This window comes from Corapipo altera, unplaced genomic scaffold (assembly GCF_003945725.1).
Source record: "Corapipo altera isolate COAL_440 unplaced genomic scaffold, ASM394572v1 45, whole genome shotgun sequence".
Taxonomy (NCBI): Eukaryota; Metazoa; Chordata; class Aves; order Passeriformes; family Pipridae; genus Corapipo; species Corapipo altera.
The window spans coordinates 2359358-2420305 of NW_020884877.1; the positions used below are offsets into that span (position 1 = coordinate 2359358).

The 60948-nt window shown below is 46.5% G+C and overlaps 2 protein-coding genes and 1 long non-coding RNA gene across 3 annotated transcripts in view; 1 reads left to right on the forward strand and 2 right to left on the reverse strand.

Annotated features, from left to right (window-relative positions):
• Positions 1-12278, reverse strand: part of ABCA12 (ATP binding cassette subfamily A member 12) — an 83157-nt gene extending 70879 nt beyond the window's left edge. The window contains exons 1-2 of the mRNA XM_027636456.1: positions 12210-12278; positions 8057-8150 (exon numbers count right to left, since the gene is read on the reverse strand). Of these exons, the coding sequence (XP_027492257.1) occupies positions 8057-8150; positions 12210-12278 (163 nt within the window). The remainder of the gene's footprint in view (positions 1-8056; positions 8151-12209) is intronic.
• A 12310-nt stretch (positions 12279-24588) lies between these two features.
• Positions 24589-39006, reverse strand: LOC113944087. Its single transcript, XR_003526575.1, has 3 exons — positions 38925-39006; positions 37406-37493; positions 24589-24932 (listed from the first exon to the last, which is right to left on the reverse strand). It is a non-coding gene; the product is annotated as an uncharacterized LOC113944087 (long non-coding RNA).
• On the forward strand, positions 38615-59595 carry ATIC (5-aminoimidazole-4-carboxamide ribonucleotide formyltransferase/IMP cyclohydrolase). Its single transcript, XM_027636712.1, has 16 exons — positions 38615-38723; positions 39253-39379; positions 40556-40632; positions 41698-41764; positions 44059-44147; positions 45499-45650; positions 45782-45938; positions 47128-47253; positions 47387-47494; positions 48720-48805; positions 50045-50134; positions 51230-51358; positions 52264-52356; positions 57694-57876; positions 58629-58784; positions 59258-59595. Exons 1-16 carry the CDS (start codon positions 38702-38704, stop codon positions 59375-59377), a joined length of 1782 nt encoding a protein of 593 aa, XP_027492513.1. The 5' UTR covers positions 38615-38701; the 3' UTR covers positions 59378-59595.
• The last annotated feature ends 1353 nt before the right edge of the window (positions 59596-60948 follow it).

The window sequence follows — 60948 nt, forward strand, 5'->3', positions numbered from 1 at the left end:
TTTTAACAAATATCAAAATGTTATGGAACTCACTGCCACAGGGTAAGAGGAGAAAGGTACATGTTAATTTAAAAAGAATTAGACAAATTCGCAACAACAGATCTGTCAGCAGCTACTCAACATGATCACTTGAATTCAACCCCTTCAGCTTCTGGCTGAAGAAACCTTAAACCTTTCAGCATTTTTGTAGTGGAGGGAACACACTGTGCTATGTGTTCCCACACACTCTCTCTATCACCCCTGAGGAGTGGGGGTCTAACCCAGAGCAGCAAAAAAACCCAAACCAACTGTTTATCAGCTGTGATCCGCATTTATCTAACAAATCCCAAAAACATCTAATGAAAATATTTCCTGCTATGGGGACATCCTCCCAGCTTTCTAATGTTTAAGATATATTTTTGTACACACAACCTTCTCCCTTCCTTTCTAGTCTTTCCCATTGTCACACAGCATTACTTTATTCCTATGCCTTTTTAAACAATCAAAAAGACAAACTTGCCTCTTTCACGACACGACGATACTGTTTCTCTTCAGCCACAGAACTGCCCATTTCCAGCTTTGTTGACATCTATTTATCAATAAGTGCCTATTATTTTGGAAAAGCTTTATGATAATGCTAGGATTTTTGATCTCTCTCCAAAAAACTAAACCAAATCATCAAATCTATGAAATAAGATTAATTTTGAAGCAGGATATTTTTTACACACACGGAGAATGGTTCAAACAGCCAGCTGGCCTATCCCTTACCTATTAAAAGAGACTATTTAATTGCCACAGCTCTTGTGTTTCTGTGACATCCATGCACTCAAACTCACATCTGACCTTGAAGCTGGAAAAAGGGACTTGCATGTTCCTAGTTACCTGGGAATGAGGACTTTATTGGGGGCAACACCAGGGCACAAACACCAGCTGAGACTTTACGTTTTTCACATCTCCAAGATCAGTGCCCACAGCAATCCCATACTTGTAAAAACTGGGGAGAGGACAGTAAGTGTCACAGTTCCTGGCAGTACAGCCCAAACCTCATTCAATGGGTCCAAACACAGCACAGCAGTGATCAGCCCTGTTGATTTTAATGGGATTACTCACACTGCAGATTAAACACATATTTAAGAGCTGTGCTGGATCAGAGCTAATGGTTTTGGATTGCACTCCCCATGGCACTGCCCCTACACTGCTCCATTCCATATCACAGACCCCATTTTTAAAGCCATTCTGGAGCTACCAGGTGATTCTGTTCACCCTATTTTTGGTCATCCAGCAGAAATGCCATTTACCTTCATAATTTCACCTGTTGAGCAGCCCTGAAAGAAGAGATTCCCTGAGCTTATCCCCAGACTGCAAGACACTCAACAGCCTCAGTACTTACCTTGTCAGTGACAGTGATTCCACCACCTCCCTGGGTAACTTATTCCAATGCCTGACCACTCAGTTAACATTTTTTTTCTAATATCTAACATGAACCTCCCCTGACACAACTTAAGGCCGTTTCCTCTCATCCCTTCACTTGAGACAATGCAGAACAGGCCAACACTCAATTCACCATAACCTGCTTTCCCAACTCCTGGGTTTTTTTACATGAAAGCACAGCAGGACCCCAGATAACTGCACTCAACCCCTCCAGACATCCAGTAGGGCTGGGTGAGAGTCACAACGTTGCACTTTTCATCTTTACAGCAACAGCATCCTTGTTGTCTCCAATGTCTCAGTAACATCATGTCCTCAGCTGTCTGCCTACGACAGTGTGATCAAAGCAGCAAACTCACAGCAAGACTACCTCCTCCTTTGGTGGCCTCAACAGAGGAAGCACTTCATTCCATTGCCTAATTCTGCCCTCAAGCACTTCAGGCTCTGCAAATAGGACCAGCCCAGAGCAGACAGCATCTACTTCCATGCTTATTAAGACTAGGCAAGCTAGTTTTGCTCGCCCACAGACCTTCAGCTTCCACCCCCTTATTTAATGAATTAAAAATCAGCACTTGGATCCAATTGCATTTGGTTCATGTACTGATGAGGGAGATCATAAGGACCAGAGAGAATAAAAATCACAAAGGAGAGGAAGAAGCAGCAGGTGTAAAGGGAGGAGAAGGCACCCCTGAACTAAAGGCAAAGAACAAAGGAGGGAGGTGGAACCTTCTAAAAGGTATTGCAAATTCAGGTCAAGGTGGGGAAATGCCAGAGCTGATGTGTGCACTGAGGGGCAGAGCTGAGGAGGGGGGACACCAGAGGGTGTGGAAGGATGCTCCACTGCCTGAAGCACAAGCACAGCAGGGGAGATCAGGAATCCTACACAAGGCCTTTTCCTACAGGGCTTTTTTTAAGCAATATTTAATGCAGCCAAGGCTAATCTGGTGTTGTAAGGCAGCCAACTTGCTCTTGTCTGTATGAGCAGCAGGGCATTGCACAAACAGGATCTGAGAAGAGAGTCAGAACATTTCCCAGCAAGAAGCTGGGACCTAAAAGCTTAAATCCATATCTAGACTCTTGAAAAAACATCCTGCACAAAAGCTGTGTTTACCCAAACAACATCTTTCAATGCTGAGTGCCTCCAGAGTCCAGGTTTAGATTCCTTTCCAGAAACACAGACATTAACAACTGCTGACTTCAGTTCAAGCCAAACTGCTCAGCACCTTTGGAAAAATACTTCTGCCTCTTCAGAGCCCAGCATCTGGATTGAGATGCTTCAAGAAGTCCATTAGAATTAAGTGACTGCCCCAAGGTCCTGCTGTAATTCAGTGGGGATGGAAAAAACACAGTGGTTACTCCGGAGTTCCCAGCTCCAGCTCTGAACATCCCTAAGTCACACCCCACAAGGCAAAGAGCCTGTGGAAAAAAATGGAGGTGTGGAGATTTATGGAAAGGGAGGCATTATAAAATCACAGTGTCTGTTTAGGTAATGGGTCTCCACACTAAGTAGAGGCTTGGACAAAATGCAGCAAACTGTATGGCTGGGCACTGCTTGTCTATGTAAGGAGACCTGATGGGACTATTTTGCTAATGACTGCAGATGAGCACAGGCAAAAACCTGATGTAGGAGTGTCTAGAAAAGGGGAGAAAACTGACAGAAAAGCAGAGGAGGAAAATGAAGCAATGTAATGGAAAACAAAGAGTGAGGCTGCTCTACCACAGGCGAGTGGTGAAGGAGAGCTGGAAGTCTGGAGTGTGCTTGTCTGCATACAGGGTAGGCTGAACTCTTGGGGTGGGTTATGCCTTGCATAAACACCCATGACTTATCCAAATGAATGGAGTGGCCCCAGCAGCTGAGCCACCATCCCAACTCTCTGTAATTAGCATGGGAACCTATTAATTTTTCCACTCTACTGGGAAAATAGATGAGTTCGGGTCCCTCCAACTACGAGGCAAATTCCTGTATAAAGTGCAGCATATTTTCTGAGCTTTCTCAGCTCCAAAATGGGATCTCAGAGGAAGGGCAGTGCTGTGGCCCACCTTGCTCCACATTACCTGCCCTCACATGTGTCCTGGTAGCCACAGTGATCACTCACATTGAGAACTAACCCAGCTCAGGGTCTTTCTCTGTTATCCATGGAACAAAATTAGTATAAGGGCTTCCGCATTTGACTGGGATTGAGGCAGGGAACTGTCAGAGCTAAAAGTGGTTTAAGTCTTTATTTACACAGAACCACAGGGTAAGAGCACCCTGAACTCATCTACCAGCACACTGCTGCAACAGCCGGAGGGGCAGAGACTCACATGGGTGACAAGGACGGGGGGGACAGGCACTGCCTGCCATGTGCTTGCCAGAACAGACCCATCACACACAGCTGCCTTGCCTGCTTTCTCAGTCATATGGGAAAGGGGAAACTCTGCATGTACCCTTTTAAGAAAGACTTTTCATTTGGTTTTTCTGATACTACCCCGACCAGGATAAGTCATGCCTCACTTAACTCTAACATGGCAACAATGTTCAGCACAGAAGTCACAGGAAAGGTGTGTCTGCACATACAAACCACAGCCTCTCTCCTAAGGCATCTCAGATCACTGCTCAGTGGCTCATATTGATTTTTCCAGACAATTCTACCTCCATTCAAATCCTAGCTACTGACCACAATAACACTGAATGGGATGTAGCTCAAAGACTCTCCTATCCTGGGCCTTTCTTCTGGAGTACTGGAGCCAGGAATGAGAGCAGAGTATGAGTATCTGATCCTACATAGTGTTGTGCCACACAGCTCTGTCTCTAAACTAGACTTAACAGCTCTGCTGGCACTGGCCAACAGACTAGTGACCAGTTACCATGATACTCCCCCAGAACATTGGCTGCAAAGAGCAGGAGGACTCTGCTCCTGAGTCTATGACAAATATCTGAGTGAATGCAATACACCCTGCAGACACCTCCACGACGGTGGTGAAACCTGGGTGGAAATTCTGGGCAGAGGTGAAGGGCAAGATGTGCCTCACTGAGAAGAGTTTGGGCAACGAATTCCCTGGCAGAATTTGGTGGATTTCAGACCAGACCCAAGAGCACAGCTCCTTTCCATGAAGAAGGAAAAATACCTGTGAATGAGGCATGGCTTTCGCAGCACAGGAGAGCAAGGTTTCTCCCACACCTTACCCGTGGAAGAGCAGGGTTTCTGAGTGAGTGTTGGGCTAACCACACCCAGGAGAGCTTCCACAGGGAATACTGATGAGGTTGAACTGACAGGAGAGGAGAGCAGGCCAGCAGAAAAGGAAGAAAGCGGGCGGGGAGGGTGTGACGGGTGTGACAGGCTCCTTAGAGTAGGAGTGTAATTGGGCTCCTCTGCAGACTGAGTGGGTTGAGCCCTGAGGGACAGATTGTATCTCACACACAATTCCCATACCTTGCAAAAACCTGCAGGATGGAAAGGAACTTCTGTCCCTGCTCTAGAAAACAAGTGATACAGGCACAAAAGTTTGGACAATACGACCAGAGTTCATGGCTTTCACCTACAGGCTTCCAGTACAGAGCTTCCTATCCCACGCCTATGCCACAAAACACATTCCAATACCTTCTGGCAAAGACAAAGGCTGAAATAAAAAGGTCAAAAGCCCCAGCTGTGATGTATATACTAAGTTGGATGGAAATTTTGTTTTGTTAGACTCTCAGAACATCACAGGAGCTGGGTATGCACGGAGAGTGAAATATCTTTTTCATTTCTCCTGACAACAATCTCTGCTGACCTGGAAACACATCATCAAACAGGTGTCCAGAATAAAGAAGAGTTTGTGGTTTGTTTTTTTTACCTCCTACATACAAGATGCTTTAGTTGTGACGAAAATTACATGTTGGATAGATTTCAGCTCCCTGTTTTCCTCAGTTCTTAGTTAGCCCATGAGCATCCTCTTCCCTAGTGACATTTATTTGGCATGTCCTTTCCCTCTGAAGCTCAGCCTGGCACAAGCTCCCATGGCATTAGGTGCTACACATTATAATTCAACACAAGCAGGAAGCTCTTGACACTTGTTCATTCTCGATTGATATTTGCCAGGTAATTTCTCTACACAATCCTCCATCTATTGAATGTGTATCAGATGTCCTTCAGAATAACTTATTGTCTCGAATTTGAGCTGTTTTAATTGAAAAAATAATAGATTTCATGATATTTCTGTGAGAATACCTGAGATAAGGTTACAGACTGAGATTTCCTCTGGGGTTATCTCTAAGGCTCCAAAACTCAGCATCTGGGTACCTTATTCTATCTCTGTGCCATTGATTCTGTGCTTCCTGGCTTTTGTCTACCTGCAATAATCCCTTGACAGCAGAGCTGGAAACAGCTTCTTGTCACTACTCAATGATTCTGTCTTAAGACAGGCACTGGAACTCAGCAGAAGGTGGATTTTATTCCTGTTGAAAACAAACAAACCCCTCTCCTGTAATAGTTTTCCTAGATGTGTCCACCCCCACCTGCCTTTCTTTTCTAGCAGAAAAGGAAGTTCCCAAGTGATTTATCTTTTGCTTTTCAAGCAAAAAGTTGATACATTTTTTCCAGCTGTCAAAAAAAGAGTAATTGTCAAGCAACTATTCTTATTTAACTAGAAAAGCAGAGGAAACTGGCTGTTTGATGTCCTGGTAACATTCTCCTCTATCCCCTCAGGATTCTTAGATGATCTCTGAACATCTGGATCACAAGAATTACACCCAAACCATTATTTCCAGCATAAAAACCTCTCTTGCAATAGAGAGTTCCTATCATCCACTTCTAAGAGAGACAGACACCTACTCACATACTTAGTGAGACTTGTACCAAAATAAAACTGATCTACAGAGGAAAAGGGAACTAATCCAAAGATACTGCCTAGTCCTTCCCTTTCCTGCAAAGCACAACTGATGGAGCTACTTGCTATTCCTAAGATTATTCCTGCTAATCCATTAATGCAGAGATGTGACCATGCAGAGCAAAAATGTTCCAAATAAATATATATAAACTAATAACCATGCCAAATAAAGGAATAAATATTTCCTCATCCAGCTGGCTCTCTTGACATCCATGTCATCAGGTTTATCAGGGACAGGAAGTACAACTTGGAGCAGTGTGGGAGGACTGCCATCTCCACACTTGGCAAAATCTGGGGTTTTCACAAAGTACAGCATGTCCCATCTTGCCCACTCCAACTAGTTCAAGGGAATTTGGGAGAACCTGAAACGTGTAACAAGTCTAAAGAGTCTTTTGCTGACAGCAGATGGGCTTGGGGTTAAAAAAATGACTCTAACACATCAAGAATGTCCTTCTCCATTAAAGAATTCCTATGATACCTTCAGAAGGTCACTTGCTCTGCCTTTCCATCCCGGTCCACAAAAGGAGGGACACAAACCTGCACCCAGATTAGGCTGCAAGTTCTCTGGGACAAGGGTTATCCTAGTTGTATGCCTAACATTTGTCACAATATGGCCTTTTCTCACACACCACACAGACTTTTTAAGCAGAGAATGACACCTGTCACTGACCAGGTCAAACATTTCCCATGTGCACACATGACATCAGGAGCAGATCCCTCAGGACCACATCGTACACATCTGAAAGCTGTAAACCTTGGAAGCCAACTGCTTGTCCTCTCTGCTGCCAGACTCTGCCTCCTCTCCTCTCTGCCCCAAACACAGAAACCCAACATTACCCATGCTGTGCTCTTGTGCAGTCAATGATGCCCTGATGTGGGTCATTCATGGTGGTGTTGCAAATCTTTTACTACAGTAATTTTTGAGACCCTATGGTGGGGCTTGTGCTGGGCAACTATGGCTCCCTTCCAACCCAAACCGTTCTGTGACTCTGTCATTTGATCCAACTCAAAATTAACACTGTGGAAGGGAAAAAAGGCTTCCAGCTGGACAAACTCCTTGCCCTGCTTTACTTTATAACTTCATGAACAAACATGCCCTGGGCTGGGACACGCCGGTCCTGATGGCAATAAGGCCTCACTAACCAGTGGAAGTGTTTCAGAGCAGATTCAAGTGCATCCCTGCCCCAACATGCACACAGGTTCTCCTGACACAAGAAGCAAATCTGTAAGTGAGAACCAGCTTGTGCAAACACTTCACTCATTTGACCCCAAACAACTACTCACCCACCCAAAGAGCTGCTATTTTTATTAGAAAGGGCTCACATACACCACCAGCTACCAGTCTCCAGCTGAGCTTTGCAGCAAGATGCTTAAATATGCACATTTTGCCTGTAGCACACACAAAGTAAAACCTTTCATGTTGACCAATCTCATGTTTCTTACCCCACCTCCATAATCACACATGAAGCCTCTGACCTCACTCAATTTACTGCCCTCTTCTCCCTCAATTTCTCCTGTAAGTTTATATTCCTGTCTACAACAGTAGTATCTGAGTAAATCTCAATGAGACAGTTCTTTAAAGTTGTTTTCTAATTATCAAGCTAATTTGAAAAAAACATGAGCAGAAAGAACCTCAGAGGAACACACACATTTTATTTACAGCATTCTGCATCCCAGGAAATCTCCACTGGAAACTATAAGGAACCAAATTTGTAAAAGTAACAAAACACATCAAATGAACACATCAGTCACTGAAATGAGAACTAAACCCCACAGACATAAAAACAAACCAGTTACTTACAGTTTTGCTGTGGTTCTGGAGGGAATTTGAGACGGATAATGGCCAAGATTATGAAAACAACCACAGGCCAGGAAATTAAAACAAACGACCATACCTATAAAACAGCAATGAAAATATATGGGTTACGTTTGTCGTGCTGATGTGTCCCAGAGCCCGTCTGGAATGTACAAGTAGTGCCCTAAATGAGTTATAGGTGCATTGTAAATCACACCTGTCTCAGTATGCATACAATTAAAGCCCAAGCATTATCTATGCAGGAAGAAAAACTACCTCAGATTTTGAGAGCAAATAACAAGGCTGAAAACAACACAAGGCTTCCTGTCTTTCAGTTTGGCTGATAATTACGGGGGACAGTGTTTATCCAGCTTGGAGACACTGCTATGGAATAGTAAAGGCATGCTGGGAAATATAGGACTTTTGGACACACCAATGGTGAGATAAAAGAGCTGAGGTGTGAAAGGCTGGTTTCACTTTTAGTGAAAGATGCTGCTCAAATAATAGGTAAATATGACTTTTATTTACTTATATCCCAGAGTTTGACTGTTTGATAAGTCTACAACATTTCTTCCCAAAAAATTTCAGTGTTCTTCACAAATCATTGAGCCTCGTGGTGGAGCTGAAGAAAGGATTTGGTCATTTACAAAATGTGGAGCCCGAGAACAGTGAAGGAAGGGGTTTATGGAGCTGTGCAACCAGTCAGCCACAGAAGTCACATCTGAACACCAATCACCAAGATCCCTCATATGAGCTTCTGACCCCAGCAACGCAAATCTCTGGCCCCTCTCCATTTCCAGATTGTGGCAGTCCAGATACAGGAGCTGAGATGAATCATGGAATGGTTTGGGTTGGAAGGGACCTTAAAGCCCATCTTGTTCCACCCCCTGCCATGGGCAGGGACACCTTCCACTAGACCAGGCTGCTCCAAGCCCTGTCCAATCTGGCCTTGGACACTTCCAGGGATGGGGCAGCCACAGCTTCTCTGGACAATCTGTGCCAGGGCCTCCCCACCCTCACAGGGAAGAGGGTGTTATAATCTTATGTTATATCTAACATAAGATGGAAGAGAAATTATGTAGAATTGGCCTAATAAGTTGAAAAACACATGAACATCTATAGAACTCTTGTGTTTAACATGAGGTTTGACAGTTTCAATGGATAAGAATTAAGAAAATACAGTCTGGTAATCATCTACTGTAGTAAACCAATCTAGGTAGGAGGCCCAAAATCTTAAAACTACAAGCCTTGGAGTTTAGTGAGCCAAGAAAATGCAATTATTCAAATAATCAACAGCTTCTGCACTAGCTGGCTACCTTGCTCCCATGCTTACTAGATCAGAGCTTTCCATCCATCAGCAGCTAAGCTCAAGCTACTCTGTGCTGCAAAATTGCTATGCCATCTTCATGCCAATTTTTGTAACTGCAAAGATGTCTTTCTTCAAAATAATCCCATTTTTCATCGTTGTGCTACTATTTTTTTCAGATCAGCACACATTACCCACAACTGTTTTTCCAAAGTAATTCCAAGCCCATAACCATGTTTTCATTTCCTGTAACACTTACTGGAACATAAAACCAAACAGACAGACAAACAAATCCTGCAGAGCAATTCAGCTTGAAGATGGTTGTTTTACAGCAAGTCCATCCCTATCAGCCCTGATGAGGTGACAGAGGCTTGAAAGCAGGAACAAATTCATGCCCCAAAATAGTCAACTGACAGACACCAAATCACAAGGCCCCTCCCCACACATCCCTTCACAGAGGGCACTCCTCTAATTTTAGCATTCAGCAGTATTTTAGCTTTTACAGACAGTTCCTGCCTTTCATATATACACTGCCAACTTGTAACAGGATCCATCACTGAAACTACCATCTATTTATAATTTTTTCTATCAGATGCTTTCCCTATAATCAGTCCCCAAACACGCAGTTTAACTGTGATTAATTCCTGTGCAAACAGTATCATTAACGCAGCCTCCTCGTTTAGAACCACACAGGCTAAAGGAAAATTATGGGGTAACAGCACAGAAACTGATATTAGTCAGAAGCTGCCTGAAGGAAGGGCCAGACATCTGTCACATTCTTGGGACAATGAATGAATACTGATAGTTTCTACTCAGGGAAATTGTGGTACGTCCCCATTTTGAGCTATAATGTTGCTTATAGTCCCCACTTTCCACACAGCTCTTCCCTCAGTATCTGTGTCCTTCGATTTAATTGGATTTAATAGTAGCTGGGCACATCAGTTGCAACATCACAGCATTCCCTCTGTCCCAGGCATTTCTAGCCAAAGACAACCACCCTGGCCAAATGGCTTGCAGGTGGAACGCTTTGACTCGAATGGAACCATAAACAACCTCAGTTTGGCTCTCAGGACATTAAGAACTGTGATGTCATTGCATAATCCCTTGGTTGGTGGATTATTTCACTGCTAAAAGTTGATTTAATCGCTCAGACCTTCGTTAGTATCTCTGGGTACAGGTACATAAAAATACAGTGTGGAGCAAAAGGTAGAAGTAAAATATGTTTTCCAGCCCTGGAGAGGCTGATGAACAGAGCAGGAGGGCACTGAGTCTGCAGGGGTGGGATGGGGCTGCCTGGTGTCAGACCATCCCTTGGCATTCCAGTCATTCCCAGAGAGGGCAGCCAACACCACTGCAGCAGCAGGAACCACCTTCACTCCTTATCAGAAATTGAAAAGCACAACAGAACACTTCCCTCCCTCCCTCCCTCCCTCCCAAAAAAAAGCTCTCCAACAGCCTGGTCTGTAAGCAAAGGCAGATTACACAGGTAAAAAACACGCAAGGAGGAGGACAGAAATCAGGATGTGCTTGGGAGCAGAGGTCTGGCTTTACCTCCTCACACCCTCTGCAGTCTGAGCAAGCTCCCTAATTTGGAGCAAGAGAGGGAAATGAAGGAGGGTTGCAGGGAATGGCTGCCATAAAATAGCCTGTAGTGGCCAGATTTTTATTTTAATTGACATTTCAGTTCTACAGAATTGATATTTCAACTCCACAGGAAACCAGAATTAAAGCAAGTGAGACTGGTCAAAGCACAAGTAAGGCTTAGGTTGGCATTTACTCTGAGCACACAAGAGCTCAGAGACCCAGACCTTCTGCTTTAATGAGGCTGTTACAATTTCTCTTGAGAAATTAGAAGTAATTTATTGAGATTCTTCTGCATCTCAGAAAAGGTATATTTTGCAGCAGTGAAGAATACTCAGGTATGCAGCACATCCATAGGAGTCAGAGGAACTCAGCACCTCTCCAAATTAGGCTCCACAACTGAGAGGGAGAACACAGTAGGTAAGAAGTGACCTTGCAGAAGCACATGGTCATACTGGGCCTTTCAGTCCATCCTCATATCACACCCTCCATGGCCACTTCTCTTCTGTCAGCATTTTCTGCACCTGCCAAGGCTTCCAGTCCACCAAGGCAAGTTTAAAACCCATCTTGTTTGGATTACTAGCAAGAGGACAGGTTGAGGTACAGGCCCGTGAACCTCAGGATGCTGTATTTACTGTGCAGCTGCACCAAAACCAGACTGGGACAAAACTACTGGGCAGCCTTTGCCTGGCCACACAAAGCCACCCAAAGGAACATGCACCTCCCTGATGCTGCTGCAGGTCAGATCACTCTCTGGACACTGGTGGCAATGTTTTGTCTTTTGAGAAGAAAGACCATTGGGGTGTTTGATTTGCAGCACCCTGGACTGCACTGGAAATCTGTCCTACCTGAATCTCTCAGAGCTACTTTTTCCTTTGTCCATCCTTTACAAATGGGTCTGTGTAAGGCCCCACGACCCCCACATCCCAGGGACTCCTTGGAGGCTGTACACCAACCATGGCATCTGCTCCAGAGGAGTGGGTACAGAACTGCAGCTGAACTCAGGCCTGCCCATGTGTTTGTGCATGGTTTTGTTTGCACAGAGGGAACAAGAGTGGCATCCACAGTACTCCATCTGGACTCCTGAGCCCTCTTGCATGAGCTCCAATGCAAGACCCAATTATTTTGGCCTAAAAAGACCCGCCTTCACTTCCATGCCATTCCCTTCCTTCCCTGTGCCTCTATCACCATGACCTTCCTCTCCTGCAGTGTCCCCCTTGCTCATCAGCTCCCACCATTCCCAGGTTCCCGCTCCTCTGTTCCCACACTCACCGGCTGCCTCTTGACACTCAGCCAGTTCTTCCAGAGCAGGATCCTCAGGTGCTGAGAGAGCGCAGCCATCCTGGGCTGAGCCAACCACGAGTGAACAGCTGCGTATTCTTCCTCCCCGGCTTAGGAGGCAAAAGTGGAGGCTCTAACCCACAGGGGCATCCAGTGTCCAATATCCAAGCCTCTGCCCCTTCCCCACAGCATAGCTCTGGAGCAGCTACTTCAGGCACCGCTGGCTGCTGCAGTCCCAGTGAGCGTAGCTCTCGTCCTCCCAGCAATAGCTCCCAGCAAATTCAACAGGTTCTTCCTCTGGCGGCAGCGGGCGGGCGCAGCAGCCTGCCTCCACTTGTGGGAATTACAACAGCCAGCCTCTCCTGGATGCTCCCTGCTCCAGCCCTCACCGATAAAATGGACAGCATTCCAAAAAGATGCTTCTGCTCAAACAAAAGGTGATGCATGCCTCCTCCTCCCCATGATGAAACCACCTGTCTGCCCACACACTGCTCCTGCTGGAGAGGTGTCAGCAGCAGCAGAGTTCGGCTGCTCGCCAGGCCAGTCTGACTTCCCCAGGTTCTCAGGGAATGCCTGGGAAGAAAGTATCCACACCATGTATCTTCCTGGCATTGCTGATTTGGAATTAGTTGTTTGCTTTTTTTTTTTTAATTAAATCTACCCATCCAAGGAAATTAAATGAAAGCGCTGAAAAACATATATAAATGAAAAGCTCAGGGACTGATCTAATTGCTCAGCTTCCTGTATGTTCCCTTTCCTCCAGGAGATCAGTCCTGGGGCTCTCAGTGACTGAATTCAAGGCAGCATACCCAATCCACTGGGAATGGATCACACCCCACAAACATTTCAAGCACTAGTGTGGCTTGAACACTTGTTATTGAACTGATCATTGAATTTTCCAAGCTAGGGAAATCTAAAAACAACAGCAGACATGGAACAGAAAAGGCAGGTACAGAGGGAAGCAATGACAGCACAGAGACAGCTCATTGTACCAAGGAATAGCACAAATCTAAAATCCAGACTTGACTGATGGGCTCTGGTCATCCAGAAGAGCTGTGGTCCCTCTCAGAGAGGAGCACATACACTCAAGCTCCTGCTTGGTAACACTGAGATCCTCCACAGAGCACCTTGGCAAGCCAGGGAAGACATCACTGCTCTCAGCATATTCCATAAAAGATGAAAGACTGTTCTTGTACATGGTATTTCTTCCAACCACAAACTAACTTTATGCCTCAAAAACGAGTCCTTGCCAAACTCCACCCAGGGACAGAAGTAGAGGTGGCAGCAGAGGAGTTTTGATCTAAGGGTTGTTAAAAGCACCGAGTGAGAGGAAAAGAGAGAGAGGGGAAGATAGAGATGTGGTACTCAGTGAAGAGAAACAGCTTCTCCAGATTGGTGAAGAAGTACTTTAAAGCTGGGAATAGCAACAGATCCAGAGCAGTCCCTGCCCCACATACCTTCAGTCTAAATAGATCAGACATTCCAATGGTGGGAGTGAAGCTGGGGCTAAAATTAACCTAAAAGGCTTCCCTGGTATAGTTTTGATAGCAATGAGAAGAAACACAAATGTCTAACCTCCCAGCTTACATTCCTTTTTTTTTCCCCTACCAAATGTCCTCAGGAGAGAGAGAGGGATCTGGTTTGGGTCTGTGGATCAAGAACAAGCACTGCTCCTTGGGACACTGTTCTAGTTCAGCTCCATGTAAGAGGCACAGCCAGATTCACTGCATTTGGTCCAATCCATTTGCAAACTTTATTCACTTCCTCTCTGGGGCTGAAAAAAGAAATCCAAATATAGATAATTCTGCTCTGAGGGGGTAAGAGAGAAGAAATTTATAATTTCACCATTCACTGCCTTGCCAAGGTCTTTTAAGGCAAATGTCTGATTGCTTCTTTTTCGTATTCAGTCAAACAACTGTTTCAAAAGAACACTATGATTTGGATAATAATTTTCCCAAGCAAATGCACATCCTTACTTCCTTTGTGAACTGAGTCAACAAACATTCCCTTGGGAAGTACCCAAAGGATAATTTGTTCGAGTTCACCACTGTAAAATCAGAATAACTCAATGTCAGTTGGCTCTCAGAACACCTGCATTCAACTCCCTGAGCACCACAGCGTTCCGGTTCCAGAACACAAGATGAGAACTTTATTAAGCCATTGTACCTTTCTGCTTTTTAATTCCTTTACTGAATAATTCCTGCAGATGGCACAGGAGGCTGGGGACAAAGTGACCAGAGCAGATAGATGTCCCAGCGTGCCAATGTACATATAGCCAGAGGAGGAGAGGAAGGAAAGGCCAAATTCCTCATTCTCCTAAAAAGTCCTCAGTTGGTTTATTCCTCTGGTTAGAGAACTAGGGCTCTTCTGGGCTGAAGGGCAAACTGGTGGTTCAGATCACTGAGAAGAAGAGCAGCATCTGTTTCTGTGGCCACGAAGCAGGGGAAATTCTCAGGGGAGCTCTGAGCTGTGATTTCATGCAACGCAGGTCCCTAGAGCCGTGACCCATCCCCTGTGCTGCAGCAGTGACTACAGCTCACAACACCATGCAGGGGCTGCAGCTTCCAGGGCAGAAAGAATCTCACCATGCACCAAGAACTCACAACCTCTGAGGCCTTTCCTTGGGATGCTCTTTCAAGGAGAGGAGTTTTTACCTCAGTTACAAGGAGTGCACTCGTGCTTCCCAAGTATGCCAGTTACCTCTGTGAGAAATGAAAACTTAGGGAAGTGATGCAAGACAAAACTGGTAAGAGAAGAGGATAAAGTCCCTCTGAGTGAATGATCTGCTTGCAGGACATGTCCTTATGGGTCCTGACATGTCAAGGCTGGCAGCTGTGAGTGCCACAGGCAGCAGCAAGGGAGGGATGCAGGAACAGAGAACACTGCTGTGAAGGAGCAGGGTCAGCCAGGGGTATGGGGGGCTCTCTCCAGCCCTAACACACTGGGAAGATGAGAAGAAATGGCCAGCCTTTACAGTCAATATTTCACTAGTTGCTTGGCCAAAACAGCAGGTCCACACAGCACAAAGCCAACAGCACCATAAAATGCAAACAACTGTCTGCTCATTAATGCTCCTGGCTTAGCTTTGAAACACAAGGGGAGCTGGGGCAAACGTGAGAGGGCAAAACATTTACCTCCTTGAAGCGCCAGACGAAAAAACCTCTTCAGCTGGCTACCAGTAAAAAAACCCAAACCACAACACCAATCTTGCAGTAACTCAATGCTACAACTAACCCTCAGCAGATACTTCCAAGGCAGGCAGGCAAAAGGTGGCTGGGTGCCCCCAGGAGCCTGGGGGAGGAGAGATCACACCAGGAGCGAGCAGGGATCTCAGCCAGATGAACTGCCAGGCCAGAGAAACACAGGCAGGGCAGAACGAACCGAAGGAGATGCACAAGGGAGCAATGGGGTAACACAGTGACTCATAAGAGGCAGGACTCTGAACTGGGTACTTTCCCCTTGCAGAGCTTGCAGCGTCTTTAGTTACTGAACTGAGCTCAGGAGCAAGTCCAGACTGTGCAAGATGGGCTTTCCTCATGGCTTGTGTAAGCCAGTATTGACCAAATGCTTGACACACTCTCCTTAGGGATTGCAGAGATGCCTATGCATAGGCTTTAGCTGTGATCCCTTATTCACAATCCAAGCCAGGCCAAGGACTGCTGAGCAAGCAGCTTGCAGCCCCACACTGCTCTCTGCAAGCTGCAGGACACTCAGACTACTGTAGAGCAGACCTACCTGCTCAAAGGTAAGTGCACACTTACACAGCCTGTTAGGTGGCACCTTGCCAGTGTCACATGCAAGGAAGGCCCTACACAATACCAGCTGTCACCATTTCTACCAGAACTCTGCAAGAAAAGCCTCCATGCAATGAGTACAACTCATTTTCATGGCATAGCCCCATGAAAGGACAGGCCATCAAAACAAGCCCAGCTTTAGGATGTTCCACAACTAGAATGCGCAGAAATCAGAGAACCCTTTCACAGAAAGGGTTGTCAAGCATGGGAACAGGCTGCCCAAGGAAGTTGTGGAGTCATTACCCCTGGAAGTGTTAAAAAAACACGTGCATGTGGTACTTGAAGACATGATTCTGTGGTGAACACGGTGGTGCTGGGTTCACATTGGACTTGATGATCTTACAGGCCTTTTCCAACACTAACAATTCCATCACTCTAACATCACATGCCTTTGCAGCACTGAGGGGTTCCCCAGCACATACTCTCTGGTTTACTCCTAATTCCTTCCAAAGGCATGGCAGGAGCCTGGAAATGTAAACTCCTACACATCTCCTGGGTGCCTAATTTCAGGCACATGGACAAGACACCATTTTGGAAGAGATGCTCACTCAGCATTTAAAAGAAAAAAAAAATCAGAGCCCTCAGAAAAACTAAAATGGGCAGCAATATTTTTAGTCACTACAGAAACTGCTGGTGATGTGGCATCACCACAGTACCACTCTGCCACCAAACACATTTCCACAATTTATTGGTGATTCCGCCCACCACCCTTTAAAATGCATTTGCTCAACAGCCCCTCCTGGAAGCAGTTTTCCCTTCAGTGATCCATTACTGCCATGAATACAAGGATTTTGTCACACAGGGCCCACTCCGAAGAGTTCAAGGAGAACTGATTTTTGGCTCAAAGCCCTTGGATATTAACTCCTTTATTTCTACAGAGCAGCCTTGTTTCCAGGAACAAGCCCCCAAACCAAGTGAAGTTTTGGGATACTCTAATATTAGAGCAGTGAAGCACCAAAATTGAAATGTCTGAGCTTCTTGCAAATGAATTTAGAGGCACCGCAGGCTGAAACACTTGGGACAGGATTCTCAGATGTCAAAAACCTTCTGCAGAAGCAAATTTAGGGAAGGGCAAGGAAATGCAACTTTTGGTTCTAAAGCCACAGTGCCTCTGTTACCAGCCAGCCCTTCTCCCTTGCTCTCAAGGTCACCTTCAGCTACATCTGGTCCCAGCAAACCTCCAGGTCCATGAGTCATTTCCCACCACACCCAGCAGTGAGGGCTTTATTTGAGAGGCTCCAACACACACCTACCTTGCCACAGGTTGTTTGCAGGCTTCACAATCCCCCTTTTCCATTGATTACAAACTCCTGTGATACTATCCACACACAGCACTGAATCAGGATTACAAGTTAGTCAGAAAGGAGCTGTGGGCACAGAATGGGCAGTGAAAGGCAGCTCCTGCTGACAGACCCCAATCTGGGCAGCCACCAATAAGCCCAGGTCAGCCTCCCCCTGCTACAGCAGAACTTCACTAGTAGAGCCACACACCCCCTCTATTCCACCCTCTTGCTCATCAAATAAGCACAGCAACACAGAGTTCTTCAGTTAATTGAAGCCACTGATTTGGGGTCTGTTGTGCTCAGACTGTGTAGTGCCTCCATAATTAAAACCCTTTCTCAAAAGCCTTATTCTCGGGGCCAGGGCCCAACTTTCAGTCAACACAAACCCACTGAATCCCAAGGCTGGCAAGTGGCCATTCCCTTGTCCATGTCCTCGTGTCCATACAAGCTTTGCTCAAGAGCCTGGCTGTGTAAGAGCAAGCAGATCATACAACAGAAGTTTCATTAGTAGGGCTTTTAACCCTTCCTTGAGATTATTAACAATGTTAAGTCCAGATCTAACGCCAAGGCTTGCAACAAGACATGAGACAGCTCCAAGGGTGCAAATCCTGACATTTCTCATTTATCATTGTTTGTGCACTCAGCTGGTTTCCAATCCACATGGCAACGCTCATGTCCCACCAGTGAACCTGCAGAGCTGACAGATGGACTAATTAGGGATCACACTACTTATGGCAAGACTGATAACAAAGTCAAAGCAAGGTCATTGTGAAAAATCAATTTGACTTTGGGAAGAACAATGGGTTTTTCCAAGGCTGGGGACAATTGTGCTTTCCAAATCAACCTGTCAGCAAAACTGCCCAAAAAACTTCCAAGAAACCCGCTTCCAAATTAAGAGGCCCAAGGACAGACTGTGAGGATAAGGAAACAGAAAAGGCAGAATGCACTTGTGACAAGAGCTATATCACAAGTGGGCTGTTCTGTATGCAATGGAAACACATATCTACTGAAAGATTAAAATTGTATTTACTTAAAAATTGAATATAGTTGCACATGATAGGAAGATAAATCCACAGTTATATGAATTTAGTAAAGGTTTTTTCCTGTGTTTCATAATCAATGCAAGCTTGGCTTCATAGCAGGGTGACTTGAAAAAGTAGAAGGAAATAACAGCAAGAAGGTATACCCTGAAAGACACCACAGAACACAAAGCCAGTATGAACACAGCAGTGATCATCAGTACTGAAAAAGAACACTCATCTTGCTTCTTCCTTACAAAATTTGCACCACAGGTAAAGCAAGAGTTCCACTTGTACAGAGGGTTCCACTTGACTGTATTAATCTACTCAAAAGACAACCAACTAGACCAAAAACCTGCTCAGTGTTATAAAGACAACCAAGAAAAGCTTGGTTTAGCTCCTTGGCCCTTGGCCAAGCACATACCTCGAGAGCAGAGCATTTCAAAGCCCCAGCAGCTTCAGCAAAGACCACAGACTTGGCTGACACACACTGAGGCCCACAGAAGCCTAACAAAATGGAAAACATCACTAAGCTGTTGCGATAAAAGAACTCAGAAGTAGCAACAGGAAAAAAAGATAAACTAAGACTATCATGGGATAATAAAACACCTACTTGTGATCTAGTTTGCTCCTATTTAGTAACTGAGTTGGGAGCAGTGTTTTATCCCCCATAGCTGGGGTGCATTCATACATGTTCCTTCCCACATGGATTTTCTGTTAACTAAACAAGCACAAGGTTCTCAATCCAGGCACTTATCATATTCTTTCTCTTCTACCTGGCTGCACATTTCAATGAAATATCTACAGGTCCAATCATTTCTGTGGGATTCATCCACTAACAGGTTTGGATGCTATGGGGAAAGGTGGACAAGCAAACCCACAGACCTCACTTCTAGAAGCAAACAACAATCTGAGAACACAGGCTAAGGATGTGGAGCCACTACACTCCTATTTAATAGGTTTCTAGGGTGACTATCCATCACCAAGTCGCCTGGGTGTTATTACAGAATCAGCTAATTAAAACCACACCCTGAGATCTAAATGAGCATAGGGAGTGCTGATGAGTAATGACAAGTTGCACAAGGCCTGTCAGCCTCCTAGAGCTGGGAACCTGCTTGCTGTAGAGAAAAATAGGTGTTGTAATAATCTCCTGCAAGCACTACGGTGGTGGAGGAGCACAGACAGGAGCAGAGAAGGGCTTGCTTGCCTACAGAGTAATTCTGAAAGGCCCTTCATTTATAGTAAAGGAAAGGTTAAAGGACTCTTTTCCCTCTTCAGGTTGTTGATAAAAGGTGGATGCTGCAAAAGAGGGTTTGATTCTCTGACTCACACAATGGAGATGGGCAATCTTTATTGGATGGGTGAGGGAGGGTGGCTCAGCAATGACCCTGGGAGAGAGTGCTCACCCCTCCTTTCCCCAGTGACCAGCACCATTCCCGGGAGGAACCAGCCTGCTCCTTCAGGAAGGCCTCTGAGCTGATTCACCGAGCTGAGGCAGTGCAGTGCCCAGGAGAAAGGCTCATGATAAGGCTTGCCCTGAGTTTATGGGCTGTATTTCAAAACCTGCGTGAGCCTGAGCACAAGGCACACAGGGTGATCCTTGGAGAGCTGGGGAGCAGGCATGGGACACGTGCTGGGGAAGGGCTCCCTGGGAGGAGGTGTAAGATGTGCTGCATCCACCTGGGCCTCACTGCACACACTGAGTGTGCAATTACACAGATCCTGCCACCTGCATGCCCTCAGTGGTGCTTCCACAGTGTGCCCTTATCCTGGGAGCTGTCTGATACACACTGAACTCTTCAGCTGGGAGACACCCATTCCTGGGTGACCAAAAGAAGAGACCCCACTCTAGATTTACACCTCAGAGAGTTGTCACTGCTGGACTTATCCTTTCATTTTTCAAACAGAAATTACAGCAGTATGAAGTCTAGAGTTGATATTGTGACTTTGGCATCACATGGAAGTTGTCTTGAGTATGAAACAGAGAAAGAGGGGAATTGATCACAAGTACTGTTGGATTGGACTTGCAGAGCAAGTCCAGCACCTTCTGGGTAGCCACAGATAGTCAATCACAGCCAAACCAAACCATGCTTGGTGGGCATATAGTGATCCACCACGCAGGACCTCCCCAGCAGGTCAGACAGGTCCTGCCTGTACTGGTCCTATTACATGTGCACTGTAAAGCTGAACAGCAAGTTTTCCAGAGCCACGACTCCAGGACCTCTGGATTCTGGCAGGCCTGGCAGAGCCCCCTGGCTGTTAGCAAGGCTGTTTGGTGACTTTATTCTGGGCTCCTTGGTCTGAAGTCCAAGACATCCCAAATGTCTTGCTGGGTTTTGCAGCTACCAAGTTGCACAACTGGCCAGAATTCTCCTCACCTTCAGTCTGCATATCTGGAAATCTCCAACAAGTGACTTTGATACTTCTTGGGGTTTTTTTCCCTTGCCCAAAGAAAATTTCTGTCTGGAAAAACTTTTAAATTATAAAATACTCCCCAGACCCTTGGGTGTGTGTCCTTTTGGATGCCATTACAACTGCCACATCAGAAATATATTCTGTGAGACATTTATAGCTGTGAAACACAGCTGGAGCAGTGGTAGGAGAGGAGCACAGGGCAGACACTGTGCCTGTGCATGAAGATTAATACCTTTGGGCAGGAAGTTACAGTCTGTCTACAAAGGCCCCTGAAGAGCTTTATTATTTATGGACAGTATCATTATTTAGAGTCCAAAGGTTTGCCCTTTTTCTCAGCTTGTTTCAACAGACATCAAAGGAGGACTCATCAGTGTCTTCCTCTCCATTGCCAGAAGGTAGTAGAAAGAATTGTAATTGGGACTCTTTACAGTCAAAATGTTTATAAAAAACCTTCCCTAATTATTTAATAATGAGACACTTCATGATGCACTGGAAGCAACATTCATTTTCATCCACGAAAACAGAAGTAGCATCAGATGTCTGCTTGAGGAAAAAATGCCACAGAAGAGTACACTCTGTAGACACTAATCCATGTAATCCCTTGGAAGGATGATGCCTTGTTTTCCAAAACTAGTTTCAAGACAGACTATGATATATATACATGTATCTCACTAGAAATGGGTGAACAAGCCTCAGTTTGTGCCATCCTGATAACTCAAAGACAGCAGGAAGGACTACTGAGGGCAAATGGCACTGTGTGTTTATCTGGGTTGTAGCTTCTGCCTAGAAGTTAAACCAGAGGATAAATGTGGAGATAACATCCAGTGTCAGTCAGATGACACAGCAAGGCATTAACCTTCTCACCAGTGCAGGCTGTTTGACTTGTATGAAGAAACCTGGAGTGCACAAATAACATATCATGTAATAGCAGAAATCATCAAGCAGCAGATCAATTGTCTCCCATCAGGAAAATTTCTCCTCTCATCCCAAGAAGAGCAATACTGGAGACTCCATGATACCTAAACACTGGCTTGACTTTACTCCAGCTATTGTAGAATCAACAGTTTATCTCCTGCATATGCATGAAGTGAGTTAGGCATAGATTAATTTGGGAAAAGGTTAGGCTAGCAATGGAATAAAATACTGCCAGCAATTCTCTGCTGCAGGACTATTTTCAGATTGCTTTGGGCACAAAGGTTGCCCAAGAGTTCATCATTTTGAGGCAGGCAAGAGCCTTGGGGCTCCATTAATGTAAAACACTGGGTTTCTAAGCCATGGGTATTTACAGAGACTCGCCCAGTCCTGTATATTAATGCCACTTGGATACAATCTCCTACAAGTGTTCCAAATGGATGTTTTGTAACTGTGAAGTTATCTTAAATTTCATGGGAAATTTAAAACATCCTTATCTAGCATCTGTTAAACAATGGGTTTGGGAAGGGAGGTAGATTTTGGAAAAAAACCTCATGTGCATGTAAGAAGGTGGAATAATTCACATACATACACACACACACACACACTCTGGTGTGAGAGCACAGGTAGTTTCAGCAACAGGAATAATGCTGATGCAGCCATGGTGAGGGGCATGGTGTGTCAGGTAACCAGGGACACATTTCCACAGCTCAAGTTTTCCTTGGAGCATGAGCAGGGCAAACCCAAACCTGCCTGCAAAATCCCCAGAAGAAACCATCTTAATATTTATAGCCCTTACATAACCCTAAGCCCCACTTGTACAATCATTTATACACATACTTAACTCCACAAACAACTGCCAAGTGGAATAGCTACCCACAAACAGGAAGGAAAGCCTGTGACAGCATCCCTGCAGGATTGGGGCAACAGCCTGTGGGAGCCAGAGGCCTGTCCTGGATGGCAGGAAGGCCCTTGGCACGCTGTGGGTGCAATGCAAAGCTCTGCAGCAGTCAAACCTGAATAGAAACATGGGTTAAAACTATTTCATGATTCAAATATCTGACAGCTGTGGAGTCAAACATGTCATTTTTACAGGAGAAAATGTGAAAACCCCATACTGCCTGTTTCCTGGACTGGAAGCTGGGCACTTCAAACAAGACTCTGTAGCACGCATTGCCTTTGAGACTTTTTTTTTCTCATTTTCATAAAATCATAGAATCATGGAATGGCCTGGACTGGAATCATCTGCTTCCAACCCCCTACCCTGAGCAGGGGCACCTTCCCCTAGACCAGGCTGCTCCGAGGATGAACAACCAGCATCACTTGCAGTTATTTTTTTCCACAGACAACAATCAACAGCTCTAAACCCAACTCCCAGTGCAGCTTGGGTCAGGTTTCAAAAAGCCTTCATGTTCTCTGTGTGTGTGTGTGCACACTTTAATTTACTGTGACTACAGAACTGCATTTGTAGGACTACATTTAAATTTTTTCTTTTCTAATCTCCCAGGCAGTTCTCTGTGACAGTGAGTGTGTCACAGCACAACATCCCTTGCAGTGATTACACAAGTTAGGCTCCAGCCTCTTGCCTTAGCAAGCTGGGTGACCCAGGGATCTTTTGCACGACACTCCTCATGTTTTATTGCCGCCTGCAAAGATCTGGTTTCAGTCCCTTCCAGTGTCAGAGGTCTTTATTGCTAAATAGCCCTGGCTGTTGAGTAATACATGAATTTAATGTGCTCATCCTGCAATGCCTGCTTAGAAGGTCGTGGAAATTCAACTTAAAACTGCCATCAGCTCTTTTTTTCCCCTCTTCTTCATTCTGTCTCTGAGTTTTCTCTTTGCTGTTTCCTATGCTGTAGCAGCCTCTAATGAAGCAGGCTGTCACCTCAGTGCTCAGGCACATGAAAGAGATGATCTGGAGGAGGGAGGGGCACTGGCAAGTCTCATAAAAGCAGCATCCAGCTTGTGCTGCTTTGACAAGACGTGAAATAGTTCCATTCATCCCGACCACCTTATTAATAATCAAAATCCAGGCACAGAAGAAAGCATTGCTGGCAACACTTCATCTGCCTGTTTGGCAAGAGGCATGTGGGGAGAACATGGAAGAATCTTCTGAAGAAGAGCACCAATGCCCATGCAGGACTATTTCATATCTGGAAGAGGTCAAGGAAAGTTTCTGGGAGCCAGGCTTTGGAGAGGAAGCAGAAATCATGCTTTTGAACATTCTGTATCAAAGCTCTCTCGAACATGCCACTGTTGCCTCTGGTACTTTTTGCTAGGAAACAAAAAACTTCTGTGACAGCTCCCAGCAGTTACAAAAGTGGAGCTACCTTATTACTGGGGAAAAAGTTCTAAGTATGTAAATGTGTCTCTAAATTTTTAAGCAAGTCTGGTGCCTTTCACAGAGCTTTTCAGCAGGCACTCTACACTTCCAGCAGGAGCCCCAGCAGTTTTCTGGGAGCAAATCCCGGGTTGTACTCTGAAAGAACATTTGCAGGTTTATCCCCTCAGATATTTCATTTTTCTGCCTGATGTTCCCAGTGCTGGGATCTGCGGTATGAGTGAGAGTACCCTCTTTACTTGAAGCAGAAGATTCATTTTCAGCTCTCACAACTGAAAAGAAATGCTGAAAACCATAAACTCAAAAAAGATGTGGACATCTAAACAGCCACCAAAAGGTTTGAGTGGTTTGGGGCAGTGAAACTGAACTTGTGGTTATCCCTCTGCCTGTTGCACGTGAGAAATCTGATTCTAAGAGTTATGCTTCCATGATCAGTGAAGAAAAGCACACTAAGTACTTACCTATGCAGTTAATGCTCCAAATTTGATCATCAAATACCGCAATAAACTGCTCTCAAACAAGTTCCAGATTCAGTACTATTTGCAGAAATAGTAACAACCAGCATTTGGCAGCCACTGAGAAACCTGTTATTTTCTAATGGGCTGTTCATGATGACCCCAAATAGACAAAATTAACCTAATAAGGTGTTCATTATGTATAATTTACCAGCTTGTGCAAGTGTCAGTCCAGAACACAGGACCACGCCTGACCTTTTAATAGACACGTTTTTCTAACAACTACTTTCCAGCAGGCTGTGTTGTAAAGCAGCTCAGCTTTTATCCTGGTGACTGATCAAAGTATCCCTCCTCCCCTTTGGCACTGAGCATCCCGCTCCATTAATGCTCCACACTCTTATCACACCTCTTCAGTCCTGTTCCTGTGATGAAGGGCAGGAGCTGCACTGTGTCTTCTGGGCACTCTCAGAACATCTCTATTGCAGGTACAGGCCACTAGAAAAGGAAAATAAAAGGCATCAAAGACAGAAGCAGAGGGGCGATGACAGGAGGTGTTGTGTCTGGCAGGTCAGCATGTGTTGGGATGGGATGTTATCCAGGTGAGCCTGCTCTACGTCAGAGTCCGTGGATCGATGTGAAACATCCCCAGGTCAGGGCCCTGACTCTCACACTGATGCAAACAGCCAGAGCTGCTAAAATGTCACAGCCTGTCCTGCCCCTGCACCCCATGTGACCATCCCCAGCAGGCACAGCAGCAGTCTCTGTGCTAGCACAGCCCCAAACCCGTGGCACCCAGCTCTGCTGGCAGCACACACACAGCAGCCAGCTGCAGATCAGGAGCCAGGAACACTGGGATGTGTTCCCCGCTGCAAGGCTGGTCACCCTTGGTGGCTGCTCTGTCAGCAGCTGGGACCCCCCACTCTGATCTGCCGGGGCTTCTGTGGTGCAGCGAGTTCAAGATTCACCCCTTCACCTCCAACCCATTAAAGCCAATCTCAGCAGCAAAAGGGGTTTGCAAAGGGACAGTGCCAAACCAGCTGCCTATGAAAGGAATCATCATACTGCATTGAACACTGGCTCCTGAGGCAGAGCACCAAAGCATGAAGCTATAACCAAAGTCTGCAACTACTCAGCAGCCCTGAAAATCTCAGGGCCTGTCCTCAGCTACAGTGAGTGCTTTGGGAAGTTCCTCTTCTATGGCTTTGACGTGGGGCTCAAAGCACCTTCCCCAAGGTGAGGAAGAGGCAGCTGTCTGCTCCAATGTGGAGAGACCCCACCTGCAGTGCTGCTTCCAGCTCTGGGATCCTCAGCACAGAAAGAATGTCATCTCATTGGAGCGAGTCCAGAGGAGGCTGCCAACTTGATCAGAGGGATGGAGCACCTCTCCCATAAGGAAAGGCTGAGAGAATTGGGGTTGTTCAGCCTGGAGAAGTTCTGCAGTGACCTAACTGCAGCCTCCCAGTATCTGAAGGAGCCTACAGGAAGGATGGAGAAACACTATTTACAAGGGCCTGGAATGACAGGAGGAAGGGGAATGGCTTCACACTGAAAGAGATCAGGTTTAGAGTGGATATTAAGAAAAAATTCTTCCCTGTGAGGGTGGGGAGGCCCTGGCACAGGTTGCCCAGAGAAGCTGTGGCTGCCCCATCCCTGGAAGTGTCCAAGGCCAGGTTGGATGGGGCTTGGAGCAACCTGGGCTAGTGGAAGGTGTCCCTGCCCATGGCAGGGGGTGGAACAATATGAGCTTTAAGGTCCCTTTCAACCCAAAGCATTCTGTGATTCTGTCTCAAATCCAAGGGAAAACCACAGCCCCCATCTGAAGTGATGCCATGTGGTGCTCCCACTACCTGTCTGGAACCCCATGGGCTCCTGCATCCCTTTCCAGGGTGTTCCCTGTCCCTGTGTCCCTGCCTTTACCTCTGTTGGTCTGTGAGGTGAGGAGGACCCAGTCAGCTAACTCCTAAGTCCTTCTAACCAACACAGGTGCAGAATGGTAGCCAAATCTATCTACATTAAAGACCAGCCTACATAGGCTGGGGGATTTTTAATATGGAAGGTCCTTTCCTTTGGGGTACAGTTTCTTCTCACTTGAATCAATGATCATTTGTTACATTAATTCAGAGACAGAAATCAGCTACACAGTATTCATGCTCTTTAATTGTCCAGCCCAAAAAATCAATGCTTTTATTGAATTAGCCACTTGCCACAGCAAGTTTCCTTTGATTTCTATGGCTCCCATGAATCAATAGGAGTGTGTTATTGCCTCTAAGTGGAGCAAAGTCAGACCCCAAGTCACGCTGCTGGATGGAAACACAAATCTTCCTGCAGAATTCTGTGCATCAGGTGGGTATGGGACCACCTGGCAATTTGCCGAAAAAGTATCTCCAAAGTCTTCCTGCCCTGCCTCACCAATTGCTCTCAGCTCATAACTCCAGCCCTGCTTAACAACTCTCATCTCTCACACTCATGATCTTCTGTTTTCCTGCTTCCTTATCAGGTTTTCCTCTGCCATAGGCAAGACCTTCAGCTGCTGTCTCCAGACTGTCTTAGGTGTAGGTGTCTGTGCCAGAAACACCTTTCCCTGCACAGGCCTGTATCTGAGAATCCTAAATGCCTCTCCAGGACTCCCTTCCCTGTGCTGGTGGCAATAAGTCATCTTTAACTGCTGGTCCAAATATTTAGGTGTTTGGTTTTTCTGTTTGGTGGGGTTTTTTGTTTGTTTGTTTGTTTTTTCCCCCACAAAGGTAATTTTGTTGTTGTTCTTTTCCAGCCTTCCCATAAAAGTAGCCATTTTTTATCAGCACAGCTGGCTGGGAAGTGTGACTCATACATAAATTACCACTTTTACTGCACTCCTGCCCTTTGTCAGCTCTTCTGCTGTCAGCTAGGTGGGACAGCACCATTATTCTTCAGTGTTTAGCAAACACTCTCCACATAGTAGGCGGTGCTGCAAATAAATGAAAATAAGACCTGAAATGAAACGCAAGCTGACTGACAGGGCTTTTGTGAAGCCATCTGAGCTTTGCAGGGGTTTAATCAGCTGTGCTGCACTGTTACATGGCACTTAAAATGGCTCTGCCTCACTTCCATAGTGTCAGACAGGATCCCAAGGGGATGGCCATGGAAATCAGGTCTTCAGCTCCTTTACCCGTGGCACACTTGGGCTGATTAAGAACGATCTGTGCCTTACAGGCTGAGAAGCACCGTGCGACTTGTGCCTGGCATGAAATGATGGACAGCCCAGCACTCATTGCCTAATCACAATTTCTTCCAGGAAAATCGGGGGAAGTGGTAGAAATTAATGCTAAGCAATGGCAGGGCTGCAGGAAATGTCAGAACTGATGGGGGGAACTTCCAAAGAGAAATTGGCCCTTCGTTAGTGAGGGCAGAAGCTCATAAAAATCCTGTGCAAACACATTTCGGTCATGTTGTAGAGAAGAGAACACAGGGGAAAGGCAAGGATTGCAAAGATGACTCAGTGCTAATGTGAGCACGAGTGAAAATCAGGGGGAAACCATAAAGCAAGCTCAGGAGGGCTGCAGGATTTCAGCTGCCAGGTGGAAATAAAAGAAATTAGTGCATTGCTCAAACTGGGGCATCAAAGTGGTATGAATAGTATTCCATGATATTCTTTGTAGGAGGAATAGCAGTGTTTTCACAGTGCCAACAACAAGAGGCTTCTGAATGCACAGTGTTGGAAGTGGATATTATTTGTGTAGTACTGCCTACCCCAAACATCCAAACTTTCAAGTTAGGCTTGGGAACTGTGAAGGCAGCTTGAAAATTGACAGGTGCATAAAAACACTCCATATATTCTCAATGTTTGCCTTCTAGTTTTCAACCTTCATGCAACTTTCAGTCACAGCTTTCAGTTTTCTGAAGTAAATGAATTAGAGCTTCATTCTCTGAATGAAAAAGCAAACAAACAAACAATGAAACCAAACCTCAAACCACCAATGTCTCATCATCATCAGAAGAAAACACCCAAACCACTAATTATTCCAAGATCTGCAGTGAAATTATGTGATCAGCTACAAAGCAAGTAGCAATGAGGCTTTAGGCAGAGGAGAACACAAATACTGATGGCAGGGAAAAGGTGAAATCAGAAGGTGGGAAAGGACTGGAGGGAATCAATCTAGTCCTGCTCACACCAGCCACACCAGCAGGGCCAGGCACAGCCTCTGACCTGGCCCCGCGTTAAGCCAAGCCTGGCCCAGCCAGCAATGTCATATGCTTTGGTTAATAATGTGGAAACTTCTTTAGGGTTAAACTGGGAAGGCTTAATCTACTCCCTGCTATAGCTCTGCCTTATTTCTGCTGTGCTAGGGTAGGATCTGTTCCAGTTGTTACACTGGGAGTCTGCAACAGAGCTGGAGAGCAGATCTCAAACACCAGACTTGCCACAGCCTTGGCAGTTATCCCTGCTTCTTGGGAAGACAAGGAACCCCATGAAAATCAGCATTCAGGGTCTTCCCAAGATGCTCACAAGAGGATCTCTTTAGCCTAAAATGTCTCTGAAGAACAGAGCCGCCCTTTTTCCAGGTGGGATGATGCTGATGACTCAGTAAAATTCCAGTCAGTGGGCCAGTAGAGGACTTTGGCAAAGAAACATCAGAACTGACCAAAAATACAGGATGTGAAGAATTAACATCCTTTCCCCAAACTATAACATTAGGCCTGAGTCTCCAACATTAATCCAGGAGTCAAAAACATTTCACAAAGTTCCGTAACATGTGTTCTTCACTCCGAGTCTCAGTGTGCTCCTTGCCATAGCTGATGGCATCAGTGGGATTTGATGCTGCCCAACACTGGGATTTCGGTCCCTTGCAGTGCTCAGTCTATGCAGGAAGAACTCTCCATGTTCTATTTGAAGGATTTTTATCTGACCCATTGGATTAAGCTGCCTCTTGCCTGGAGAAGTCATTCTTCTCCCCATGTGTGCGTTATGATGCTGGTGTGTGCTTGTGACAGGGGTTAAATGGACACAAATAGACCCAAGAGAGACTTTTTCCAGGCCTGACAAGGTGTGTATTTATGTGAAAAATGGTGTAAATAAAAACAAAACTAAACAAAAAAGTCCCGCTTTCTAGCTCTTCAGAAATAGCTAAATATTGCATATTGTCAGCAAAATTTTGTGTTTTGGGAATTCTGTCCCCAGCATGTTTTGCTCCTTTTCAACTGGTCAATAAAACACAGCAAAATAAACTGAAGTGTTACCCTGTCTTTATTTGTCACCCAAGTCTTAATAGAGAATGGGATGAGGTCATAATTATGTGATTGATGATATTACAGGGCTGGAGAAAACATTAGAGAAAACATTAGTCAGGTAAATTGAAGAACCCTCCTGAAAGTGTGTAGCTGTGTTTTGCAGGGAGTCCCAATAAATTCCCTCTGGCCCTGCTGCCTTGGCCTGAGTCCCAGGCTCAGTTCTTCCCACTGAACTCCTATAGGGCCAAAATTGTCCCCCCCATGTGTCTGTTAATTTAGCCCAAAAAAACAGCTCCACACAATTAAAGCAGGACTGAGAGCTCCAGGGATTCCAGAACAAGAGCCACGGAGCACAGATGGGCACGGGGACACAGTTTCCATGCCTGAAACGTAGGGAGACAGCCAGAAGCTAATGTGGGGAGAGGTACACCACACAAAGCCAATGCTGATCCTGCCCCAAAAGGGTCAGGAATCAACAAGCAAGTCAAGACCCAGCTTGAATACTGGCAGGAGCCATGAGCAGCACCACTGCAGCTCCAGGTTAATTAGTACCTGCCTCAGCTCTGCCTGGTGAGGGGTGGTGTTCGTCATCCCCATCCTGAAGGCTCCCTGCCTCTTCCAGGTGGATGTGCCACAGGAACACAGGCAGTCTGTGCCCAGGATTGATGGAACTCAGTCCTGCCCAGGGCTTTTCACCAATGGATTTCAACTGCACTGCAAATACAGACATGCTGTTGCCCCCATTTCATGCAGGGAAGTGCCAATACCCCTCCCTGAATTCCCACAGGGTTACTGTAACCTTGCATTTCCCAAATCTGGAGCTGTGTTTACCCGGGGACCCTGGTTAATGGAATAGTAGCTACCTGATTAAATCCTAGTTTTCTGAAAAGTACTGTCTGGAAAATGACATTGTTTATTCTAGAACCTGGAAATGTTCATTTTATGGCCTTCTGAACAATTTCAAATACTTGGTTTTTAATGAAAAGCTGAGAAACTTGGCTTTGACTGAGGTGAAAAATTAAAGGTTTGTTTTAATAATGTTTTCTGTGTAAAAAAACCCCAACGCTTCCTTTTCTAGTCATTCCTACCCACAAAGCTTCTGTGAGATGATTCTGAAAAGCCAGAATTTGCTCTGTTGCAACTGGAGACTCTGAGCAAGGAAGGTCAGAAGAGAAAGAAAGAGCCACAACTGATTAGGAATGCAGGGCATACAGGATAACAGCATTTCAGAAAGCACAAGAAACTCCAGGGGAATCCAAAGCCATCGAGTTTTGAACACAGAAAAGAGACAACATTTATTTTCTTTTTTTTTTCCTCCACAATTTTTCATTAAAATGTTATCCATGTTTCTAAGGCCAAAACAGAGTGATCTAGTCCAGTTATTTAGGAGTAAAAAAAGGAAAAGAATAAGAGATTTATGAAAAAATATTTCTCCCTTTCCTTCTGTTATTAAAATTAGCCTGTGTAAAATCAGCAAAATCTGAAAATGGTTGATTTGCTGCAACTAAACTCATCTTCCATGAGGATAAACTCATCTGCCAGGCAGAGGCTGCTCCAAGCCTCGCTGGCTGTGGCCCTGGCTGCTGTGTGATCTGGCCACATCTGCTCACACAGCCCTGTCTCCGTTTCCATGCTCCTGTTTAGCCATGATTTCTATTCTGCTCACAGGGCCTTGCGGCAAGCCCTGGTTTTATCCTGCATCCCGGCTCCCGGGGGGGAGGATCGCAGAGACCTCCAGTGTAACACACAACCCCCCACCTATGGCTGTCCTTCCTGGAGAGCCTCCCTGTGCCCCCTTTGGCAAGCTGCTGGTTTTTCAGGCATGCTGGAAAATGGCAGCTCTGCCTGCACTGGCTTGTCAGGTCTCCTGTGAGCCTGTTAGCAATGGGACAGGTTTCCTGGGTCCCCCGGAGAGCTGGAAATGAATACAGGCTCACAGCATTCCCTTCCCTGTTGGCCAGCTCCTGGATGTTAGAAGGGATGGGGTTTGTGCCTAAAGCCTTCAGAGCCAATGTGGGCTAGTCTTCCATTTAGGGAAGTCACTGTGTCCTCCCTGTCTCTTCCCTAGAAAAGTGTTTCAGGAAGTGTGACCCAAAGATGACTGGGGCTGGATTGCTGTACAGAATGCCTGCGTTCCTTAATCTGTTGCAAGTTCTCTTGCCAGGCTTCACCGATTTCCAGATGCTTCTCAGCCACCAGAGCTGTCACTCTGTTTGCATTGTGTTCTAATAAAAACTCCTCAATGATGATTTTTGCTCTGATTTTTGCTGTAGATCCCCCAGCAGATGATGCCTGGTGGACAGCAAAACTATGTCACCTATCGCTCCAGGCCCTCCCTGGGACACAGGAGAACACCCCGCCCATGGAGCATTTCATGAGCTCCCAGATCCTGTCGGAGCAAATTCCACCTATCTGGGGAACCACAATGAATTAAAATGCAAATTGAATCCTGAGCCAAGATTCATGTCACTGTCATCTTTATGTATTAGACTGTAGATCATGAAAGGAATTATGCTCCAGCTGGCTAATTAAGTAAACATGAAGCAAACGAGGGTGGCAGACGGGGGTCTGAGAGCCGGGCTCGAGGCAGAAAATTCTTGTGTGACGATGGGCAAGTTTGTGAGGGGCAGCTTTGAAATGCACTAATGACAACAGGAGACCATTAATGGGACCTTGAGGTGGACTCCTGTCCATGTCCATGCACAATTTCCACTTCCTCTGCCACAGAGAGCAGCAAACAAAGGGACTGTGGGATGAGACAGGGCTTGAGAACAAAGCTTCTCCCTGCCCTCTGTGTACAGGTTGGGGTCTTCCCAAAGGTCTTTGCCAGCACTTGACTCAGCCCAAACCTCAGTGCTCCCAGGCAGCTACAGCTGGCTTTGCAGCACCCTTCAGCCTCATCCAGGGAAACTGCAGCCAACCGATGGGGAACCCCGCCAGATTCCCAGTGTAAAAACAGAAGTGGCCTTTCTTGCATAGGCATCTTTGATGGTTCCACCCCGACAAGAAAACCATCCCCATTTTAGCTGTCATAGCGCGCTCTAGTGGGAGCCGGTTCCCTGCACAGCTCGGCCGCATCCTGGAAGGACTGCTCTCCCAGCAGCATCCCGGCAGCACTGCTCTCCCGGATGCATCCCAGCAGGACTGCTATCCCTGCTGCAGCCCTCTCACCCAGGGACACAAATGAGTGTCCAAAGAGCTGGGGGCAAAGGGAGACAGCTATAAAACCAGCTCCTCTGGGAAAGAATCAGCGATTTGAATTGCCCAGAGAAGCTGTGGCTGCTCCATCCCCAGAAGTGTTCAAGGCCAGGTTGGATGGAGCTTGGAGCAACCCGGTTTAGTGGAAGGTGTCCCTTTCCAGGTAGGGGGTGGAATGAGATGAGCTTTCAGGTCCCTTCCAACCCAAACCATTCCATGACTCTATGGTGCTAAGAGAAGGTAAAGCAGCCTGTTACTTGCAGATAATGCTGTTTCTTTGCAACTACATCCAAAAAACCCAAACAAAATATTTCCCCCTCTTTTCTTTTTCCTGAGAATCCTTCCTTTCACACAAATAGCTCGAGAAGGCACATAAAGAACCTCAAAGTGGGTGAGATTACTTTTTTTACTGCAAACCCCATATTTACAATCACAAACAGAGCTGTTCAGTCACACCCTTCAAGCATCATCTTCCCCAGTGCCGCCTGTCAGTAACATTCCGGCACCACCACGTCCCTCCTGCTCAGCTGAGGGAGCTCTGAGGCCACATGGCCCTTCTGTAAAACACCTCTTTGCCCTTTGCCTGCACCTCCCAGGCTGCTTCCTCCCCCACCAACACGGGGCTTCCTGCTCTCTGATTCCTTCTGCGTGTGGGTTTCGGACCATAGAGTGGGCTCCAAGTCGCCAAGAGAAGACACTATTTCTTACCTTTTTGTTATTATTATTCTTTCCATGCTTGGATAGGAACAAGCCTCTGTGAGGAAGGGAATGGGAGCATTCAGAAAATAAATCGTTGTTCACTTTATGCACCTTTGGGTCTCATTCATAACCCAGAGCATTAGGAGAATAACTCAGGTTGAAATCTGCAATATTTATTCCATTACAAGGGAATTGTTTCTTTTGCAGGAAAAGCACCAGACATTGATATCAAAGGTGTGGGAAGACTGACCACTTGTGTTGGTGAGTGAAGAGGGGATGAGACTTTCACACCCCAGGTCAAATTGTCCAGGCAAAGCTCTTTGGTGCCCCTGAACTTTAGTTAAGAGGCTCATTGTCATCTCTGCAGCTACGTGGGACCCTGAGCAGCGATTTACAAGGACAGGCTGGCACACAGCGTGCCATGGATGTGATTTAGCTGGGACCTCTGAGGAACACAGTAAAACAAAAGCTGCTCCAAGCTGATAAGGGTTGAAAAAGAAACTCAAAATGCATCAGGGCTCTGAAGCCTCTCTGTTATTGTGGCATTCTCCAGGATAACCTGTTCGTCAGCTCTGCACTGAACCTACCCCAGAGGTCTGGCAACTGTGGCAAGTGGCACAGGCAGTGCAAGGCAGTTTTTGAACAAGGTTCAACAGAGCAATACTTAGCACCAAAAAGATTTTACCTGCAGTCCTCATGAACCCTGAAAGGAAAAGGCAGATAACCCAAAAGCCTGGATATGGCACTAACCATCGAGAAACAGCCTAGATTCAATTCCACTCCCACCTCTACTGTTGTGCAACATTTGAGACAGGCCACTTGAAGCCTCTTGAGCATGCACCTTCATGAGAACTCAGCTTTGCAGTAAGCAATCCCATAATACTGGGGATTGTAGGAGTGTGGTCCCTGTGAGACTGGACAAACTGAGGCCCAGTGCCTGACAAACAGCATCCTGAAGGAAGAGACCAGACACCAGACCAATGCAGACAAGGCAGTGCCCCTTGTGAATGGGGCATCTATACTTCCTTGCCTCCCATTTCAATAACTGCCACTGAAGAAAACAGAAAACAGGAGCTGGTGTAGGACAGAGATGTATTTCTCTTACACCATGCTGAATACCATCCTGCTGAGACATCACAACCTTTGCTTGAAGGCAGCTCAGAAAGAACATAAAGGAGTCAAGGGGTTGTTTGTGTATGATTAGGGAGATATTTAAATGAAAGCAGAGTCTGGTAAAGGAAAATAAACCTGATATGATGCAGCATTTCAAAGCTGAAGATTGTTTTCATACAGGCAGAGATGCCCCCAATACCATGCTTTTCCACAGCAGCCTCATGGCTATGAGACACCTCACCAGGGTAGGGCAGATCCAGGTCAGACACTGGTGTAATGCTCATCACTGATGACACTTCATCTCTGAAGCCCCAAACCAGACCAACCTCAGACTTCCACTTCAGATGAAAGTCCTACATTTTGGCTGGGTCTTCTTCTTTGTCCACTGCCAGGCCCAGCCCACCCCTCTGCCAGCCTGCAGGCAGCTGCAGGATTAGCTGGAGGATCCCAACTTGTTTGCTTCCTACCCAAACAAATTAATAGACAGCCAGATTAACCTCATGCTCTACACTCCTCTTGGTCTGATACATGAAAAAAAAACCCACAGTAGAAAACAGACTTACAATAGGGGCTCAGAGCCAGGCTAAAAATCATTGCTTGCTCCCTACAGTCTCAAAAGAAGGGAATCTAGGGTACTGCCAAACAACAGCCAAACCAGGAACATCATCCCTTTTGTATGCCTCTATTCAGCCTCATCCTCTTTTTACTTCTCCTTATTAACACAGCAGAGCACAGTGCTAATTAAGCCTGATTTTTCTTTCTTGGATGTAGGCCCTAATATGATTTAAAAATAACCTTAATGTGGTATTTGTAATTCTAGCATTTACCTCTCCCCATGATTTCCAATATGATGTGACTGCATTCTTGGCTCAAGAAGAGCTTCTGTAACGCTTTAAAACACCAGGAAAAAGCTCCAGTGAGACCTCGTTCCTATTGAATAAATGATGGGACATGAACAGAGCACAGGATATTTGAATATCCTTTAAACATCACCAAAAACAGTTAATTAGTTAAGCTCTACAAAGCAAAACTGAACCTCTGGGGAGGCAGACTGCTTTCCCTGCATGGCCATCCCCAAATCAGGACAGATCTATCACATCCAAATCCTGACACCCCTCTAGACACAGCCAGAATGTCCCTTCTTGGATGTCAATCATAGAGTCATGGAATGGTTTGGGTTGGAAGAGACCTTAAAGATCATCTCAGTCCACTCTCCTGCCATGGGCAGGGACACCTTCCACTAGCCCAGGTTGCTCCGAGTCCTGTCCAACCTGGCCTTGGACACTTCCAGGGATGGGGCAGCCACAGCTTCTCTGGGCAACCTGTGCCAGGGCCTCCCCACCCTCACAGGGAAGAATTTCTTCCTAACATGCAATCCAACCCTGCCCTCTGTCAGTGTGAAGCCATTCCCTCTTGTCCTGCCACTCCAGGCCTAAATAGTCTCTCTCCCTCTTTCCTATAGACTCCCTTCAGGTCCTGGAAGGCTGCAATTAGGTCACACCAGAGCCCTCTCTTCTCCAAGCTGACCAATCCCAGTTCCCTCAGCCTTTCCTCACTGGAGAGCTGCTCCATCCCTCTGATCATCTTGGTGGCCTTCTCTCGACTCACTCCAACAGGTCCATGTCCTTCCTGTGCTGGGACAGGGGGAAAGCCCAAACCACCCCCTGCCACCCCAGGCCCTGCACAAACAAAACCCCAACTCACGCACCAAGGGACAACGAACCGCTGGAGCCGCAGCAGAGCCAATGCCACCATTGACAGTGATAATGTCCCTCTGACTGCTTGTCCCAAGGCAGCAGCGTCCCTGTCCTCTGTGCACAGGCTGACAGGGCCAGCAGCTGGAAAACACAACTGCTCTCCAGCCTGGATAAACATGCAGAGCTCCCTCGGATTGTTCATTTGCACAGACATTAATCACCACCAGAGCCCACCTCGGCTGCACTCCTTGTGCAACTTTGATTCTCTTAAAGGTGTGTATTTTCATAATGATGGTGCTCATGTACCACTTAACAGTATATTTCCATTTGGCCCCAGCCACCTTCCTGAGCAGTAATTTATTACTGCTTGTCACTGGCTGCTACTGAGAGTAAGGCACAAACTAGGTTTATTTGGTCTGCTTGGTATTTCTTGCTTGACTCTTTCTTGCACAGACAATACTGCCGAAGGCCAGAGAGTCACAAATCAAAACAGCCAAGTTTCTGGGCCTTCCAGTTGCACTTGTGTTGTACTTCCCAACTTTTTGTCTGCAAGAGCTAAAAAATTTCATTTATTCCTTCTTTTTTAATGGAAGTAGGGACTGCTTTTTAATGGTAGTCTGACTGCTCTAGGAGCTGCAAGTGTACAGTGAACACCTGTGTGGACATGAAAATGTGAGACAAGTACTCAGGGCCTGCCCATGCTGATTTTATTGCATAAGAACCTGATTCAATATACCAGATATGGCCAGGGGTTGTGCTGCAAATTAACTGCAGAGCTCTCTACCTGCAAAGCAGCATGGGGCTGCTGCTGCCCCAGTGCTGCACCTTAACCCTGCTGGGGTGTACACGGGCACAGTTCAGATTTTAAGCAGCCAAAACCAACAGTCAGAAGCTGGAATAAAAACAAGAAAAGCTCTTTTGCAGGGAGTATCGGGAAATTTGGAGGCCCGCAGAGAACAAAAGCTCCCCCATGTTAGTTTCCCCTACAGAGAAAAATAAAAACTAAATAAAGGAAGAAAAGCATGATTTTACTATTTGCAAACAATTTTTTACCTCAGACTTGGTAAACAAGTGTTTTGTCTCTGCCCCTCTGTAAGCTCCGTGAGAGGATTTTCCACAGATGAAATTCCAGTGAGTATTCCTGTGAAAAATTAATTGTCCTTATTGCACCACCTTTCACTGCAATGAGGCATTGCCTCACCTACACCTCATTTTTCACCTGTGTACTAAGCTGGGTATCCTATCACTCCTATCACTGAGGAGGCCCCACAAAACCTTTTACCCTGGCCTGAAGGTGCTTGGCCTGAACACACCAGGCTGGTGGCCACCTTCCCTGTCCCCACGGGGACCTGGGGAGCAGGGTCACCACCAGCTACAGCTCAGGTGGGGCCCAGGGGGGCTGTGCCCCCTGCTCACCCCAGCACTGCTGCCCTTTGCCTGCCTGTCCCCCGTGCCTGCAGGCTGTGCACCCACACACACATGTACGTGCATATGTATGTGTATATGTACATATGGATGTGTATACATATGTATATGTGTCCAGCTCTGGGCTCATCAGCACAAGAAAGACGAGGAGCTACTGGAGAAGGTCCAGAGGCCACAAAGATGATGAAGGGTCTGGAGCATCTCTCCTATGAGCAGAGACTACGGGAGCTGGGCCTGGTTAGTCTGGAGAAGACTGAGAGGGGATCTCATGAATACATATAAAATCTCCAAGGTGGGTGTCAAGAGGAGGGTGCCAGACTCTTTTCAGTGGTCCTCAGCGACAGGATAAGGAACGATGGCCATAAACTAAAACAAAAGTTCCACCTCAACATGAGGAAGAAGTTGCTTCCGCGGAGGGTGGCAGAGCACTGGAACAGGCTGTCCAGGGTGGTCGTGGAGTCTCCCTCTCTGGAGATATTTCAACCCCACCTGGACACGTTCCTGTGTCACCTGCTCCAGGTGACCCTGCCTGGGTAGGGGAGTTTGACTGCAGGATCTCCAGAGGTCCTTTCCAACCCCGGCTATTCTGTGATTCTCTATGTGTGATGCATCCCTGTCTGCGGCACATACATGCACTGCGCACACGTGTAGCGGGAGCACCCGCGGGCACACACGTGTCGCACACACAACACGTCCGACCACGGGGCACTTCCACCGCACACCCTCTGTGGCGCACCGAGGACACGCGTGTATCCCAGACACACATGCCCGCACCCCCAGCCGGGGCACCACCGCCTCTCTCCATTCCCCGCCCCGCCCGGGCCGCCCCCTCCGGCTCCCGCCCCGTGCACCCAAAGCCCGCCAGGCCGCCGCTGCTCGCCCTTTTCCTGCCTCCCCGCCCATCCTGCACCCACCGACGGCGCCATGGCCGCCCGGCAGCAGCTCGGTAACGCGAGGCGGGGGAGGGTGTGCGTGAGGGCGGTGGGGGGGCTGCCCGGCCGCCGGCCCCGAAATGGCCGCCAGTTCCACTCAACAGGGCGGCCCCGGAAGGCGCCTCAGCGCGGGGCCGCCGCTTCCATCCCGGTGGTTCCCGGGCTGTGTGTTTGCGGGGCGGGAAGGCACTGTTTTCCCCTCGGGCCGGCTGTACCTTGTTTTGGGCGCGGGGGGATGAAGTTCGGGCGCCAGCAGGCGGGAGGACCGGAGGCGATGGTGTCCCGCGCTTTCGGCGCCCTGAGGCGCGGGCGGCAGCGCTGCCCTCGCCCGCCCGCGCCCCCGCCTCAGGGGTCCCGCCTGAGGGGCGGCTGCCCCGTGAGGGGAACTGTGGGGCTCTGGTGCTCCCCGTCCCCTCCCCAGCCAACTCGCATCACGTACGTTCCCTACATTACAGAAGTTATAAAGGCTTCACTCACTTAATCTTGTTGTTCCCTCTGTTCCACTTTTAAAACCCAAATATTCGTGCTCTTCCCACCTGCCAGCTTTGCTCAGTGTCTCTGACAAGACCAACCTGGTGGAATTTGCGAGGAGCCTGCACGCACTCGGCCTGGGTTTAATTGCCTCCGGAGGAACAGCCAAATCCCTGAGAGATGCTGGCTTACCTGTCAGGTACACACGCTCCCCTGGACATCTCCACAAAAAGGCTCATTTGGGCCCTGAGGTTGCTTAAATTGTTTTCTCTGTGAGCAAAAATGGCCTGAAAGCAAGTCTTCCCTTCAGAAAAAAATAAAAACCAAACGTGCCCTAAAGCAAACTGCAGAGGCTTTTTGGCCAGGAGTTGGTTTGCTGAGGCTGAAGAGCGTTACTGTGCAGGTCAGCACACAGAGAGGTGTCAGGAGCCTTGTGTTGCAGGTGATGCCTTGTCTGCCTTGAGGCAGCTTTGTTTCCATGGGACAATCTGTTTTCTTGACATTCATAATCTGACCCTAGTGCTGCTCCTCACAGCCAGGTGCAAGCTCATCTTTGCCTGGTCTTCCTGGAGTTCATTTGTCACAAATAATTTTCCCAGCACAGTGGTCCACTGATCCAGACAGAGCACTTAAGTGTTGTGCATCCACCATTTGAGAAGGTGCATGTACAGTCATGCTGTTTTGGCCAATGATTTGGGGGAAATTCATTCTGGTTTCTTCCATGCCGTGATTAAAAACCTGTTCTGGCCAAATAAAAATGGTTTCCAGTGCAGTGATTAAAAACCTGTCAATTATTTGGCAGGACAAGTGACCGTGACTGTTTTGGTTCCAGTGAATGCAGTGGTAGGCCTCTGGGACACATCAGCACGAGTATACATCACCCCCAGTGCTCCCTGTCCTCGCTGTTACCCAGCACTTGGTCATGTCTCTCCAACTGCTTTACTTGGCTGTGCTGTCAGTGAAGTCTGAAGCAAAGATGGCCACATTTCCATTTCCTTCTCCTTATTGTTCCTTCACCATCCTAAACAGTCACAAGGAGTGGTGAAATTTTAATTAATGTTTTATTTAAGCTGAGAAGAAGAGCACTGAAGTGTTGTATCACCTTAGCATGGCCTTCCATTCTCTCTATAAACCATGCTGACTTGGGATTTGCTTATCTTGGTTATTCCAGTGTATGTATTTGAGAAATAACTGTACTGCTTAGTTGAGTGTGACCCGTTAACTTTATTTCCATTCATGGGAAAAGCAGTTGTTGCCCCTTTGGCATAGGGAGGTTTTGTAGTGAAATTTATACAATTCATTTGGTTTGGTTCATTCAGCCTATAGATAAAGTCAGTATGGCACATCTGTTACCATCTGTTTTCTCCCTGAGCAGAGATGTTTCGGACCTGACAGGCTTCCCTGAGATGCTGGGTGGACGTGTGAAAACCCTTCATCCTGCAGTCCATGCTGGTATGTTTCTGCTATTATATTTTTCAGTCTAAAAGAGAAATGGGCAGTGAGGGTGGGAAGAGGGAGCTGACAGATGTCTTTTTTTAAGGGTTGTGTGGAAGAACCGAGTAATGAGAACAGATTTGCTGTAGGAGCAGGAGGAGAGGTGAAAAGCCACGGGGTGGAGAAGTGCACAGGGGTGGAGAAGTGCACGGTGGCTGAGTTACTTGCTTGTTGCTGTGCTGGCATCTGTGCACAGCTTGTTCTCCCCGGGGCTATAAGTAACAGAGCTTCTCTGTAAAAGCCTTAGCACATCCTTTGCAGAGTCAGTTGCAGGCGTGTTGAGGCAGAGAGCTCCATGGAATTTAACCTGTGGATGAATCTGATCTGCAGCATAAGGAACACGACAGCATAGTCTTTAGTGGGTGATTTCTGCATACTCTGATATTCTCTGGCTCCTCTTCAGCAGAGATCTCTGACAGTTAGTCCATCTGCACATTAATCCATCTGCTCTTTCGTCTCCTGTTCCTGTGCTGGAGATCCCTGGCGTGGAACCTGTTGTCCATCATACCTGGGGGCTGGAGACAATCTCTGACCGCCTCGAACCCAGGATTGTGCTGTTGCTCACACTGTGCCAGCCTGTCACCTGCCTGTTTCTCCAAGTTCCTAGACCCAAGCCAGCCACCTACACTGCTCAGCTAGAGGCACAGCCTCTCTTGCTTCCCTTGTGTCATAGGGCAAGTGCCCTTTTTCTCTCCCATGAACTCCTTAATGACAGTTTTAATGTTTTAGGAGTAGCAACTGAGTGCTTATAAAGTATGTTTTTGAAATTGCTGTTCAGTAGTTGGAATGGTCTAGGAATTATCATTAGGGGAAAAACAGCTGTTAGTGTGGAATTGGAACAGCCAAGGAGTCTGTAAAATGGAATAAAGGAGTAGGGGCTGAGGGTGTTTTCTGAACTAGAATGAGAAAGTTTATGATAGAAAGTCTCTGAGGAAAAGCACAGTCTTAAAGGAGATGTTGAATTAAAAAGCTGGTGGTGATGTAGCTCTTTTTCAATGAAGATGTGCTGTTTTTTGTAACTAGGCATCTTGGCTCGCAATATTCCAGAGGATAATGCTGATATGAAGAAACAGGATTTCAGCCTCATAAGGTAAATGTTGGGGAACATGATGCAAACCATCAGTAATCAAAAACCAACATTGGAGACCAGGCAGCCCCAGGGAATGGGAGCAGTAGGGATTGTAACATCTGCACACTGGAAGATCCGCAGTCTCCTTCCTTTTCCATAGCAGGAGATAGTTTGTATTTAAAATTGTAATCTAAAGATGCATCTTCATCACTTGTAGTAAGGGAAAACTAAACCAGGAAAAAGTTACATTGTGGCTTCCACAGGGAACAGAGGTTTTGCTTTCTTCTGGTTCTCTGGGAATTTTGACACGTTACATTCAGTCAATGTAGCGCCACATTACACGGGTTGCAAAGCTGAGTTGAGTACTTTTGAAGCTGGCTCCTCTCCCCTCAGCTTGGTTCCACCTGTCCCATCAGATGGCAATTCCTGATTTTGAAATACTTGCTTAGTAAATATACCCTTTGATATTTGCCTAATGTTTACTGAGTTTCAACACATAAATAAAGAACAGACACGAGAAGTGGGTCAGGAACACGCAGCATTTGTTTAACCAGAAAACACACAGATAAGAGACAAAAAACTTAAACTTTGAGAGCCATCCAGGGAGCAAGTGAGCTGCAGCCAGAAACTGAAGTAAAACAGTTTGTGCACTAATGTACCAAAGATTGTTTTTCTATTTTTGTTAGAACCTGGTTCATTGACAGGGGGCAGTTTGGGACTGTGTGTCACTAACTGATGTTAACATCTAACCAATGCTTGTGAATAACCATCTGCATGTCAGTGAGTAGCTCCTGCTTTAGAAACAATGGTTTAGCTGGACACAGTGAACTGTAGGTATAGCCAGGATGGGAGGTACAGTATGACTGTGGGGCCAGAATGCATCCTAAGTTTTAAAATTACTTTTAAAAACTGATGGATGGATTTCCAGGCTGAATTTGAAAACCTGAAATTTAAAACCACAGGAATCCTCATAGATGGCTCAGCAGTGGTGGCTCTTCAGAGCAAGCTGCATATTAAAGCAGGCTCTGCTGAATTGCAGGGGGAATAACATGCCCTTACATCAGTGACTTATAGTGCACTTGCATCCAGAGTAATAATTTGGATTCAGGTTCTCTTACAAAAAGCAGAAGTAGCTGATCCTCAGCAGGACTGTCTTTGCCTAGCTGCATGAAATTTGCATATCCAAGTCAATGTGGGAAAGCTTGATATTGATTGTCTGGATTTCCACAGATAAAAGCATTAGCAGTGTTAAAGTCCACAGATTCCTGATGGTTTGCAACAGGTTAGGAGCATGAATAAGTGAGGGGAAAGGGGTATTAGAAACAGAAGAGACAATAAAAGACATTGTAGGAAGTTTAGGGACATTGGGTGTTCTGAAAGCCATACTGGAAGCTGATCATCCCTTCTGCTGGAGTTCACACCGAGTGGGAACAAAGGATTATTAGAAGTTGAACATGAGGGTACTCATCACAGCAATTCACTGCCAGTACTGGGCACAAGTTGGAGTTCAATACCTTCATGTATTCAGATCAAGAGAGTAAATTAATTCGCTTGGATTAAAAATCTTATTTGTGAAGGTCAGAACAAATCCCTTCTTTCGCTACAGTTCATGTGGCAGTGGTAGGATGGGACAGGGCAAGTTATTACTTCATGCTTGCTGGAATACAAACCTTCTTCCAGATCAGATGAAAAAACTAATTCCAGTAAGGTCTAGTCTTAGCTTGAGAGGGAAAAATCAATTTTTCCCCCTGCTTTCATGTACTGCAGAGGCTTTGTGGGATCTGGGTGGCACGCTCAGGTTTAATATGTTGTTGGCATTTTAAAAGTCCAGAAGGTGATATGTAGGTCATTTTCTGCTCTTGGAAAAGTTGTGGAAAATTGGATTGATTGTACTTTGTTTGCAATGGCCCTTGCCCTGGGTGCTTACTGGGTGCCTGGTTTTAGTACTGCTGAGAACTCACTTTGAAGTCCTTTGAGATGGCTCAAGTTGTGCACCAACATCACTGAACATTTAAATACAGGCCCACATATGCAAAGAATCTCTTCCTTTAAACTGGCTTTTGTAAATTGTGGTTCTAGCACTGTTTGATACACAGAACCCAGTTAAATGTCAGAATACACTGTACCATCACTTGGCCTTTGGCTGAGCACCACTGTGTCTTTAGTCTTTTGGAGAAAGAAGCCTTGGCCACAGGATTTTAGCTGGTCCCTGAGAAAGAAGACCATGAAAGCACTGTTGGTATCGTGTGCTTTCCAAGCTTTAATTTGGCATTTTTGTTTCTTGCTGAATAACTGTTTTCCCCCTCAATTCTCAGAGTTGTGGTGTGTAACCTCTACCCCTTTGTGAAGACTGTTTCTTCTCCCGGTGTAACTGTTCAAGACGCGGTGGAAAAGATTGATATTGGTAAGTTAAAGGGAGAGCAGATCTGTTTTCCAGACAGACTTGATGCTTCTGATCTCTGAGTGGTCTCAGTTCTTTTCCTTTTTGTTTGGTGGCCTTGCACACCCACAAAGGAAGTCTGCTCGAGAGCTCAGGAGCTGCAAGGAGCAGACTGAAGGCATATTGGGTAAGCCTTGTTGCTTTTAAGCAGATCTGCAATTAAAATGGCAAGGAACAGGCTGGGAAGGCACACTGCATGGGGGGCAAGTCGTGCACTGCCCAAGAGAGGGCCTGAGGTACTGCAGAAAGCTGTGCTAGGAAAGGCCAGGGGGAACATGCTTCCTACTGAAACACAGGGAGCAGACTAAACCTTTTGCTGCTTCTGGCAGTGTAATGAAAACTTAAAAAAAACATGAGCTCGGGAGAGAAAAGGCTGAACATCTGAAAGTGCTCTGGGGATGGCTGAGAACTTCACTGCAGGAAGCTGTTACAAGGAAAGGGACTGGTTTGCGTGTGTGGGAGAGTTCTTAGGACCTGACTTTGGAAGCATGGACACATGTATTAGCAGATTGTCTCTTCCTAGTTATTAACCCCAAGAGGCTTGCTCTTCACTGCAGCATCTCTTCTTGGCATGTTGTGAACAGTACAGGCGCAGTTTTGTGCCGTGCAGTTGGATTGGGATTGAATTTTCCTGCAGTAGTTTAGTCCAAATGATGCCCAGCAGAGCTCTCTATTAAATGTTTTATGGAGTAATACTTGCTCTGCATGAAGCAGTGCCAGCCTCTCCTTTTCCTTTGCAACAGTCTGCTATCTTGTCTGATTTAAAGTGTTGCAACAGCTGTGCAGAGTCAGACTTGAGGGGTAACTGTGGCATTTTATCTCACACAGAGAGACCTGGGCAAAATTCAGTATTATTTGCAGAGAGGCTTGGGAATGTTGGTTGCTTGGCAGGGTAGAAATAAATCTTTCTTTAGACCACTGTCCACTCTGGTGTTGCAGAGCATGGTGCTTAAACCACGTGTGGCTACAGTCATCTTTGGGATGTGGCTACAGCCATCTCTGGGATGTGGCTGTGCTGCTCGAGGACATCCTTGCCCCAGTTGCTCATCCTGGCCCATGACCTGTTTCCCCACCACTGCAGCTCTACCTGGGCCTGCAAAGGCCAGTCAGTGTGCACCTTCCCCAGTGGATTGAGTCAAACTCCCCAGCCTTGTGCATTCTGAAGAGCACCCTCACCCTGCTCTGTGCTGGAGGGAGGGGGCACGTTCGTCTGGCACAAATGATGGATTGATGCATGTCCCTCCTTGGCCTCAGCTGTGGCTCCTGTGCCATGTCCAGGAGGGAAGTGCTTCATGCCCATGCCCTTGTCTTGCAGGAGGAGTTGCCCTGCTGCGGGCGGCTGCCAAGAACCACGCCCGGGTGACAGTAGTGTGTGACCCTGCAGACTACTCTGCAGTAGCCAAAGAGATGGAGGCATCAGGGGACAAAGACACTGCCATGGAGACCAGGAGGCTCCTGGCACTGAAGGTTGGTCGAGTTTGCTTCCAGTGAAGGGCTGGGCCTGACTCACTTGCCTTTCATTCCTCACCTCTTCAAACACCAAATCCATTGTAAGCTGATGTTTGTGAGTTGACAGGTGTCCCCTGTTGTGTCCCCAGGCTTTCACCCACACTGCCCAGTATGATGCAGCCATCTCTGACTACTTTAGGAAGGAATACAGCAAGGGGGTGTCCCAGCTGCCCCTGAGGTATGGCATGAACCCTCACCAGAGTCCTGCCCAGCTCTACACCACGAGAGCCAAACTTCCCCTGACAGGTGAGCCTGGCCATACTGGCCAAAAGGGAGTTGTGGGATGGCTGGGAATGGAGGTGGTTGGACACATCTGCTGGCCGTCTTTCAGACTGAAAGACCATCTTGTGCCTTAGATGGCCTGCAGTGCCTTCACAACTGCTCTGTTACTGAGTGGCACTACCATGGCAGTTAAAAGGTTGAGCTGTGTGAGACAGAAAAGTTTGTCTGCTGATCCCCACAAAACTTGCTGTTGGTCCATATTCTCTGTTGCTGTAGGACTGTGTGTCTTAAGATACTTAAACAGATTTATATAGTGTGCTTTTGCTTGACATTAGATCCAGATTTTGCAAAGGAAAACCTCATCATCCTTTGAAGATGCTTTTCTACTTGCCGTTTGCCTCATTTAGTATGTTCCCCATCTTTTTGTGTTACCATTTAATCTGTCTAGAAACCAAGCTCTTCTTCTCTATGTCTGAATTGGTTTTGTTTGGTTTTTTTTTTTAATTTCTTTGGTGGTTTTGAGCAGTGGTTAATTACCTTAGTTTTGTAGAATGCTGCTTCTGCTGATGGTGGCAGAGGGAAGGGGTACTAGTCTCACTTGCAAGTTTGGGACAGGTCTGGTATGTCTCTCTGCCATTTTATGGGGTGTGCCACTCACCACAGCATTGTTGCAGTGAGGGAAACCCCTGTTTTGGAGAGGTCTCATTACTCTTGTTCTTGAGACTGCTTCCAGTGTGTGCAGGCATTGTCCTGTTGAATAAACAGTGAAGCTTTGTATTGCAGCATTTCCCAGTTTCAACTCTTGGACCTCTTAGGAAGCTTTTCCATTCCTGCACTGGAGATTGATTTGCTTGCAAGTCTTCCTTCCAGAATGGCAACAGAACAGCACTGTGTTCACTTGCCCTGGATGGGGGTTATTGTTAAAATTATCTTTCCCCCACTCTCCTGAAATGCTCACAGTGCTGCCATATCAGAACAAGCAGTTCTTCTTTCAGGGCCAGAGCAAAAGGTTTTGAGAGCAGACTTTTAAAAGGCCTTTACTCTTGCTGTGGATTGCTGGGCACTTAACCAGTTGCTGAGGAACCTGGGTCATTGTACAGGAATGACTTGTACTGCTTTCAGCTCTCGGTGGGAGAAATCTTTTGTGCTCACTCTGCAGGCTCTGGGGAGAGGGCTCTGCCCACTTTAACGTGTCTGTGTGCTGTGTTTGCAGTGGTGAATGGCTCTCCAGGGTTCATCAACCTCTGTGATGCCCTCAATGCCTGGCAGCTGGTGAAGGAGCTCAAGCAGGCTCTGGGCATTCCAGCGGCTGCCTCCTTCAAACACGTCAGCCCCGCAGGTAGGGTGGCTCCTCCTTGGACACACTCCAGCTTTTGGCAGGCCCTGCCAGTGGGGTGTGTGTCCCTCACCCTGGCAGTGTGGGGAGATCCCAGGGACAGGGTTTGAGTGCCCTGGCTCGTGTTTCCCACTAGGTGCTGCTGTTGGAGTTCCGCTCAGCGAGGAGGAGGCGCAAGTCTGCATGGTGCACGACTTCCACAAGAGCCTGACGCCCATGGCCTCTGCCTATGCCCGGAGCAGAGGTGAGGGTCTAGAGAACCTCAGGAAACCAGCGTGTCCAGAGGGCTGAGCTCCACTCTCAGCACTTCCCAGGCTCTTCCCCTTGCTCCATGCTCTTCCTCTGCAGGGCTTTTCTCCGTAAGGATCTGCCCGACTGCCTGTCAGAAATCGTTCTCCAAGGGAGCAGATCTTGTGTGCTGTTTCAAAGGGCTAAAACCATTTTGGATTCTGTTCCTTGATGTATATAGAAGACCTGTAGAGATTATACACATTTAAATTAAAAAAAAATATATACAGTCATATATAAATCTGTGGGGTTTTGGCTATAGGATAGGGATAAACGCCTGGGCTGATAGCATACAGCCTGGGAGTACTCGGAAATACTTGAGTAGAAATGTTTCTGTATGTGGTATTTGGTTGTTTTATTAATGCTTTTGTACTGCAGAGCTCACCAAAAAAAACCTAAAAAAGTAAATAAAACCAGTTTCCTCTACTTAGCTGAGGAACTTTGCTACTTCTCTCATTTTCCATGGCAGTCCTAGAAAATCTTCACGGATTATGGAAAACAAAGCGAACTTGATAAGGAGCACATTGGCTTGAGTTTATTTTTCACAGACCACCTCTGAACGTTGGCCTCAGAGAGCTATTGCAATGGTTGGTAGAAAGACAAACATTTAGAATGGCAGGGACAGAAGAATTGACCTTGCTGAGTAGTGAGGCATCTGTGATGGCAGCTGAGTTCACCTTAGCTATGCCATTAAATATCAAGAATATTTAGTTTTTAAAAAATGCAAAAAAAAATTGCTTTTAGCTGCATTTCCAGCTGTGGTTTCTTGCAGGAAAAGCCAGGTGGAGCATAGGCATCTAAAAGCTTTCCTGTTTTTCCAGCTTTCTCTCATCTAAAATCTTCCTGTGTGATCCTTGCCTCTGCTTGTCCTTTTGTCACCACTGGGTACAGCTGAGTTGCTTGTGGTCACAGAGGTAGTCATTACAGAGTTAGAGCTTTGACAGAGGCAGGGAAGAAGGAAGAACATCCGAACAACGGGAATATTTAAAGGTCCATCTGTTTGAGGTAGGATTTTTTGTCCTTGTTGCTCTGATATGACCTTTTTTTTCTTTTTTTTTTTTTTTTTTTTGCTTTTGGATTAAATTATTAGCTCTTATAGAAGCTGACTGGGCTGTAGAAGCAAAGACTTCTCTGTGTATGATGCTGTAGTTTGATAAATTAGTAAAAGCAGGGTTTTTCAGGTGCTGATCGGATGTCGTCTTTTGGTGACTTCATTGCCCTGTCTGACATCTGCGACGTGGCTACTGCCAAGATTATTTCCAGAGAGGTTAGTTAAACCAGCACATCATTCCAGGGTAAAAAGGAGAATCACACTGGATGGAGTCATTGGTTTGCAACAGCCTTTTTGTGTGAATTTGACTCATTTTACCGAGGAGTTTTATTGGTCCATTTGGGTAATTCTCTGATCTGGAGTGCAGAATTGACACCAATCTTTTGATGCATTTCTCCTAGTTAAAACCTGGCTGTGTGCTAGAGCCTGGGAAATAGCAGTGTCTGCAATGCTGCTTTCCAAGAGATGATTGCAGACCTCTGAGCAGGCCTCTGGAAATGAACCCTGATTATGCTGTCACAAGTGTCTGGTTGAACAGCTGTAATGGGAGCAATAGAGGTCTGGAATGCTGAGGGACAGCCTCTTGCCCAAGCTTGGAATGTGGATATGGGTTACTACCTGCCTATGTGTAGGCTCAGCCACTTTCCAGGCTGCACTTTATACTTAGAATCACAGAATCGTTTAGGTTGGAAAAGACCTCTGAGATCATTGAGTCCAACTGCCAAGACCATGACTTTTCTGGATCCAGCATTAATTCTGTATCTGACTGCATTGCACACATCATGGAAGTGTTCAAGGCCAGGTTGGATGAGACTTGGAACCACCTGGTCTAGTGGAAGGTGTCTCTGCCCGTGGCAAGGAGGTGGAATGAGATGAGTTTTAAGGTCCCTTCCAACACAAACCATTCTGTGGTTCTTGTCAAACAAGTGAAAGAGTATTTGACTGCTGTGTGAGGATAACATTTGGTACTTAAAAACAAAAAAACCCCACCTACATTGTAAGACAGAAATGTGGAAGTTGTGTATGGCTTTATGGCACTGATGAATATAAACATCTCTGTTTCAATGCTGTTTTGCCAGTATTTTTGTCTCATCAGGAGTATCGCTGTTGAAATGAGGATTTATTGGGTTTTAAACTGCATTTACTGTTAGGGTTGAAAAGTGGGAATGTCATGGTTGAGCTGTTTCCCCCTGGAGAACAATATTACTTCCATTCTACTTAAAGTTATGTGGGGTATTTTTTAATAACTCCTGCCAAGAGCTTATAATGCTCTGCAATTTTTTGTTTCCAAGACTGAAACTAATATTGTAATGGTGCTTTTGGTATTGTATTGTTGGGTACACACAGACCTCAAGAGGTGTGTCTTCACTGCACACTGTGAAATGGCAGGCAGAGCTTTCAGTCTGAGCCCCCTTTCATTTTTGTCACGTGGAAGCTGAAATCTGTGTGTTGCAGGTGTCTGATGGTGTGGTGGCCCCTGGCTATGAGGAAGAAGCTCTCAAAATCCTTTCAAAAAAGAAGAATGGTGCTTACTGTGTCCTCCAGGTTTGTACTCCTGGTCCTCTCTAACCCTCTGCTGCTCTTCCCGTACCTGCTTCTCACAGATGTTGGTGTCTAAGTAACTAGGGGACTGATTCAGGTCCCCCTACAGTGTGGATTTAAAGCCATTAAATCTATGAACTAGCAAGAGTACTTCGAAGAAACAGCATTTTTGTGCTCTTTCCACTCTTTGCTGGCTTTCCTCTCACTTTTACTGACTTTGTTTCCTCCCTGAATTCTTTGTATCTAAAATATAGTGCCTGAGTGATGTTGTGAGTCTTGGCAGTGAGAAGCAGGTGTATTAAACCCCTGGGAGAAGCCTTGTGTGGGCACTGGTATTTTCAGAGCAGGCTTTAGTACAGTCAGGTATGAGGATGGCACCACAGAGTTTTGAACTGGGATGAGAGCAGAGAACTTCACTGTAACATGACAAAAAGAAAATCCAAGGCTTAGCTGAAGCTGCAATTGTAGTGTTGCTGCCCAGGGAGCCGTAGAAGGTGGCTCAGGAGCTTTAGGCAAGAAGGAATGAAATTGCAGGCAGTCTTGGCAGCTGATTACCTCCTGGAATTCAATTAACTTTGCAAGGATGAGGTCGTATTTGTTAAGTCTGTATCTTCGGGGCCTGTGTGCAGAGGAATGCTGAGGAAAGTTGATCTGAAAAATTTGAATGGATTAGGGAAACCACATAAAGCATGTGCACACTCCTATTTTAGAGCTGGTCACCTTAGTCTGGTTTGTTTCCTGTCTCAGTAACCTCGGCTGGGGATACCAAAATTCTGAATAAGCCCATGCTTGGGTAGACCTGAGTGCACTTTAACAGTTCCAGTTAACCTGATCCCTGCATTGGTGTAAATTAGTTGTGCTTCTGACTTGTGTGGAGATGTGCCCCAACAATGCAGCTCTGGAAATGATCACATTCACTCTTTTCTTGAATGTCACAGAGGACTGGGAGTCGTACCTTCAGGAATGTGTGAAGAACTCCAAATACTTCCCCCTTCCTCTGGAAGATTCTTTGTGTGTGTTTTTCTGCTTTCTGTGGAAACTAGAAGACTTTGTAGATTTTGGTGTGAAGTGTTTTACTGGCCTGTTTTTGGCTTTTAGATGGATCCCCACTATGAGCCAGATGACCTGGAGGTTCGGACCCTGTATGGGCTGAACCTCATGCAGAAGAGGAACAACGCAGTCATCGACCGGTCGCTGTTCAAGAACATTGTCACAAAGAATAAAGCTGTGAGTGTCGGGAGATAAATGAGCCAAAAGACAGAGTGAAGGAACTGGGGTGCCTTCATCAAGGAAGGCATCACTGCTATTTTAAGAGCTCTTAAAGTTTTCTAATAAGATTTTACTGGATTTTATGAAACAATGGAGCAAACTTTCTAGACCAAATATACTTGGGTAAATCAGGACAGTTTTCCTTTGTTTTGATTCCTTGAATAAATAAGAGGACTTTTCCCATTATTTCAGACTAACGAAATGTTTGTATTTATTGTAATTAAGAAGCTACTGTGTGCAGTTTCTTGTGGTGAGACAGCCATGTGCTAAGGATCTATCATGATCTCTTTCTGACTCACTGTTTACATCACCTTTCTGTGTTGTATAAACTCTGGCCTGGCTGATGTTGCTCATCATTGAGAGTTCAACATCATCAGAAAGTTTTCAGTTATTTCTTTGTCTCTGATCTCGCTCTCATTAGAAAAACAGATGTTAATGAGTATATGATTAGTCATGGGCTCAGAAGCAAGTTCAGACATTGAGGTAATAAAAGTCGTTTTAATAAATTAGGAATGGAACTTAAAAATCATACTTAATGCAGATTTTGGGAGCTATTCTAATTGCTGTGGTCCTGCTTTTTGCCTATGAGCATATCTGATGACAGTGAGTAAGGACAGAGGACTTTGCAGGCTTAGGGCCAGTGGTCGAGCCCTCCTGACCCAGTGAGATTGAGTCTTACCCCTGAGAGCTGAGATCAGCTGCCAAACCAACCATTTATGGTTTTTAATCTAAACCAAATTTGCTGGTAATAGATATTCTTAGCTACCTTGTTTCCCTCTCTCAGAAGTTGTGGAGGCTTGGGGGTTCAGCAGCTGGCTGCTGCTGGCCATCAGGATGGTGCTGACAGTGGTGTTGTGTTCCAGCTGCCCGAGGCTGCCATCCGAGACCTGATCGTGGCCAGCATCGCCGTCAAGTACACCCAGTCCAACTCCGTGTGCTACGCCAAGGACGGGCAGGTAACTGAGCCGGGCAGCTCCCACCTCCAGCTCGGGGCAGGCTGGGAAAATCCTCCAGCACACAGGAGGCTGAACAGGCACGGAGGAGCTGCCCCAGACAGAACAGTAGCAAAGCATTTGTTTCTTAGGAGGCTGCTTCAAAACCACGGTGTCGTCTTTTCATGGTAATGGCAGGGCTGGCTCTGTCAGTGATGGGGTTGGAAAAGCTCTTACCTGCTTTGACAGCTCTGGCCTCGAGTCGTTTCTTTGGCTACTCTGTTCACATCATTTTTCTGAGGGCATGTACATATGTAGAGCCTTAGGAAACTACAGTAGTTTCAACAGCTGGATTCTGTCTGTCCAAATGCTTCTTATTTTTAGTTTCATTTTTTACTTAAGAAAGATGGGATGTGTTTGGGGTCTTTTATCCCTTTGGGGCATTTTAAATCTTCCGTCCTCCCGGAATTTTTTTTAAAGGTTATGATGAATGCTGGAATTTATGGGGGCATTATCAAATGTGTAATTGAGATTATGAATCATGGAATAGTTTGGGTTGGAAGGGACCTTAAAAACCATTAGCAACCCCCTGCTAATAGGCAGAGACACCTTCCACTGGACCAGGTTGCTCCAAGCACTGTCCAACCTGGCCTTGGACACTTCCAGGGATGAGGCAGCTACAGCTTCTCTGGGTAACCTGTGCCAGGGCCTCTCCACCTTCAGAGAGAAGAATTTCTTCCTAATACCTAAGCTAAATTTCCCTTCTTTCAGTTTGTATCTTGAATTTAAAAAAAAAATCCTTTCTTTTCACATCATCACTAGGTGTTCAGCCTAAATCACTTATTTGAAAGTTGTTGTAAATATACTGAAAATTGTATTTTTGCTGAGCAGCTCATTCTCCTAATGCTGCTGTTTAGCTGGTTGTCTGCTCTCCATGTTAATTTTTCCATAGGCCTGGATTATTTAACAAAAAACACAGAAGAAAAAAACAAAGAATGTTTTTGAGTTTGAGCTTTAAGTGGATCAGAGTGAACCCTGCAGACAGAAACTGAGAATGGGCTGCAGTGCTCTCCTTGTTGCATTGGTGCTCATCTGCATTTGCCAGGCTGTTGGTACAACCTGGAAATATTGCAGGGTTGTCTCACAGAACTTCCTGGGGTCATGTGCTGTGTGGTTCTTCAGAATAAGTCTCTGGAGATCTGGCATTTGTCTGCTATTCAGCTTTAGGGTTTTTTTGCTTTGAAATGGTTCTCTGCACTCAGGAGTGTTGGATCTCCCAGCCCCAGAACAAAGGTGTCACTCTACTCCTTTTCCCTCATTCCAGCAGTGATTTCCCCACTGCTTCTGCAAGTCTGGGCTTAATGTGGTGCTGCAGATGTGTCTGAAATGTGTGTGGTAATGCCTGTTCCATGTGGAAGGGAGAGGGCAGGATGGAGGGGTGGGAAGCAGTGTGGGCAAGCAGGGCTTCGGTGTGTTTTGCATATTTGCAGGTGTAGATTTTAATCAAATACAAATGTGGGTTGTCTTGGTTTGTTGTGTATGTGATGGGGAAGGCCAAGGTCAGATGCTAAAATATGAGTGACTTTGTTAATAGTAAAGGGCAGCAGCTGTTACCTGCTCAGGGAGGTGGTGATTTCAGCACTGGGAGACTGAAATCAAAGCTCAACATCTTCCTTAAGAAGCTCATTACAGCCCAGGGATGGAAGGCAGCTTCCAGATTAAATACTTTTCCAGGATTTGACCTGGTTTGTGTTACAGGAGCCAAACCTGGGCAAGTCCATCTTGCTTTCAGTTCCATTGCTTTTGGTTTTCCAGGGGTTATTTCAGCCTCACAGCATCCCTGTTTCCAGCAAAACTCTTGTGTGTGAGACATCCAGAATGTTTTTGACAGCTTGACTTTGTTGGGTTCATGAGTGGATCAGCCACTCCAGCAAGGCAGTAGTGTTGGTGAGTTCTAGGGAAATGTGGAGTGGGAGGAAGCATTTCTGGACCTGAGTGTCACTTGATTTGCCAGAAGGCAGCTGCCACTAACTGCAGTAAACACTTCCACTTGTTCTCTCTGACTTACAGCCTGTAACATGTTGATTTACCCTTGCTTTAATGATACCATCATGTTTTAAATTAGCAATTTGAAAATATTCTTTCTTTATTCTCTGCACAGTACGATAAAACAAAATCGTTAATTTACCTTACACTTTCCCAGTGACTTCATTGTTTGTTTGTCTTCCCAATTGTCAAGTCCTTCATTAGGTTTTTGTATTTCCAAATGTATTTGGAAGTTTTGTTTTCACTCATTATCCAGGCTAAGTCTGAGCAAACCCAAACCAATGTGGATCATTTTGCAAGAATCCTTTGGGCATTATCCATCTCATGTTGCACAGCATCCAGCTATGGACTATGTTTGACTCTTAGGAACCAAAGTGTTTTGAAGTAGTTCTCAATTTTCACCCAAGATTTTTTTCTATTAAGTGATTTATTTTTTTTCTGCTGACCCTGTATTGCTGTCTCCTTTCACTGCTCACGCTTAATAGGCTCTGCTTAAGCACTTTGGGATTCCCAGGAGATGAAACTCTGAAAGCAACATAATTAATTTTTGTGTAGAAAACAGGGGGAAAGATTACTTTGTGGAGGGGTTTTGAGGTTTCAGCTGTGTTTTTTTTGTATGGGGGAAGGGCAACATTTGAGGTAGGGAGAGGAAAAGGTGTAGGAAGAAGGATTTTTCACTCCACATGAAGTGGAAAAGGCAGAGAAGAGGTACAGGCCAGTGTGAAGGGAGATTCAAGTACAAGTCTATAGTTTGCATTAAGCAGAAGCTCAGCCTGCTGATTTCTCTTCTTTAGATCAGAAATTCCGGGCTGGATTGAAGAATCTTCCCCAGCACTGTTGCATCAAAGCCTGTGGTTTCAACAATGGCTTTAAGCTGACAGAGGGCAGGGTTAGACAGGGTATTGGGAAGAAATCCTTCCCTGTGAGGGTGGTGGGGCCCTGGCACAGGTTGCCCAGAGAAACTGTGGCTGCCCCATCCCTGGAAGTGTCCCAGGCCAGGTTGGACAGGACTCGGAGCAACCTGGGCTAGTGGAAGGTGTCCCTGCCCATGGCAGGGGTGTGGAACAAGATGAGCTTTAAGGTCCTTTCCAACCCAAACTATGTTCTATGTCCATATTTTTCTACAAAAAAAAAAGCATTTTTCTTTCCCTGGATCAGCATTTTCCAGTGAAGTGCATCCTACCAGCATGTTCTTCCCAGGCTGTAACTGTGAACTTCCTTCTGGAACAACAGTGCTCCTCAGAGGGAGGCACAGAGAAGCAGCTTCTTTCTTCCCTTGCCTGCTAAGCTGTTGTTATAAAATGAGGTCTGTGTGTTGCAGATAATATCTCTGTTGATTTGGGGATACCTATGAAGACTTTACAGGATACATCACTTTGATCAACTGAAGTACAAAGTTCCTGCCATTTTGGAGTTGTTGGATACAAGCCAAAGTTCAGTTATGCATCTTTTGACAAAATTTAGGTCACAAAAAAATGTGAAATATTCTGAGTGGCTCACAGGGGAAAGCAAAAGGCTCTTTTGGAGCATCTGCTCGGGTACTGACCCTGTTCCACCACAGGAGTGTGAGGCCACAGCTCATGAGGACGAGAGGAAGATGAGGCATCGTTCTGGATAGGAAAGGGCCCAGGACATCACATTTTTTAGAAACTTGGGAATGTTTTGTGGTGTTTTGGCCCCTACTACTCTCCGATGCCAGACTGTTACTCTCTACCATCTGCATCCCCAGCTAAAAATTCCTGCTTTAGCCCAGCCTGGCTTGCTAGTCCCACTCTTAAGGGCTGAGTGGCAGTTAATGGTGTGCTGTGTGACACAGCCAGCCTCTCCTTTGTCCAGGAAGAGAGGATAAACCTCAATGGAAGAGGGAATACACCAGTATGCAGCTGGTATTGAGCTGCTTTGAGGTGCAGGGTTCCCTGCAAGTTCAAGGGTTTAACGGAGTGGATGTGAGAGCAGAGGTTGGGCATCAGCAGTGTTTGTTGGGGGGAAGGTGCCACTAACCCATAAGAAACTGTGCATCTGTTCAGTATTTATGGCAACACCAGCGTGCCTGTGGGTTTGTTACACACTGATGACCTCAGTTATGGCTGAGCAGATTATGTTTGATAGCAGCCCAAGGCTTTCGTTTGCTCCTTGGGGGAACTGCGTCCAGCAGCTTGTTTAATGGTTCTGGTAAGAGGTGAAGTCACTGTGTCTTGATGAATGGGAAGACAAATGATACATTCCTTTGAGGGCAGCCTTCCACTTACAGCTTTACCATCTGTCCCATGGTGAGCTGGAAACTCTGAGGCAGCACCAGCAGCCTCAACACCGTGTCCCTGGAGCAGCCCCCATGAGAACAGTCTGGCGAACAGTTCAGCTGTGGCTTCACAGGAGCAGGAAATGGAGAGAGAGACTTGTTTTCTGATTACCTGAGCACTAAAGGGCCTCCACGTATTTTAATCTATACTGTACCTGAAAAAACACATCTGATCAGAGACAACTCCAAAGGAAGTGGTCTGATAAAAGCAAACAGAAGCTGAGCAAATACCGTATTTTCATAGCAGCTTCCTTGAGGAAAAACCACTGTATGGATTTTGCTTCCTGAAGCACTAGGTCTGTTTGATATCCAGCACAAGTGCTATTAGATAAGGTTGGCAGCAGCTATTTTAACACTCTTGGACTCTGGCAGGTGGCAGTGTGGGAAATGTGTGGTAGCCCCCGGGCCCTGACAAGTCCTGGGATGTAATGGTGCTGCTGACCAGCCTTCCTGAGTGAGCAATGGGTTTACTTTCTTACCAGCCTTGACAAATTGCCCCCTCACCGCTGCTCTCTCAGCTGACCTGTTTGAGCTGTGCTTGCGTGGCTCACCAGGAGGGGTGGTGGTGTATGGGCGACCTGGGCTCACACATTAGTGCTCTGACTGAAGTGCCCTTTTCCAGCTCTTGACAGTCACATTTGTTTCTATGACCTACAGGACTTTGCTTTGCCTTAAAAGTCATAATTCTCTCAGTCTCCTGAGGTTAACACTGTGACTCTGATGGCTGAGGTTGTGTTATTTAGAAGGGTGAAAGAATGTGGTGTTTTGAGAGTGACTGTCAGCTCAGCAGAGCTCTGGAAGTCAGCAGTGCAGGGAGCTGGCCCTGTAACCAGTTTACAGGATCGGGGATGCAGGTATTTCCCAAGTTTTCCTCACTAATTACCTACACTCTTTCTCCCCTTTGGTGAGGAGCAGCTGATCTGTGGGATGTCTTTCCTAATGGCTTGGCTGAAATGCAGCTCTGACTGGTGTCTGTGCAGCAAGGTGAGGTTGTGCTTTGCTTCCCTGTGCTGCAGGTCATCGGGATCGGGGCCGGGCAGCAGTCCCGGATCCACTGCACTCGCCTGGCCGGTGACAAGGCCAACAACTGGTGGCTGCGGCACCACCCGCGCGTGCTCTCCATGAAGTTCAAGGCGGGAGTGAAGAGAGCCGAGATCTCCAACGCCATCGACCAGTACGTCACCGGCACCATTGGAGAGGTGAGGGCCAGCTGGGAGCCTTCCCTGCAGCTCCAGCCTCTGCCAAACAAAGGCTTTACACAGGACTTTAACCTGGCCTGAGTGTCGTAATAGAAGATGGCTCTTCCCAGCAGTGAGGATGGGTTAAATCTTCAGTTGATGTTCCAACCCTCCGTGCTTTGTCAGTGGCACCTTCTCACATGGAGCTGTTTGCTTGTGTGGCATTTTGGATTCTCAGAATCCCTCTGACCTCCCCGTTACAGGCAATAGTGAGACAAGAAAACAGTGTGTCCTTTTTAAGTATCAAAAGCCAAGGGCTGGATTAGGGACCTTGTGAATCATCTCTCTGAGAATTTAAGGGGGCAAGAATTGGAGCAGTTGCTGTTTCAGAAGGTGAATCATAAACCAAGCTGCCGTTTGCCATGTGTTAAGTCATCCACCAGACCCTGTTTGTGCGTGCTGGCATTTACCATGCTGCTGGCAGGCCAGACAGAGCATCTTGGAATTAAAGGGGGGAGAAGGAATGCTTCAAGCCCTGGGGTGAGGAGGGGGGAGGAAAGGAGTTAAAAGGATGCCGAAAGAGCTGATGGTGGTGAAGTGTTCCCACTTTGGATTTTAAACCCCCTGGTTTGAAGTTCCCAGCAGCAGAGCTGTGGAGCACCAAGTCCAGCTGAGCTGGGTGTCAGGGCATGCCATTGCTTATCCCTGTGTCCCTGGCAGGGGAATGCTGGGAGCCCCCGGCTCTGGGGCTGAGCTGGGTTTTGTCCCTGCAGGATGAGGACCTGGTGAAGTGGCAGGCCTTGTTTGAAGAGGTGCCCAAGCAGCTCACAGAAGCAGAGAAGAAGCAGTGGATTGCCAAGCTGTCTGCTGTGTCCCTCAGCTCCGACGCCTTCTTCCCTTTCAGGGATAACGTTGACAGGGCTAAGCGGGTGAGTTGTGGCAGGGCCAGGGTGTTGGGGGCACTACAGGCAATGGTTTTTCCTTTTAATTTTGTGTGGACTGCTGAGGAAAGTCCTCACAAATCCCTTTTGTGGGGACTGCTGAGGAAAGTCCTGCACTGCTGGCTAGGATAGCAAATCCTGGGAAGAGTGTTCCTTATAGTTACTGGCCTCATGTGGACAGTAATTATCCAGCCATTGCTCAGTTTGCTGATTTAGGATGAACAGAGGATTAAAGTTTATTAAACCATTTAAGAATATCAAGGCCTATCACTTTCAGAGGAACCCTTTTAGTCTTCTTTCTGAGCGGTGAACTTCCTGCTCTCTTGAGGAGCAGCTTTGGGCACTGGAAGCCTTTGTTTGTTCAGTGGGATGTGGATGAAGGACTGGGGCTGCCAGCTCCTTCCAAGGGGGATTTTGGTATTCCATCCTCCAACCCTTGCCCTCACCCTGTCTGTGTGCAGAGTGGAGTACAGTTCATCGCTGCCCCGTCTGGCTCGGCTGCTGACGACATCGTGATCGACGCCTGCAACGAGCTGGGGATAACCCTGATCCACACCAACCTCCGCCTGTTCCACCACTGAGTCGGGGCTGCCTGTCCCCTTTGGTCACAGCCTCACCAGCAGCAGGGATGGAATATCACTGGCTTAACTGGGAGGCACTGGCAATCTGTGCTTAGCAGGGGTTGGTCAGCTCTGCAGAGAGGTCTCTGCCCATGTTACCAGAGAAGGAAGCACGGGAATTGCCTTCCCATGTAGAAAATCAGTGTCTTTTGCAAATAAACGTACGGTTGTCAGCTGTGTGCAGTGGTCTTGTGTCATCCAAATACTGTGTCCTTGGGGAAAAAGGTGTATTTCTGCAGTAGGTTATAGTCCAGCCTTTACTAATTCATTACGTGGCCTGTAGGATGGTGTGAAAGCCCAGCTTCTGCCCAGCTTCTCACTGAACTGATAAAAACCTGTGTTACACTGAACTGAGTTGGGTTCTTGTTTTTTTTGTGTCAGCAGGTAGCTTTCCCCAGGTGCTGCCAATCCATTATCCCCTTTCCCCAGGAGGAGAGGGGAGCAGGTCCTTCGTGTGATGCAGTCTGGGGCTCTGTGCTCTGAGCCCTGCCCCAGACTGTGTGTGCTTTGGCAGGGTCAGGTTGCTTTCTCCAGGGTAAAAGACCCATTGACAGACTTGTCCCCATACCAGGAGTTCAGATCAGAGTTCACCCAGGAGAAGTAGAGGATTCTACTATTTTTTTTATACTTTGAGAGTTGGGGTTTGGACTCTTTCTTCCATAGAGAAGTGAAAACTGTTCCTTACATGTCTTTTCTGTTGTGCTGTTTTGGCTGTAGCTGGCACATCCCCTGCAATGAGGTTCTCTGGGGAGTCTCTCAGTCCATTCTTTACCTGCATCTTCAAAAGCATTGGCTGAAATAGAGACTGGTAATAAGAACCTGGCAGCTCCTGGTCTGTGTATTCCCACTGATCCTTTGTTTGCTGTCCTTGGGGCACTGTTTAATCTCCTGATGGAAGTTAATAGGTACTAACCTTCCAGGTGAGATCTCTGCATGAGATAGTAGATGTCTAACTAAGGTGATGCCTCTTTAGGGCCTGTGTGAGCCTGTGTGGCAGGGTGATTTTGCCTCCTGCTGTGCCTGTGGTAAGGATAAAGGACATGTAGGAGTTGTCGGAGTGGGGGAATGGCACCCAATTGTCCAATGTCTCAAACCAGTGTCCTTGATGACCCTGCCTCACTCTGGATGAAGGCTGATAAAAACCTCTGGTCTAGTTCCAGATGTGAGGTGACTTAGCAGGAATGCCCAGGGAGTGCCTTGTCACCTGAGCTGCAGTGGCAATTTCAACCAGCACAAAGCCTTCCCCTGGAAGGAGGGTTCCCCTGAGGCTCTGAGAGTGGTTCTCTGTAAGAAAGAGCTGTGATGGGCCAGAGTCCCTTATGAAGCTCCCTGATCTGCTGGATGAAGGAATGACTCCTCCCTTGGACGGTTGCAGCGATTACAAGTGAGCTGTGTAGCTCTCCTTGGTATGTTTTCCCCAGGATGGGGAATGTCCCTTCCCACAGGGGCAGGTTGCCACCTTCAGCCTCCGTGTGCTGAAGAGTGAACTGCTGCCAGGCTTGGATCTGCACCCTCACCCTATGGCACCTTGC

Excerpts from the sequence above, each read along its gene's own strand:
- ATIC (XM_027636712.1), top strand. The coding sequence starts at position 38,702 with ATGGCCGCCCGGCAGCAGCTCG. Across the intron at positions 47,495-48,719 it reads TGCCTATGCCCGGAGCAGAG|GTGCTGATCGGATGTCGTCT; the intron begins GTGAGGGTCTAG and ends AGGGTTTTTCAG. Across the intron at positions 52,357-57,693 it reads GCTACGCCAAGGACGGGCAG|GTCATCGGGATCGGGGCCGG; the intron begins GTAACTGAGCCG and ends CCTGTGCTGCAG.